The sequence below is a fragment of the Budorcas taxicolor genome, chromosome 13 (assembly GCF_023091745.1).
Source record: "Budorcas taxicolor isolate Tak-1 chromosome 13, Takin1.1, whole genome shotgun sequence".
In the NCBI taxonomy this organism is placed as follows: Eukaryota; Metazoa; Chordata; class Mammalia; order Artiodactyla; family Bovidae; genus Budorcas; species Budorcas taxicolor.
Window position 1 is genome coordinate 71960410 of NC_068922.1, and position 51215 is coordinate 72011624.

General features: G+C 49.7%; 2 protein-coding genes across 2 annotated transcripts; both read left to right on the plus strand.

Moving 5' to 3' along the window:
- Positions 1-4671: 4671 nt before the first annotated feature.
- On the plus strand, positions 4672-10279 carry SRSF6 (serine and arginine rich splicing factor 6). The gene is made up of 6 exons (XM_052650582.1): positions 4672-4903; positions 5132-5280; positions 6566-6690; positions 6824-7032; positions 7306-7389; positions 7490-10279. Exons 1-6 carry the CDS (start codon positions 4797-4799, stop codon positions 7851-7853), a joined length of 1038 nt encoding a protein of 345 aa, XP_052506542.1. The 5' UTR covers positions 4672-4796; the 3' UTR covers positions 7854-10279.
- A 12854-nt stretch (positions 10280-23133) lies between these two features.
- Positions 23134-46222, plus strand: L3MBTL1 (L3MBTL histone methyl-lysine binding protein 1). Its single transcript, XM_052650938.1, has 20 exons — positions 23134-23269; positions 23442-23668; positions 24007-24148; positions 24446-24596; positions 24757-24889; positions 25455-25539; positions 29829-29917; positions 30405-30509; positions 31350-31485; positions 31825-31916; positions 33348-33499; positions 34113-34189; positions 35033-35118; positions 35307-35417; positions 36139-36253; positions 37033-37132; positions 37306-37643; positions 41315-41472; positions 41891-41953; positions 46088-46222. The coding sequence occupies exons 1-20, from the start codon at positions 23134-23136 to the stop codon at positions 46220-46222; spliced, it is 2631 nt and encodes an 876-aa protein (XP_052506898.1).
- Positions 46223-51215: the final 4993 nt, after the last annotated feature.

Below are 51215 nucleotides of genomic sequence, written 5' to 3' on the forward strand. Positions count from 1 at the left end.
AGGAGCCTGGCAGCCTACAGTCCATGGGGTGGCCAAGAGTCAGACACAACTTAGCGACTAAAGCACCATGGTCTTTCCAGTAGTCATGTACAGATGAGAGAGTTGGACCGTAAAGAAGGCAGAGCACCAAAGAATTGATGCTTTCAAACCGTGGTGTTGGAGAAGACTCTTGAGAGTCCCTTGGACAGCAAGGAGATCAAAGCAGTCAATCCTAAATGAAATCAACCCTGAATACACTTTGGAAGGACTGATGCTGAAGTTGAAGCTCCAATACTTTGGCCACCTGATGTGAACAGCTGACTCATTGGAAAGACCTTGATGCTAGGAAAGATTGAAGGCAGGAGAAGAGAGTGACAGAGGATGAGATGATTGGATGGCATTACCAATTCAAATGGACATGAACTTGGGCAAATTCCTGGAGCTGGTGATGGACAGGGAAGCCTGGCGTGCTGCAATCCACGGGGTCGCGAAGAGTGGGATACGACTTGGCGACTGAAAACAACAATCATGGATTTGAAGTTATTAACTCTCTTCCGGATCAGACTGTGGCTCCTCCCTCCCTCTCTTGCTGACAGATTCCCTCTCTTGCTGAGAGGCACTCCACAACTTTTAAATGAGCAGTGATCTTTATCTGCCACCCTGATTACAGACACTTCAGACACTGTCAAATGCTGTACATCCATCATTTCTCCTTTGAGCTGTTCTTTCAAAACATCAACTGAAGTCAGTCAGATTATCAGCAAGACTCCACAGAATGCTGCTGGCCCAACGCTCCCTTCAGTGATATTTGGGACCATTTCCTCTTAGGCAATTTAAATTTTTCGTTAAAAGTAACCTCTGGGGAGGAATTCCCTGGTAGTCCAATGGTTAGAACTCTGTGCTTCCATTGCAAGGGGCAATCAATCCCTGTTATGTAGGAGATAGATGGGCTCCATATTATAGACCTTTACAGCTGGCCTCCTATTTACTTTTCATAGGGCAGGAAGACATGGGCTTCAGGTAGGATACTACAACAGCCTTTCCTGAGGCAAGAGCTCACATTCCCTATTAGCGGGTGAACAATTCAACACTTGGTGAATTCGGCTTCACAATGACAGGAAGAGCTGACACTGAAGGATCAAAACACAACGTCGTCGCTGTGAACACTTGGCTGCCACAGGCCAGTTATCCCTGTGGTAACTTTTCTGACACTTCCTGCTTAAAACCCCAAAGATCAGAAGGATTGTGAGGCCCCCCTTTCACAGTCTGTGTTAATACTGAAAATCAAGATCAAGCGAGCTTTAGCCTTTCTGCCCCACAGGAGGTTTCTGTCTTCCCTAAGCTCACCTCAGGACACCTGTGTTACCGTTTGACAAGTGTACTGCCCCAGTCAAACTCCCCACCTGGCATTGTCCCTTGATGCCAGAAGTGAGAACCCCTTTGGGCTCACCGCCCACCCCACCCCAACTCACCGAGTCAGTGAAAACAACGATCAGACAAGAGCTAGGTGGGCTCCAGTTAAGGCATTTACAATCAGTCTCCTGTTTGCCCTCCGAAATGGAAGTAACAACAGAAACAGGGCAAATAGACAGTGTTTGTCTCTTGCCAACACCTTACGGTAATAGTCATGGCAGGGACAAAGAGGGGCAAAACCCTGTTTGAGTACAGAATAACGATCGGGCTTCCCTGGTGGCTGGTGGTAAAGAATCCACTTGTCAATGCGGGAGACAGGGGTTTGATCCCTGACCTGGGAAGATCCCACATGCTGGGGGGCAACTGAGCCCATGAGTCAAGAGAAGCCACTGCAATGAGAAGCCTGCGTACTGAAAATAGAGTAGCCTTCGATCGCCACAGCTATAGAAAAGCCTGCTCAGCAACGAAGATCCATGGCACAGCCAAAAATTGAGAAATAAATAAATTTTTTTTAAAGAAAGGATTAACTGGTCTCCCCGTCTCCCCTCCTTTGGGGACAAGGGAGACACTGCACAGCACAGAAAGGCTCCTTGTGGGTCAAAAGTCAGGAGATAATGTCAGACCAACCTCCCAGAAGCCTTTACTTCCGAGATTCATGTTGGCTGGCGGGTATGTGTGCACCCAAGGGAGGGTCCCAGGGTAGGTCAGGTGTGGAAAAAGAAACAGGTAATTGGCCTGAAGGAAAGCAAAGGCCTGGAAGAACTGCCCTATATAAATGCCTTAACTGCCTCTTTACTGCACTCCTCCTCACTAGGGAGGACACCCACACCCTTTCTCTCCAGGTGTGCATCTCTGCCTTGCTTCTGTCTTAACTAAACAAACCATTTTCTAGGTCCTCTCCTACTCATTGCGCTATGTCTTTAATAATAAACTCTGTACCCGCATTTAGTTTCTGCCTCTGGGTGATAAATGCTTTTCACACTGGGGCAAAGATCCAGGGGGGAAATAGCTTCTAGCCCCTAGCCCTCACTGTTCTGGTGGCTAGGATTTCTGGTTTTCATCCCTGCTGCTGCTGCTGCTAAATCGCTTCAGTCGTCTCCGACTCTGTGTGACCCCATAGATGGCAGCCCACCAGGCTCCCCCGTCCCTGGGATTCTCCAGGCAAGAACACTGGAGTGGGTTGCCATGTCCTTCTCCAATGCCTGAAAGTGAAAAGTGAAATGAAGTCGCAGCTACCCAGGTTCAATTCCTGGGCAGGGAATTAAGATCTCATTTCATGCTATAGCTCACTGCTGCCTCACCAAGATCATCACCTGGTTAGGTAACTAAGATCCTGCAGGTCCCGGTGTGGCAAAAAAAAAAAAAAAAAAAAAAAAGAGTAGCCCCCGGGCTCTGGAGAAAAAGAGGTGAGGGAGAGGAGGACATGTCAGCTGCATGTTTCTCTGCACAAATGAACTGCAAGGAGACAGGAGGTGACACCCTACTTCTCATATGCATCTTAGCTCAGAGTGGAGCGTTGCCTCTTGCCAATAATGAACTTTTGGACGGCTTATGGGACATTAGTTCCCGGACCAGGGATTGAACCTGGGCCCTAAGGCAGTGAAAGTGTGGAGTCCTAACCACTCGACTTCCAGGGGATTCCCAGCCAACAATGAATTTCAACAAACTTCAAAATGCTGACAATTCAATGAGTGAAAAAAGTTATCCCATTAATTCTCTTTTTCCCAATTACTATATTCCACAAACACACACAAAATTTTTACGATCCACCTATATATTTTATTTATCGAACTTTAAGCACAATGTAGCCTCTACCATCAGATGCCAGTTATTAACACTCCCCCTCCCCCAGTCGTGACAACCGACAGACTCTCAGACTTTGCCAAATGCCCCCGTGGGGGGAGGGGGAGGGAAAAATCATTGCCTTTAAACCAGAAACTGCAGATCAAGGTTGCCCCGGTGTAATACACGAAAATACCTTAACAGCCAGTATTAACCCCATGATGCCCTTTTCCCTCAGCTTGTGTTACACCTTGCCCTCCGACCCTTCTTCCCATTTTACTAGTCATTTCTTACCAGCATCTTTTCCTGCACTTGTTTCAGAGAACTCCAGGGTCTTCTGATCTCCACTTAAACTTACTCCTCTGGGGTTTAAATAGTATTTCTAGTGGTAAACTCCAAAATGTGCGTTTCTGCCACAGAGATAAGATAGCCTTCAAACCAACGGGTGGGGGCGGGGAGGGATCACGTTGGGACAACGGACGCTCCACTGAGGGAAGGAAATGAGCGTACCTCTGTGGGAGGGCTGTCAGGTCTTGCTCAACTTTGTTGGGCCAGAGGTCTTGGCTCTGCTTCCTTTGTCAGCACTACAGCAAGTGGGCTTCCCAGGTGGTGCTAGTGGTAGAGAACCCGCCTGCCAATGCATCCCTGGGTCGGGAAGATCCCCTGGAGGAGGGCATGGCAAACCACTCCAGTATTGCTGCCTGGAGAATCCCATGGACCGAGGAGCCCGGCAGGCTACCTACAGTCCATAGGGTTGCAGAGAGTCGGACACGACTGAAGCAACTTAGGACGCACAGCGATCGTGGGTTTGCCATGTATATTTCAATCTACAGGCGACTGCAGGAGTCAGTGCTCTAAAAGACTCCTGGAAGGACAGCTGGATATACTGGGAGGCAGTGAAGTGAGACCGCAATGGCGTCTGTGGGGCCACGAAGGACAGAAGCCAGCAGGGCTGTGAACCCCGGTCCGGGTCCACACGACCTCGGAGCAGAAACTTCGGACGCTGCGGAAAGGGCACCTAACCCACTGACTAGGCAGGCGCCTTACACACCAGCGCAGCGTGAGCCCGACGATCCGCGAAGAAAATTCGAGCCTCGTTTTGACAGGCCAATCAGAGATCGTGGAGGCCTAGTATGACAACCTCCAGAACCAATGAAAACAGGGGATTCTCCGGGACGGCCTCCCGGGCGCCCGTCCTGAAGAGCTAGCATGAAGAAAGTTTTTTTTTTTTAAGCACAAATTAGAAAACAAGTCCTTGGCTGGAGACAGAATATGATGTTGACAAAAATGTGCGGAAAGAAATTCGGTGAGCGGGTAAAGCCTCACTTCCCCGAAACTTGGCGGGCTGAGAAACATCAAGTCACCCTCAAGCGCGGCGCTCCGCGATCCAGAGCGGGAGAGGACGTGCAGCGCGCTGACGTCACACGCCGGGCACCGCCCCCTACCGCCCGCCCTTATAGCGTAGCCCAGGCGCGCGCGCACCATTGTGTGGCTGGACTCGGCCGCCGCTGTGGTGTGAGGTGCGTGTCCGGGCTCTCGCCGTCACCGCACCCGCACCGCGGCTACTGCCGTGCGGTCCGCCGTTCGACCGCCAGCCCTCGGGCCCCTTGCCCGCTGCGGACATGCCGCGCGTCTACATAGGACGCCTGAGCTACAACGTCCGGGAGAAGGACATCCAGCGCTTTTTCAGTGGCTATGGCCGCCTTCTCGAAATAGACCTTAAAAATGGGTGAGTCGGACCCCGGGAGCCCGCGTCCGCCCGCAGCGCCCCGGGCCTGCGGCGGCAGGGCCCATCTGAGGGAGAAGACGGTCAAGGCCGCGACGCCGCGTGGCAGGGCCGCCAAGATGGCGGCGGCGCGGAGCCGCGGGAGCGCGCGGGGACCGGGAGGGCGCGCGCCCGTGCGCGCCCTCGGCCTAACGACGTCCGTCGGCCTCCGGCCCTCGCACCGCCCCCCAGGTACGGCTTCGTGGAGTTCGAGGACTCCCGCGACGCCGACGACGCCGTTTACGAGCTGAACGGCAAGGAGCTGTGCGGCGAGCGCGTGATCGTGGAGCACGCCCGCGGCCCGCGCCGGGATCGCGACGGCTACAGCTACGGAAGCCGCAGTGAGTTCCACCCCCGCGCGCTCCGCGTCCTTGGGACCCCGGGGGGTGGGCGCAGGCTTAGGCGGGGCGGGGTGGAGCCTCCCAGCCGGGCAGGCGAGGTGGCCGCGGCTGTTTGACTCGGGTGCTCCCGGGGCTCGCTGCCTTCACACCTGCCCGGGGAAGACACGGGACGCCGGAGCGCGGGGACTGGGTGGTGGGTTTTGCCTAGGCAGGGTTTGGGTGTTTGGGGGCGGGGATTGCCAAGTCGGGAGGGAGTGACTTGTTGGGCCCCTGTCAGCACTGTCGTGGGCTGTACCTACGGAGGAAGTGAGGGGTGGCTGTATTTATTGTATCCCCTCAACTTGGCCTGTCAGTGCGTTAGCTAGAAATGTGAATGACTTAGCGTAGAAGTTTGGGACTGGTTGGGGTGGAGGTGGGGGCGGGGCGGGGAGGTGGGGTTTTAAGCGTAGGTTTTAGCTTTACGAAAATTGACGGGGGCCAAATAAAATATATAAGTAATGTGGTTTTACACCACAGGAGATCTAAATGAGCTTTATGCTGTATATGCACTAGTTGGGGCATGTTATTGGGAGGAGGTGGGAGGGGGTTGGTTATGTTAAATGTTTGATGTTGAAATTGTTGCATGTTGAATTCAAACTTTTTAACAAGTCCTTGATGTTTCAATTTGAAAGTGACCAATGGGGCTGAGGCTGTGTCCACTGAGGCTAAGATGACTGCCTTTCCTGATTGGCCTTGGCTTTTCCATACATTGTGTGACCCTTGCCCTATGACCCTTTGGCTGACCTTACCGGAAGCCATGACGACAGCAGCCTTTTGCCATTAGACGCAGGGTGATGGTGAGGATTCCAAGGGTTAGACAAAACTGGTTAATCTGAACTAGGTGACTGTTACCTTGCGTGTTTTGTGGCCAAACCACCACCAAAAACCTCACACTGTGATGTAAGTACTTAGTGTAACTAGTAAACATTTTTGTAAAATGTAGAAATGCATGTAATCAGTTAAGTTTTATATTTTACAATGTTCTGTAAAATAAAACTTAGCGAGGTAAATTGAATAAAGGAGCAGTCACTCTCTAACAGAATGTAGGAGAAGTTTAGTTGGTTTTAGTCTGTTTTGACTTGCCCTTAATTTAATTTATGGCAAATCATAACTGTATCGAAGGTTTAGCAGTATAATAGCAAAGTCCTACTCCAGTAAATAAAAGTTGTTATGTTTGTACTAACTTTCAAACATTATGCATGCCTATCATTGCAAAGCGTCTAACTGTTCTCTTCACATGATAAAGGTGGTGGAGGTGGATACAGCAGTCGGAGAACCTCTGGCAGAGACAAATATGGACCACCTGTACGCACAGAATTCAGACTAATTGTAGAAAATCTTTCTAGTCGTTGCAGTTGGCAAGATTTAAAGGTAAGTGCTATATAATTTGGGATAAAAAGGATTTGACTTAACGTTTAAAAGATGTTCTTATATCTGAGAATCAAATACAGCAAATCTTTTTTCTTTAGATTTCTGGGAATGACCAGTCATATTGCTCTTTTAGGATTTCATGAGACAAGCAGGTGAAGTAACCTATGCAGATGCTCACAAAGAACGCACAAATGAAGGTGTCATTGAGTTTCGCTCCTACTCTGACATGAAGCGTGCTTTGGATAAACTGGATGGTACAGAAATCAATGGGAGAAATATTAGACTCATTGAAGATAAGCCACGAACAAGCCATAGGCGGTCTTATTCTGGAAGCAGATCTAGGTAATTTATTGAAAGGTATGGGGGCAGACAACATTTGCTACAAACAAAATAAAATTCAAACAGCAGGATTTCAATTACTGCTGAATTGAAATGAGGTCAGTTTTTAGTTTCTTTTGTTATTGGCATTGTTGGGTTCTTTTTGAAATATTTTGATAGTAGATTTAATTTGTAGTGAGCAATTAAGGAGTTTTATTGTTGGCTTGTTTGTATAAATTATTCATTTGTGTTGAGGTGTCTTGAGATGGAAATTTATTACCACATTTCTTGTTACAGGTCACGATCTAGAAGAAGGTCACGAAGTAGAAGTCGTAGGAGCAGCCGCAGTAGATCTCGAAGTATCTCAAAAAGTCGCTCCCGGTAAGTGGGTTCTTGAGTGTTTTTCTGAATAACTTAGTCTATAGAGTGCTTGTGTGTTCTGGCAAGGTACTGAAAAAAATATCTGGCTTTTCTTGTCTAGATCCAGGTCTCGGAGCAAAGGTCGGTCACGGTCTCGTTCCAAAGGCAGGAAATCTAGATCAAAAAGCAAATCTAAACCCAAGTCTGATCGGGGCTCCCGTTCGCGTTCTCGGAGCAGATCGAAGGATGAGTATGAGAAATCTCGAAGCAGGTCTCGTTCTCGATCTCGTTCCCCCAAAGAAAATGGAAAAGGTGATATAAAGTCCAAATCTAGATCAAGGAGCCAGTCCCGTTCCAATTCACCCCTACCTGCTCCACCCTCAAAGGCCCGTTCTGTGTCCCCTCCACCAAAAAGATCTTCAAGATCCCGTTCTAGATCTCGTTCAAAGTCAAGGTCACGATCCAGATCAAGTTCCAGAGATTAACCCAGAACTCTCCATTCTTTGCACACTATTACGGAACACTTTCCTACTTGCTTAGTCAGTTACTCTTTCATGTTTCTACTTGGCCTCTTCTGCAAGAAGAAACCTCCCAAAATGGGCACACAGAAATTGGATTTGTAGCCAAATTTGATGAAAAAGATGAGGTTCTAAAGAAATGGCATGAAGTCAAAGATCCTCTCCCTTCTTTGTAGAATTAAGATAACTTTGATTTTATAGCTTTTGAGCTAAAATAACTTTTGTAAAGATTAAGCTCATTTAGATTTTTTTTTTTTTAAGTATTTCAGCAGGATCTGCTGGAGGGGTTTTGTTATTGTTATATTTGTTTGCTTAATTTTAAATTAACCTTTTCAGGCTTTGAATACTTAAGGCTTTAGAGGGAGAACCCAATTTTCAATTATGTTGGCTTTTTATAAAGCTTGAGTTATGTAAGATTTCAATAAAAGTTTGCTACCAAGATGATTGCCTTACTTGAATAGGTCACTCATAAATTCCTTGAGATACTGATAGTCTATCTGTGGAAACGATGTAAATTCTACTTACATGTAAAACAAGGCAAGTCTCAGATGCAATAAGTTTGGATATGTTACTTTGTGCTGTTAATCAAATTTGCCAAAATCACTTTGGCCCCTTAAACAGGTTTAAGTTAAAAATAAAAAGATTTTGTAGTGGACCTGTTAAAACAGTTTTGCCTAAGTTAATAGCTTTTTTAAATGTTCTTTAAACTTAAGTTGGTAACTCAAAAAAGTAGTTCTAATACTTGGGATCTCATCTAGCCTGGTAATCCCACTTTCTGAAAGTGATCGTTGTAATTAGTGTTTTGTAAGAGTAAGGTTCCGTGATCTTTACTGTTTGTTATGTAAAAATAGAAATAACCTTTCTTTGATCAGAAATTTAGTATGTTATTCAAAATGGAAAAGCAAATACCGTGTTTTCTACTGGAAAACCCTTAATATTAATAGGCACTTAACAGATCATTTGGTAAATCAGTTACTATTTAAAGCAAAATTCTACCTAACAGTCATCCTTTTGTAGTTAGTGGGGTTCTGTGATAATTGGTTAGGTCATCCTTACGAACTTTATGTGGTTGGCTTGGAAAAAACTTAAATGGGATAAACCCTAGTACTTCATCATAAAGTGTAATAAATTCTGTGGAAACCAAATTATAATCGGCAAATTTGTAGGAGTTACTGGGTTACAATTAGTCCTTATGTCCATAAGCCTAGTTAGCTGAATTTGCAGTTTGAGAAATGAATTACCTTATATCTCTGTTTGGTTCGTTAAGGTAATTTCATTTTAAAAACCATTCATTAGTCTTAGTCTGAAAATGGGCTGTAGGTTGTTTGGCTCAGCTTTAACATCTTTCTGGGAGCTGTCAGTGTATAAGATGTCAATGGGTGGGTAGTGTTAGGGTAGGGTGTGATGGATACTGTCATTTTGAGAAATTTCTGGGCTTCCTGTTACGAAACCTTAAAGAGTCTAATCTTAGAAACATAGTGCCCCAAAAGGTTGATGCTTCTTTGACGACCTTATTTTCTTCAATGCTTTCGATATTTTTAAAGATATTCATAAGAAATACGGTTTGTTTTCCCATATAGACCTTGGATTTTGAAAGAAAAAACTGGTATCTGTAATTATAGTTCATCGTTTTACCTGTTTGAAGAAAAAAGTTGTGACTGTTGCATAAAGAGGCAGGTCTGCACTGCCTGTCAAAATGTGTTTTAAGGACAAGTTACTTTTAAGAATTGGCTTTGACCAAAGTTCTCTTGTTTTCAGGGAAAGAACAAAAGCTTTTAAAACCACAGCCTTTTAAAGTGAAGGAGGGGGGAATACTACAATATACAATTTGACTTTCTAAAAGCATGCAGCATCCTTCAACTGGGCTTTCTTATGTTATGACATCACATGGTAATAGGCAGGTTTGTCTACCCTCTTAGCTGCCACCCTCGCAGGTGGGTAATTGTATAGGTAACTGCCTACACCCATAAGAATTTAATAGCAAAGACCAGTTTATTAAAACTCAAGTTCCTATTCCACGCCTGTGGACCCCCATCATTGGACATACCAAACCACTTTTATATATAAACACTGGCCTACTTAGAGTTGACCAATAAAATGTTTAGTTCCTTGCTAACTTAAGTAGAGTCTGAGTCTCTGCAGCTTGCCACATCTTTACCTGTGGCTAGACGGCAGTGTTAAACTGGTAGAGAGCAGAATAGAAGTGTGGTAATCTGGATCCCGCTTTCTTTTACCTGATAGTGTGTTAACATGCCATAGTGCCTTTATGGCCAGTTCAAGTCTTTCCTGCCCTGTGACTTAATGTTCCACTCCTGTGTTGTTACCATCTTTTCTCTTGGTATCTTCTTTCTCCCACCTTGTTAACCTATTTTGTGCTTTATTGCCTCAATAAAATGTTCACTGAGGGAAAGGCTTGATTTGAGTTTATTGTGTATTCCCACTTAGTATCAAATATTTGGCAAATATCTGATATTTGGTTTTTTTGAATCGGAGTTGCCATTATCAAGTTTGTTTCTTTCCTGACTTGAATATGAGAAAAGGACTTCTCAGCTCCTCAGAAACATGAGGTTAGGACCAACATAATATTAATAGATGGTTTATCATGGGCTTCCCTTGTGGCTTAGCTGGTAAAGGGAATCCGCCTGCAATGCAGGAGACCTGGGTTTGATCCCTGGGTTGGGAAGATCCCCTGGAGAAGGGAAAGGCTACCCACTCCAGTATTCTGGCCTGGACAAGTCCATGGATTGCATAGTCCATGAGGTCGCAAAGAGTTGGACACTACTGAGCGACTTTGATCATCATCGTCATATCTGGGGCAAGCCATTAACCTTCATGCTTCAGTGTCATCCACAGTGGTAGGGATAACCCCTCATGGGTTGTGAAGATGAAAGTTTAATACATGAAAAGTACTTAGATTGCTGTTACAAAGGACTAAACACGCTAAGTCTTTTGTATTCAACTAAGTCTTTAGATTTCACACAAAATTTACCTCCTTTTATCTTGTAGCAGTTTGAACATTTTCTGTGATAATTACCCAGATAAACTAGGAAACTCAGTCATCTTTTCCCAGGTCCTCAATGTAATTTCACTTTTATTTACCTTGCTTTCAGAAAATGTTTTCTGACTTCAGTTTTTGTGATTATATGCAATTTTAGTCTTGGCGAAAATGAAATGTTTTGTAAAGTATCTCTCTTTTAGTGTCCACTTACTAAGGTAGCCTCCCAAGTGGCGCAAGTGGTAAAGAGCCTGCCTGTCAATGCAGGAGGCATGAGAAACAAGGGTTTGATCCCTGGGTCAGGAAGATGCCCTGGAGTAGGGCATGGCTATCCACTCCAGTATTTTTCCCTGGAGAATTCCCTTGAACAGAGGAGCCTGGTGGGCTACAGACTGTAGGGTCACAAAGTCAGATACAACTGAAGCAACTTAGCATGCATGCACTAAGGTAGCTCCTTCTAACACTGTATTTACCCAGGCTAATCCATTGGTAATGCCTATGTGCTTCAATAAGCAATTCGTACTATGAGTGTGTTCTGCAGCTCACTTAGAGTAGTACAGAGATCTGCCACTCTAAATGGTGCACTACCATGGAATGGATATGTAAGAATTTTCTTCAATGCCAACTTTTTTAAGGAAGTAATTTTTTGGTTTATATAACCAATAGTCCTTCAGAAAAAGAAAATATGTATTTTAGAGCTCTTAAAACATGTAATTACCAGTTTACACTACAGTTTTTCTTTTTTGGTAAAGCTGTGCAGCTTGAGGATCTCAGTTCCCCAGCCAGGGATAAAACCCAAACCCTTGGCACTAAAAGTATGGAGTCCTAACCACTGAACTGCCTGGGGAGTCTCTAAATTTTGAGCTTTTTGAAGCAGCAGCCACATCTTGAACTTTGTGTCCCTAAAACCATGTATGCTTCCATTAATTGAAAGGATGAGTAGGTGCGGTTGTGTTTTGTAGTTGGTCTTATAGATCCTAAGTAACTTGTTTAAAGATTTGCCTGTTATAAAACAACTTCACACATGGGCCCCGGTGTAGTAATTAGTAGAGTGATTAGCTTAAAGTGAATAGAAAGAAATGGTTCAGAAATCAGAAAGTGAATACAAATGGGTAGTAAACAGTGAATTCCATCCTTGACCCCTTGAAGGAAGTCAGGATTACTATTTTGAGATCATTACTGTGGAAATTATGGTATTTGTAAGGGAATTTGTTAACAGGCAGGATTTAAATCCTCCTTCAGTTCCTAACTGCCCTAAATTTTTTTTTTTTTCAAAGCCTATTTCAGATATTTAGTTCCTCTTAGTGAAAAAGCACAGAAGAAGCCTGAATGAGCAGGCTTCTTTTACAGTTGTTTTGACAAAGTTTCAAACTTAGGGGAAATTTGCACTACATTAAAAAGAAATTATATTCCCTTTGCTGTTTACCAATAATACTTAATTTTACTTAACACTGTTCCTGAGCCATCTGAAAGGTAAGTTAGAGACATCTGTTTTATTCTGGAAACTTTGTGTATTTCCAGGGATGTTCTCATATAAACTATAGTGTCTACTTATCAAAACCAGGAAATTAGCCTCGATATAGCCTTGTCTTTTCCACTATGTTTTGTCAGTTGTCCAATAAGGTCCTTTATATATATTTCTACTGGCCTAGGATCCTTTGCTCCTTTTTGTTGTGATAACTTTAAACTGGAACAGGTCCTCAACCTTTCTTGACCTTGTCATTTTTGAAGAGTAAAGGATGATTATTTCATAGAAGTTTTCTCAATTTGGGGTTTGTCTGATGTCTCCTCATGATTGCATTTTTGGCAGAAATACCACAAGAATGAGATTGTCTTCAGTATATCATATCTAATGGCACCTTGTAATAATAACCTGAGTCACTTATATAAAGTCACTTTTTCCCTTTATAATCAGTAATTTGTGGGAGGTTACTAGAGCCTATTAAGTATCCAGTTCCTTTCAAACTCACCCACTGTTAACATTTGTTGATTTTCTAAGTTCTGTTCATTGGCATTTCACTAAGGTGGTGCTTTCTGTGTGGGGTAGCCTTAAAGGTCAGGAGAAAAGAAGGGGTGTTTGGTTTTTAAGAGGAAATGGAATCATTTTGGAGTCTTGAGAAAGTTGCTGAAGAGAGCTTGAACTACACCAGTTTGTACTTAATAGCTGTGGAAGTAGGACAGTGGTTCTTCTGGCCAAGGGCCAAAAGGAGCTGGAGGTAACTTACTTACATGAGAGGAAGATGCAATAGAAAGCAAGCTGTGTCCTCAGCTATAAAGTGTCTTCTAATACTGTCGGTAGTAAATGCAATTTTCAGAGCATTTGGCACAATCACTTGTGAAATAGTAACTGCTTTTATTGTAAAATGTTACAGGGACTTTGCTGGGGGTCCAGTGATTGAAAATCATCTTCCAATGCGGGAGACGTGGATTTTATCCTTGGTCAGGGAACTAGGATCCCACAGGCCGTGGGACCCACAAGTCAAAATTAGAAGCCCAGCTCAACCAACAGTGGTTAGGATTCCATCCTTTCACTGCCAGTTGATGAAAAATCCTACAACCAGGAATACCCACCAAGGGATCATTTAAAGTGAAGGAGAGGGACTTCTGGTTGTCCAGTGGTAAGAACCCGCCTGCCAGCGCAAGGGACACGGGTTCAGTCTCAGGTCCAGGAAGGTTCCACGTGCTGTAAGGCGGCTAAGCCAGCACACTGCAACAAGAGAAGCCACTGCGGTAAGAAGCCTGCGCACCACACTGGAGAGTAGCCCCCACTCGGTACAACCAGAGAAGTCCCACAGGCAGCAGTGATGACCTAGCACAACCAAAAATTACAACTAAACAGGAAATTTGAAGGGAAGATAAAAGAGTTTTAGGGATAAGCAAAAGACAAACGTTCAGCATCACCATTTTGGATTTCTGACTTCCAGGACGAAAGGATAATAAGTTTGTATTTTAAGCCACTTTGTGGTGGTGGTTCTGCAGCAGTTAAAAACTAATAGGCTTAATTCAGAGGTTCTTTTCCCCCATTGGGTTTTCAGCAGCACCATGAGACATGAATTCTACCAAATGTGTGGAGAAAAAAAGATATTTAACAGGGTTGGAATAACAGAAATAACTGAGGCTCTGGCCCACACAGAGATCAATTTTCCTAGTGCTTGCAAATACAAGCTTCAGTTACAAAGCTAAAGTGTAAATTTTGTCAGTCTCGATTCTTTGGAAAGCATACACCCATACACATTATATCCAGGGGGAAAGTAGGACCTGAAGGAAAGAAGGACTCAATTATATTTGGAAACTTGGACCTCCCCTGCCTTTTCCACCGTGGGACCCCCAACTATATAGTCTGGCGGTCAGGGGTGTCCAGACTTTATACCAGGAATTCAGTTTAAACTCCCCAGTACTGCATGGACCCAAGATCCCATCTCCGGTCAAGGTGTGTGTGATGAAACCCAAATCCCTGTCCAATAACCACCTCCAGGACGAGAGACGTCAGGCCATCCCCTGGTTCCTCTGTTTCCATCTTTGTTTCTGGCTCCTGCTGATTTCTCTTCTTGCAAATTCAGCCATAAATTTACTCTTTTTTTCCTTGGCTTGCTTGGTCCTTCTGCGTGTAATATTTTATCCAGGATTTGGGTGTGTTTATGCTAGGAAGTGTTCCCTATTAGCAAAATGTGCCATACCGTTGGAACCAGAAGTGTTTTCCTATTTATAAAAAGGGTGCATTTTCCTAAAATAAGTGCACTGTCCCAATGGTGAATTAAAATCTGTAGGAACAGAAAGTTGTGGGCTGCTCACTAGCAATAGTTTTCTCTCTACTTCTGTTCACCAATATTTCAAAAAATTCGAGGTCCATCCACTCTTGACTACAGATTTTAACGCTAAATATTCACTGGAAGGACTGATGCTGGAGCTCCAATACTTTTGCCATCTGATGAAAAGAGCCAACACTGAAAAAGACACTAATGCTGGGAAAGATTGAGGGCAAGAGGGAGAAGAGGGCGACGGAGGGTGAAATGGATGGCATCACCAACTCAACAGACATGAGTTTGAGCAAACTCCAGAAGATAGTTAAGGACAGGGAAACTTGGCGTGCTGCAGTCCGTGGGGTCACAAAGAGTCATAGGTGACTTAGCAACTGAACAACAGTCCACTCTTGAGTAGTGAGTTAACTTGGAAATAGTGAAGGCTATTAAAACTTGTAGGATATGGGGTTGTCACTTGAGGGAAGAATAGGACTTCATCACTTTCTCTTGAGGGCAGACTGGACCAGCAGAGCAAGCTATGGTTACATTAGAGGTAGAACCTTCCCCAAACATCTACTTGGAAGAACTCTCCATCCCTGAATGTGTTCAAGGAAGCAAGACCACCAAAAGTACTGTTAAGGAGCAGAAAATATATTGTCAACTCAGACCTGCATTCTTTATTTATTCCTACATCCCACTGGCTCAGATTCCATTAGTCTAAAAGATACATTCCTTATTGAGAAGCTATGTGTTTGTGTGGTCCCATCACTTTCTTTTAAACTTCTGAATACCTAAAATAAACCTTTTGGAATCTAGAACAAGCACAGTATGGGTAAAGATGAAAAAAAAATGAGTGGATGGGGTTGTATGTTGGTGTGTATAAAGAGACTTCCATTGTTATGGCAACCAGCATCTTCAACTGATGCAATTCTGTTCCCAATAATATGAGTTTTAATTAAAATTTGACACTGCAGTGAGGAAGAACACATGCAATGCGTTGGTGTAGCAACCGGAATAAAGTCTGCATAAATTTAAACCTGAGGATCACAACAATTTGTGGAATTTGCCTACAATTAATTAGGAACCCTTTTCTCGTCTGCACTGGAGGTTGAACCTGGTAGCCTCACGTTTGGCTGTGACCTTAGCCCAGATGGACCTCAATATCCTGTTCTGTAAAGTAAGACATTAAGTCACTGTGAGGAAGTGGATACAACTCCAGACTGAACCAGGATCCTTGTTTTCCTCGGCATGCAGTCCATCAGTCAGTCAACAGACATTTACTGAGCACCCACTGAGTGTCCAACTCTGTACCAGGTTAGGGATACACCTGGGTTATCGCGTTTCCTTCCCTTTTAGAGCTTGCAGTCTCTTCTTGAATTACACAAATGTACATGAAGTCAGAGCTGCCATATGTTTAAGAGGTGATTTGTGCTGCTGCTGCTAAGTCACTTGAGTCGTGTCCAACTCTGTGCGACCCCATAGACGGCAGCCCTCCAGTCTCCCCCGTCCCTGGGATTCTCCACGCAAGAACACGAGTGGGTTGCTATTTCCTTCTCCAATGCATGAAAGTGAAAGTGAAGTAGCTCCGTTCGTGTCCGACTCTTCGCGACCCCATGTACTGCAGCCCACCAGGCTCCTCCATCCATGGGACTTTCCAGGCAAAAACCAATAACAGAGATTTGATTAGTTTGATGGGCTAAGGAAACTGAAGCACAAAGAAGCAACGATTTGCGCAAGACGACACCATCACAGTAACCCATTTAAAAAACAACAAACAAAAACCCTTTGCGGTGAAGTAGGTGATAGTCTTCACAAATAGAAAAATGGAGGACCAGGAGGATTAAGTGACGCGCCCCAGGTCACACCACCAGCCAATAGCAATGGGGTCAGGTCATCCAAACTCTGGCGCCGCTGATGCTTTCCTTTAGGCTATGAGGGCCAGGAACGGAGCCGCACCTCGCAGGGGGCTCTTTCTGGCGGCACGGCCCTCCCTTCACCCTCCCTGAGATGGTTTTCCGATGTTCTCTGGCTCGCCTATCTCAGGTGAGGAGCAGGCGCCGAGCGAAGGCGTTGGACAGCGAAGCGACCCAGCAGGGGTGCGCGCGGGGAGGGCAACCTCGCTTTTTGTCACTGACCACTCAGTTCAGGGGCCCACCAGCCTCTCCCGGCTCCGTGGTCCCCATTGCGTGCTGCTAGCTGTGAGGTAAGGAGTTGGGGACCGGGAGAATCTCGACCCGCCTCGCCCGCGCAGCAGTCTAGCCCCGGGGCTAAAAGACACTAGGCCCATGCAGCCGTGGCCTGGCCGGAGGGCCCCCGGCCCGCGCTCCCCAAACCTGCTCCGTGCGCGGCTTGCGCCCCGCGTCCTGCGGGAAGGCGGGCCCGCCCCCCTGTGCGCGCAGGCGCGCGCCGCTCGGAGCTCGGACCGCAGCTCGGCGCTGGGCGGCCGCACGCGGGCCTTGCAGGTAGGGACCCCAGAGTACCAGGCGCCGCGGCGCCCGGCCCCGCCCCGCAAGGCAGTGCTGGGGCCGGGGCCCCCGGGCCTTGCTCCTCCAGAGCGCGAGGCGGGGTGCGCCGGCCCGGGAGGAGGCTCGGGGAGCCGGCGTGCAAGGGGATCTGGGCGGTCGCGGGGCTCGAAGGCGAGGCGAGCGAGTCCGCCGTGCTGCTGTTAGAGGCGATCCAGAGGGTGGGGAGGGAGGCGGCTTGGTTTTTAGAGAAATGCAATCAATTAAGAGTTGTTCATTAATAAAAGAGAGGACGTGGAGGGCGGGGGTTTGGTTTTCTTAGGAAATGGGTCATTTGGCAAACTTTCTCTTTCCTACCGTTAATTTCCAATTTTTATAACGGAAAATTGCATTATTATTATTTTGCCATAAAGGGAAAGAATAAAAAAGAATTCCGCCATTTTGGCGTTTTAAAAAGTACCGTTCTGCGGGGCTGGCGGATCGGTGACCGCCCCGCCCGCCGCCATCTACACCAGTCCCGGGAGGACTCGGAAGGCGGGCGGCGGTCCCAACCCTGGACACCGCATCCATCCTTCCCGCGTTCCAGCCGCAGCTGCAGCGGGGGGGCGGGGCCGAGGCCCCAAGTTTGAGGCGCTCAGTTTTGCTGGGGCTCTGAGTGTGTGTCGGGGGTTATCCGTCTGGGGCGATAGCGCCCCACTCTCCACACCTAGAGTGAGAGCATTTATTGAGCGTCTGTTGTATACGAGGCCTTGATGGGCAAGGGGTAGGGGAAGTCTTGGCAGACAGACCAAGAGAAAATAAACATGGACACAGTCACTCAATATTTATTGAGCATCTGCTATGTGCCAGACACCAATTTGGGTTGGGGATCCAACAATTGTTTTCGGCCGCGTTCCCTGGAAACAAGACTCTGAGAAGGTTTGAGCCGAGATGTATTAGGGTGCCCTTGGTGTTATCACCTGTAGGAGAGGGAAGACAGCAGGGCGGTTGGGCGGAGAACGTTGAACTGCTGATGTAGTCTTAACAGAGGCCTCCACCTGTCCCAAAGGAAGTTCTGGAGGGGAGATGGCTCTGCTGAGATACCCTAGACAGAGGCAAGGGGGCAAGGCCTTTATACCTCGGGTCCAGGAGAGGGCACTTGGGCGAGGCAGCTCCCCTGGCTGAGGGCAATTCAGAGAGGAGATGACAGCTGAGGGCTGCCAGTGACAACCTTCACTGTATCCCCTCCTCTTCCAGCCTCTGAGAGACACAGAAGGAGGAAACAGTACTCTAGCCCCTAGGGCAAGAATGTCTAAGCCATTTATGGGCTTCAGAAATCTGTGTTTCTTATGTTATTGACCACTCTTTACTCCCACCTCTTTCTCTTTCTTTTTAGAAATATTTTTATTTTTTCGGTTTCACCAGGTTTTAGTCATGGCACGCGGGGTCTTTAGCTGGGGCATGTGAACTCTTTAGTTGCAGCTGTGTGGGATCTAGTTCCCTGACCAGTGCTCGAACCTGGGCCTCCTGCATTGGGAGCATGGAGTCTTAGCCACTGGGCCACCAGGGAAGTCCCCACATCTCTCATTCATTCATTCACTGACTATTTGTGAGTGCAGTCTCTGGATCAGGCTCTTTAATGCTTTGTTCTGTCTCATGGAAAAGAGACAAGTTAATGCATAGATAGACTGTGGTAGAGTAGAGCACAGCAGAGAGAGCTGTGTGTTAACTCTGGGCAGGGGACATGGGTTCTGGGCCTTTCAGAAAAGAGGTATCACTCAAGCTGGGTCTTGAAGGATGATCAAGAATTTTCCAGACATAAGGGATGTGGAAATGGACCAAGCAGAAGAATCAGCACCTGCAGAGGCCACAAAAGTGGTGCTCTGAAGGTGTGACCAGACTGCAGGGGGGGTAGTGGATGGATTCCTGGTATCTGGCTCAGGCCTGGGAGCCATGTTAGATTGGTGGTGCTGCTTTGTGGACCTAGTGAGACAAAGCTTATGAAAATGCTGTGTGAGCTGCAGATTTGGGGGTTGGTAGTGGGAGAATCCCAGGGACGGGGGAGCCTGGTGAGCTGTCGTCTGTGGGGTCGCACAGAGTCGGACACAACTGAAGCGACTTAGCAGCAGCAGCAGCAGCAGTGGTAGAGGAGAAGTGCATTCAAATCAGAGAAAGTAGTTCCCAGGTCTCAGAAAAAACAAACTGTCTAGCTGGGGAAAAACACAGTTGGTATTGCTAGCCAGGAACCCACAGCCACATGCAGTGGGTCTCAAACATCACAGGTGCTCTGGAGCCTCTCCCCTCCTGCGTTGGCAAGGACTTGTCTTCTAGAATTATTCTCTTTCCCCTGCTCTGTCAGTTTCTCCCTCTATAGGCTTGTTTCCATCAGTTACAAACAAGTTGTATAGCATCTTCTATTTAAAAAAGCAAAATGGGGGACTTCCCTGGTAGTCCAGTGGGTAAGACTCTGAGCTCCCAATGCAAGGGACCTGGGTTCGATTCCTGGTCAGGGAACTAGATCCCACATGCTGCAACTAAGACTGAAGAGCCTGCATGCCACAACTTAGACCTGGCACAGTCAAATAAATTAATTAATTTAAAAAATTTTTAAATAGTCTTAAAAAAGCAAAATGGAGACTTCCCTGGTGGTCCCAATGCAGGGGACCTAGGTTCCATCTCTGGTCAGGGAACTAGATCCCACATGCTGCAACTAAATAAATAAGTATTAAAAAGCACAACAGGGCTTCCCTGGTGGCTCAATGGTAAAGAATCTGCCTGCCAATGCAGAAGACAAAGGTTTGGTCCCTGGTCTGGAAAGATCCCACATGCTGCAGGGCAACTAAACCTGTGCACCACAGCTACTGAGTCAGTGCTCTGGAGCCCCAAAGCCACAACTACGGAAGCTCCCAGAACTAGAGTCTGTGCTCTGCAGTAAGAGAAGGGAAGTGGCTGTGCAGACCCCCAACACTGCAGTGAGAAGCCTGGACTCCGCACCTAGAGTAGCTCCCACTCAACATAACTAGAGAAAAGTCTGCAGCAACAAAGGCCAAGCCCAGGAATAAATAGTAAATAAAATTTTAAAATAAATAAATAAGAAACAAAACCAACATCCCTTCCTTGAGCACTCATCACTCTCCAAATATTATCCCCCACATCAGTGTTCTTTGTATCACAACTCCTTGAAAGAGCTGTTAGTCTCCACTTCCTTTTCTCCCATCCCCCAACAAGGACCAGTTCTTACTGTCAGTTTTCCCACTAGCATGTAGACTCTATAACAGAGGCCTTTTTGTCTTCTGCTCACTACAAATTGCATAGAAAAGTGCCTGATACATACTAGATGCTCAATAAATACTGAACTAATTGATGATTTCTCTCTGGAACCCACTCTGATCAGGTTTTTATGTCCACAGCTCCTCTGAAATGGTGCTTGTCAAGATTTCTCATGATCTCCTTACTGCTAAAATGGTCAGCTCTCAGCCCTTATCTGACTTGATCTGCTAATGGTATTAACACCATTGAGCAGTCCCACTTTCTAGAAACTTTCCTCTGAGCTTCTGGATATTCTTTCATCTCATTGCAGGCTCTTTCTCAGTCTCTGGCTAGATCGTCTTCCTCTTCCCAACCTATTTTGATGAGCTCCAAGGCTCCCACCTTTTTCTTTATTCCCTGCCATCTGTACAGGATGGTTTTTAAATTTACATCTCCAGCCTCCACTTTATCCCTTACTTCTAGAATGTAGGCTTCATAAGAGCACTTTCTCTTGTTTGAGACTATTCCCAAGGCACAAAAGGAGGATGCTGACTCCCAGTTGATCCACCAGTGTCTGCTGGGAAAAGGACAGAAACTTGAACCGAAGGGAAGTTCTCTCAACCACCTCCCTTAATAGACCTTGAGACAGAATGGAATTCTTTCACGAGTAACCACATTCATTCCTAATGACTGCCAATCTTTTGAATAAAAAGATTATTTAAAAGGACTTAAAATGGTACAACTATGTCAGCTGTGCAAAGCAAAATAATTTGGGTTTAGAGAATGCTATTTTGTAATTTTTTTAAAGGGGAAGTAGTAGGGAGAACAAACCATGTGTGTGTGTGTGTGTGCGTGTGTGTGACGCACTCAATGGTGTCCAACTCTTTGGGACCCCACAGACTGCAGCCCACCAGGCTCCTCTGTCCATGGGATTTCCCAGGCAAAAATACTGGAGTGGGTTGCTGTTTCCTCCTCCAGGGGATCTTCCTGACCCAGGAATTGAACCCACGTCTTCTGCCTGTTTCTCCTCCATTGGCAAGCAGATACTTTACCACTTGAGCCACTTGAGAAGGGGGAACAAACCTTGGGTTTTTGTTTTTGCCACCCTGAGCAGCTTGTGGATCTTAGTTCCCCGACCAGAGATTGAACCTGGGCCCGTGGCAGTTGAAGCACCAAGTTCTAACCGCTGGACCGCCAGGGAAGTCCCCAAACTTTGGTCTGAATGTTGCCTTAATTAATCAGGTTATATCTCTAAGCCTTTGCCTACTTGAATATTCACTCTCTATATACTATATAGGGTGTCCTGTGTATTTTAGGGAGGAAAAGCTGGAAGATATATCAGTGCACAAGAACGGGAGGAGGGAGGAGTGGAGGTGGGAAAGACAGCAGCCACTACAAGCTGATTTTCCCATTTTTACTGGAGCTGCCAAGCTCCTCAAAATTTCTGTTCAGAGGGAGTGAGTTGGTTTTTGTTGAAGGCCTGCTAGTATCAAGACTTTACATATTTTTCCCATTTGATCTTCATCAGAGCCCTTTGAGATAAATACCATTATCCCCTAAATTTTACACATGAGGAAACTGAGGCTCAAGGAAAGAAAGCTACTTACTCAGAATCACAGACATTTAAGGGGGGGGTGGGATCTGAGATTCAAACTGACTTAAGTCTAACTTAAGCCTGCATCTACATTCTTTCCTTTAACCTATATGCCATTGTCAAGCCCTGCTGACACCTTAAAGCAACCAAATATCACTTACTCATACACTGCTTTTTTTTTTTTTTGGCTATGCCTCATGGCTTGCAGAATCTTAGTTCCCCAACCAGGGATCGAACACAAGTCCCCAGCAGTAAAAGCACAGGGAATTCCCTATACTGCTTTTTTATTAACAAGTTCAAATTAGTGAAATCCAACACAGCACCTGCTGCGTGCTGGCACATTTAAGGAGTTAAGTAAATGATAGGTATTAAGCATATTTGTTATGTCACTAGGTCTTTTTTTCCCATATATTTACATGTTCGACCCTTTATTAAATGTCTCTAACTGCCTTTGCTTTATTAAAGCAAAAGCTTGCACTGCCTGCATTCTCATACATTACTTCTTTGCTCTTCAGATGATGGGGTTTTTATCTTTTTTGTTTTTGTATGTGTGTGTTTGTTTGGTTTTTTGTTTGTTTGTTTTTTACATGTGGGATCTTAGTTCCCCAACCAAGGATCAAACCTGTGCCCCTTGCAGTGGAAACTTGGAGTCCTAACCACTGGGCAACGAGAGAAGTCCCCTCAACAGATGTTTGAGTGCCCACTCTTTGCTTGGGATTGGAGGGAGTGGTGGGCAGGAGGCATAAAAGAACACCATCAGGAAAGATCATCTCCCAGGAAAATGACCTGTATGAGTGAAGGAGAATCTGGTACTTGAGGGTTCTGAATACCCAGAGGGAGAAGGGAATGATTCTACTGGGGGTGGAGGTAGAGGTTGAGAAAGAGGGGAGTTTCGACTTGGCCTGGGCTGTGCCATGAGATAGCTGACCGGACAGAACCTTGGCCCGAGACACACTCTCTGAGACTCCCTAGAGTGTGCACAGCAATTTACAAAACATCTTCACATGTGCCTGTCTTACAGGGACGAGGGGAAATGCAGGGTCTGGCCACAGCTCTCACCTGGGTGACCTGGATAGAGCCAGGAGCCAAACTTTATGCTGGGCTCCTAAAACACCTTACTCCCTTCATGGCTGAGGCTTTTCTTTGAGGGTGGGCAACTCCTCCTCATGGAGGCCCCCTACCTGCCTGATCCCCTTGGGGGCTGTGTTCCATTTGTAGGCCTACCAGGATGGAGGGGCATGCTGAAATGGAGATGCTGAGGACACTGAAGGGACCCTCCACAGGGGAGGTCAGCGTGCACCTGGTGGCCGGAGATAGCCCGGGCTCTGGCTCTCACCTGCCCACTGCTGCCTTTATCATTCCAGGTGGGCCAAGCCAGGGGTCTGGGGGAACAGGAGAATCCGCATCCATGCCCAGGCAGATGTGGGTCCTGGGGAGGAGACGATACTTTTCACCTGCCTCCGCACTTGCATGGCAGGGTTGGGGCAGGGTCGTCAGGCTCGCCTGTGTCGTGTCTGTCCATGTATCTGTTCGCAGCCAGCTCGGCCGCCCTGGGTCTGCCCAGCAGTGCCCTGGATGTGTCCTGCTTTCCGCGGGAGCCGATCCACGTGGGCACCCCGGAGCGACCGGCCGGCAGCGTACCTGTCACAGCCACGGTTCTGCCGCAGTTGAGCACGGGGCCGGCGGCCAGCGCCAGCGCCAGTACAGTGCGGCTCCTGGAGTGGACCGAGGCCGCGGCCCCGCCTTCGGGGAGTGGCCTGCGGGTCAGTAGCTGTGGGGATTGGCGGGGTCCAGCGAGCCGCCGCTGTGGGCGGGGCCTGCGGGCCCGGAGGCGGGGCCAGAGGCGGACGGTGGGGAAGCTGGCCGAGAGGGAGGGTTCTGGGGGCGGGGCTTGAGGTGAGGGTCTCTGGGGGCGGGGCTTGAAGTGCTGCGCTCCCAAGAGGAGACAGCTCGGGGGGTTTCCAGGGCCTGTCTGTCTTACGGTGAATGAGCCTTGGGGGCGTGGCTTGCAGTGAGGCGGCGGGAGGGGGGACCATGCTGACTGGGGGTGGGTCAAGGGCCAGGCCAGGAGTCGTGCCCCTCTGACCCTTCCGCGCTACAGTTCCGGATAAGCGAGTACGCGCCGCCGAACATGGTGGGAGCAGAGCAACCCCCAAGCCCAGAGCTGCGGCGAGAAGGCGTGGCCGAGTACGAAGATGGCGAGGCCCCGGCGGGGGGTGGCGGCGCGGACCCCCAACAGCCGGGTAGGAGCCCCAGGCCCGGAGCTGGGCCCCTGCGGAGGCTGCGAGAGCCCCGAACTCGCAGGAGAGCCGAAGCCAGAGGCGTGGCCCGAGGGGGCGTGGCCCGGGTCCCGGCGGGTGTGCCCCCGCCGGCGGGTTGGTCTTGGGGCGGAGAAGGCTCTGGCGAGGAAGACAGGGCTGCCCAGTGGGGGAAGTAGGGAATGGGACCGAGATGGAGGCCCAGTGTGGGCTCCGAGGTGGGCGGAGCCTGAGTGTGGACCTGTTGGGTGGGCGGCCTGAGGTCCCTTTGGTCTCCCCCAGCGGACCTCTCCCAGGACCCTCCGGAAGGTCCGCCTCAAGACCCACCAGAGGATGATGGCACCTGCCCGTGCCAGGCTTGTGGGCCTCAGCAAGGCGCTGGTCCAGATCCTAGTTCCTCCAATGATGGCTGCCCTCAGCGCTTCCAGGAGCGGTAAGCCGGAGGGAATTAAGCCCCACTTCGCTGCCTTCTCCGGTCCCGAGGCCCCTTTGGGGCTTCTCCGGCCCCAAGGCCCCTCTCCTGTTTCGATCTTTGAGGGTAGGTGGATGGTGCAGGGTGGGTGGTTCCTTCCCTCAGGCTCCCCGTCCCTCAGGTCAGTCATAGTGGAGAACTCCTCAGGCCAGAACAACTGCACCAGCGCTTCTGAGCTCCTCAAACCCGTGAAGAAGAGGAAGCACAGGGAATATCAGAGCCCATCCGAGGAGGAATCTGAGCCAGAGGCCATGGTAGGAAGCGGACAGCTGGGAGGGCAGGGGGAGGCTGTACCTCAATTCTCACCAGCCCCTCCATTAATCCAGATGGTGGGGCTGGGCCACAGAAGACACATAATAACTCACTCATCATATTTTGGGGTCCTGTCTGGAGTCAGATCCTGTACTTGGTTGCAGGGAAATAAATAAACCACTTTCCTGTTTTTCTAGAGCCCCCACCTCAGTCTAATGGCAGGGCTGTCACCTTGACATGAACCAGCACCCAAGTAGGTGTGCAGGCAGATGGAAGGATTCCTCACTGGGGCCCCATGTCTGGGCTAGAGGCCATGGAGCACAGGGCAGGTATTCGTGTCCTCAGTTGCCCCACCTTGGAATGAGAACGGTAATCAGGCTGTGTAAACCAGGGGGTATGAGACTGTGCCCATGTAGTAAAGGGTCCCTGCTGGTAGCCTAGAAGAATATCCACCCATTGGGAGCGGAACACCCTGTGACCAGAGAGCCAGGCCTGGGCCAGGAATAGAGATAGGGGCTTCAGGCCGACTCACAAAGACAGGAAGCTGGGATCTGTTGCCCTCTCCAGGAGAAGCAAGAAGAAGGAAAGGATCCAGAGGGACAACCTACCACTAACACCCCAGAAAGTGAGGAATGGAACAGCAGCCAGCCTGGTATGATGGCCTGTGTATATATATTCATGAGCCATGTGTATACGCCTTTGGAGGTGTGAGGCTGGGAGTGCAGGTTACCATTGTGATGGTGTATTGTACATATATAGATGCCCATAAGTTAGCATGTATGTGTGCATGTGTGACAGAGAGAGTGTGTTTTTGGTTTGTGCCATGGTATATGTATCTTCTTGAGGCTAATATCATGTGTTTGTTTATCCTCTGTTATCTAGCGACTTAGCAGCAACTTAGCAGCCAGGTATGAGTAGGCCTCATAATATCCAAAGATTTGAGCAGACGTTAATGGCACCACATGGTATTGCTTCCCTGTGGTGGTGTGGGCAAGTCCGTACTGGTCACTGGTCTGACCTTGCTGTTTGGGCCTGCATTCTAAGCCTTTGGTTCTAAGAAAAATGGAACAAAGATCATTAATAGCCAGCTGTGGCCCTCAGACCTTCTGCATTACCATCTCCACTTTCCATGACAGCAGCCAATTGGAGCCAAGTAGAGTTTATCACACAATCACCCAGAAACTGTGTAGCAATGTCTGTCTGCCTTCCTCAAAACTGAATCTCTTCTACTAGTCATTATATCCCTGGTCCTTAGCCCAGAGGCTGGTGTGGAGTATACTCTCAATAAATGTTTGTTCAGTGGATGAATAAATGAGTTGTATGTTGATGTTTCCTCTTCGACCATGGCTTAGTTGCATGAGTCACTGTCTTTCCTGTTCCTTAGAGAGCCAGAGAGTGAGGTCAGTTTTAGGACATCTTTCTCCCTTGATGAACCCATTGCCAGTCAGAGGAGCCCGATCTGTGTCCAGGGCTTCAAACTCCGTAGTATTCTATATTCTGCCTATCTTAGCCAAACCATATTTTCATGGCTGTCTCTCTCACACAAGCTGTCACATCAGAAGCTAAAGTCTTAGCTCTCATTAGTTTTTGTCCTCTTTTAATTAATTAATTGGCTGTACCAGGTCTTCGTTGTGGCACGAAAGATCTTTGATCTTCATTGTGGCATGTGGGCTCTTTAGTTGAGGCATGCGAATTCTTAGTTAAGGCATGTGGGATCTAGTTCCCTCCTCAGGGATCAAACCTGGGCCCCCTGCTTTGGGAGCATGGAGTCTTAGCCACTGGACCAACAGGGAAGTTCTGGTTTATGTCCTCTTAAGTCTTAAAGAGAGGCAGGAGTTAATATATCTAACTATATTATATATATCTAACTATAGATATATAGATATATTGGCTCCACTGTTCTGTCTTTCTTAAGAAAGTACATTCTTAAACTAGCATTTTTTTCTCCTGGGTCCTGTTGACCAGGTTGAAGTTATCTTTTGATTTGTACATTTTACCATCTCACCTGTGAATATTAATGTGTGGCATTAGTTTCTGGATATTTTCTCCTTTCTGCCTTTTTTCAAGGGAAGAAACCTTGTCAGTAGACAGAAGTTTGCTCTTCTGGCTAAAATCTTTTTCCACTCATTTTGGGGATCTTTTAGCAGAAGAATCTGGGAGTAGGAGTGGGCACGGCAGGGCTGCTCGTGTGTCCTGTGTGTGCAGAGAATCTGTGTCTAACGTATCCATTTTTTTCTACAGTTAATGCTTTATACATGTTTTTGTAAGAAATAGCTTTCTAATAGCTTTATTGAGTTATAATTCACAAAACATGCCATCTACTCATTTGAGGTATACAATTCAGTGGGTTTTGGTCTATTCATGGAATTGTATAAACATAACCACAATCAATTTTAGAACATTTTCATCACTCCAAAAAGAAACCCTATACCTATTAACTGACATTCCGCCCAAACCACGAATTCCCCTCCAGCCTTAGTCAACCACCAGTCTACTTTCTGTATACATGGATTTGCCTGTTTTAGACATTTCATATAAATGAGATCATATAGCATGTGGTCCTTTGTGACTGGCTTCTTGCACTTAGCACAGTGTTTTCATAGTTTACGCATCTTGTACCGTGTATCAGTATTTCATCCATTTTTATTGCTGAATAATATTCCATTGTAGGAAATATCACACTTTATCAACTGATGGGTATGTGTGTTCTTTTCCACTTTCGGGCTGTTATGAACAATGCTGATATGAGCATCGGTGCACAAATTTTGTCTGGCCATAAGTGTTCATTTCTCTTGGGTATATACATAGCAGTGGAATTGCTGGGTGCTATGGTAACCATATGTTTAGCCTCTTAAGGAACTGCTATGTTTTCCAAAGTGGCCAAACCACCATATATTCCCAACAGTAGTGAATGAAAGTTCCAGTTTATCCACATTCTCACCAAGACTTGTTATAATTTGTCTTTTTATTTTTAAAAAGGATTTATTTAGTTGTCCTGACTTTTAATTGCAGCATATGGGATCTAATTCCCTGTCCAGGGATCGAACCCAGGTGCCCTGCATTGGGAGCACAGAGTCTTAGCCACTGGACCACCAGAGCAGTCCCTCTGTCTTTTTTATTATAACCGTCCTAGTGGGTATGAGGAGAAGGCAGCGGCACCCCACTCCAGTACTCTTGCCTAGAAAATCCCATGGACATGGACGGAGGAGCCTGGTGGGCTGCAGTCCATGAGGTCTCTAAGAGTCAGACACAACTGAGCAACTTCACTTTGACTTTTCACTTTCATGCATTGAAGAAGGAAATGGCAACCCACTCCAGTATTCTTGTCTGGAGAATCCCAGGGACGGCAGAGCCTGGTGGGCTGCCGTCTGTGGGGTCGCACAGAGTCAGACACGACTGAAGTGACTTAGCAGCAGCAGCAGTGGGTATGAAGTTATAGCTCATTGAGGTGGTTTTTTGGCTGTGCTGGGTCTGTTGGCTTTCTTTGGTTGCTGCGAGCAGGGGCCACTCTTCTTTGCACTGCCTGCGCTTCTCATTGCATTGGTTTCTTGTTTCAGAGCACAGGCTGTGGGCACTAAGACTTCAGTAATTGCAGCTTTCTAGCTCTAGAGAGTATAGGCTTCAGTAGTTGTGGCCCACGCGCTTAGTTGCTCTAGGATGTGTGGAATCTCCCCGGATGAGGAATCTAACCTGTGTCCCCTGCATTGGCAGGTGGATTCTTAACCGCTACGCCACCAGGGAAACCCTCTGTGTGGTCTCTTCTGTTCTTCCTCCTCACATGTTTTCCTCTTTTTTTGTTCTCTTTTTCCTCTTCTTTCCCAGTGAGCTTAGGTGGCGCTGTGATTCGGTCCTCTGGCTCAGGACTTGTCACACAGCTGTGGCCCTCTGGTTGAGACTTTGTAACCTCTGTTCAGTTCAGTCGCTCAGTCGTGTCCGACTCTTTGTGACCCCATGAATCGCAGGACGCCAGGCCTCCCTGTCCATCACCAACTCCCAGAGTTCACTCAGACTCACGTCCATCGAGTCAGTGATGCCATCCAGCCATCTCATCCTCTGTTGTCCCCTTTTCCTCCTGCCCCCAATCCCTCCCAGCATCAGAGTCTTTTCCAGTGAGGTGGCCAAAGTACTGGAGTTTCAGCTTTAGCATCATTCCTTCCAAAGAAATCTCAGGGCTAATCTCCTTCAGAGTAGACTGGTTGGATCGCCTTGCAGTCCAAGGGACTCTCAAGAGTCTTCTCCAACACCACAGTTCGAAAGCATCAATTCTTCGGAGCTCAGCCTTCTTCACAGTCCAAGTCTCACATCCATACATGACCACTGGAAAAACCATAGCCTTGACTAGACGGACCTTTGTTGGGAAAGTAATGTCTCTGCTTTTCAATATGCTATCTAGGTTGGTCATAACTAACCTCTGTTAGTGGGCCCATAATCCAGAGTGCCTTTGCCGACAATGGCCTAGGGGTGGGGGCTGGGCAGCGCAGGCAGAATTTGGTGCAGCCTCACCTGAGGCTGAGTCTCGCCTGGGCCCTGTGTGCCTGGCACCCTCATGGCTGAGTCTCACCTGGGCCCTGTGTGCCTGGCACCCTCATGGCTGAGTGGAATCAGAGGGCAGCACGTGATCACAGACAGAGGTTTGTTTTGGAGGTTAAAGTAGAGTTGGGTTGGGGGAACTGAGGAAGGTTTTATTTAAGAAGCAGCCTAGGACTTTCCTGGTGACTCTATTGGTAAAGAATCTGCCTGCAATGCGGGAGACGTGGGTTCGATCCCTGGGTCAGGAAGATCCCCTGGAAGAGGAAATGGCAACCCACTCCAGTATTCTTGCCTGGAGAATTCCAGGGACAGAGGAGCCTGGTGGGCTGCAGTCCATGAGGTTGCAACAGTCAGGATAGGACTTAGCCAACCACCACCTGAAGGGTCAGCCTGTCTGTCTCCTCCCCACAGCCTCAGAGGAGAAGAAACCAGGCTGGTCGTGGGAATCCTACCTTGAGGAGCAGAAGGCCATTGCTGCCCCCATCAGCCTCTTCCAGGACGTGAGTTGGATACTTCTGTGTTAGAAAGAGCTTGTCTCCCAGTCCAGGGACTCACCTCCAAACTCAGGCCTTCTGCTGCTTTCTGTGTCTGGCATTCCTCAAAGGACTGGCAGGATGGGAGGGGGATAGACTGATTAGGGACCTAGAGTAGAAAAGGGCTCACTATAAGGGACTTCCTGGGTGGGAAGAAATAGGAGGTGGGACCCAGGCTTACCCATCACTGGGCCTGCAGACTTTTGAATTCTGTTGCCTTTTACTTAATTCTACACACTGACTTGGGTAAGACGGAGCCCTGAAGTCCATTTTTCAAGGGACCTGGAAGCTAGTCTATCCTGCTTTGGATCCCTGCACTAAAGTTCCCCAAATAAGTTACCTCTTTGGTAGTGCTAAGCAGGTGGGCCCCTATGGTAGTTTCTTCACCCCCAGCCCACTAGGCTAGGATAATGCCAGAGGGGAGCTGGATCCTCTCCCATCTGTGCATTAACAGTACCAGACAGTCACTCATAACAAGAATGGCTTCAGACCGGGCATGAAGTTGGAAGGCATCGACCCTCAGCACCCGAGCATGTACTTCATCCTCACTGTGACCGAGGTGAGCTGAGGCTGGCACCCCCAATCTGATGACTCCCCTCGGGATGGACTGAAGGAGTCAGCCAAGGGCACGGAGGGCCTGGATTCAGACAGCACCCAACCTAATAGGGGGTTGAGGCAGAATATGCAGAAAACTAAAATGTAAACAAAAAGCAGGAGAAGGGTTGAGGTGGTGAGGTTACTGAGGAGCAGCACTCCCAAGGGCAGGGATGGTGGCATGAGTCCAACAAGGTCCTTATCCTCTTAGGAGCTCACAGTTGTGTGAGCATCAGCCAGATAAACAGTGATACCCCTCAGGGGTGATGACAGTTGTATGCAAAGGGGCACTGAAGGGGCAGGAATGGCTTCAGAGGGGAAGAGCCTCCATTGCTGAGTCTCGAGAGGTGAGTACGATGTCCCAGGCACAAGAGGCAAAGTGAGAAAAAGGCACTGGGCCATGGAACAACACGTTCAAGGGCTCCATGTTCAAGGAACTGCCATTAGCAGGCTGAGGTCTGAGCAGTGAGAGAGGGAAGCTGAAGGAAGGGTCCTTGAGGGCCCTGAGCTTTGGTCAGTGCCTTTGGGATCTGTCCAGGGCTCAAAGCGGCCAGAGGTTGTCTTAGAATCTCCTGTCTTGTGCCCAGAGCTCAGGGCTCATTAGCACATGAGCTGTGCTCCTGGTAGGATGGGAGGGTGTATGGCAAAGTTCAGGATGCAGGGAAATCTGGGAGTCAGGAGGGGTGAAGGGGGTAACCTTCCAGCAACAGACCCCTGAGACTGCCAGGCTGGATGAGGAGCAGTGAGGGAAGGGGAATGGTGTCTGCTGGCATTGAGTCCCTGTGCTTCCCCCTTACGGGGTCAGGTGTGTGGCTACCGCCTACGTCTGCACTTTGATGGGTATTCTGAGTGCCATGACTTTTGGATCAATGCCAATTCCCCTGACATTCATCCAGCTGGCTGGTTCGAGAAGACGGGGCACAAGCTGCAGCCCCCCAAAGGTAAGGCCTGGCTGGGTTGGTCCCAGTGAGGCAGTGAGCCCCCAGACCCTCCCTCTCCCCTTCCCTGTGGTTTCCCCCTTCCCTGTTCCCGTCGTACAACCAGCCTTTCTGCGTCCCATCCTGCTATGGCTCGGTCTCGGAGCTTCTGCTCTGCCCTTGCCCTTTGAGAGAAGTCCACCCAGGCTGCGTCCTGCTTTGGCAGGGGGGTCCCTGGGCAGGTTCCTGAGGGTTGTGGGGTCCTCAGGCCTGCCTGATTCTGCTGCTTCCGTGTGGGGTGCCCTCGCCACAGCCCAGCCTCTGTCTGCACGGCGCTCTGTTCGTCCCCCCCGAGGGGCCTAGGTTACAAGGAGGAGGAGTTCAGCTGGAGCCAGTACCTGCGCAGCACAAGAGCCCAAGCTGCCCCCAAGCACCTGTTTGTGAGCCAGAGCCACGTGAGTGCCCCCAGGACAGTCACTGCAGCCGGCCAGGATATCTGAGTCAGCAGACAAGAGTTCACTTATGGGTGCTCTCAGCTCAGTTCTGGTCCTCCCTGAACGGGAGGGCCTCCCTGAGTAGCTCCAGGGCCAGAGAGGAAAGCAGTTTTGGGTTTCCTCCAGTTTCCCCCCCTCCTCCCTACTGCTGAAATCCTCTCCTCCACACATCCCCTCTGAGCCTGGGCACTGAGGTGTCCTTCTTTCTTGCTTGGGTTTCCCTGCAATTCTTGTTGTCAGGTCCAAACCTTTATTCTGGGAGCAGCTTTTTGCATCCTTTTGACCAACATTGAGGCTCTCCCACGTGGTCCCAACGCTTACCTCTTGTCCTTCTCTCTGTTTGAGGCAACTGGCAACTTTATCCTACAGTTAAAGTGTCTCCTAATCCCAAACCAGAGGCCTGAGGGATCTAGGGAACTCACAATAAGCATGTTATTGTTGTCACTAAGTCATGTCTGACTCTTTGCTACTGCATAGACTGTAGCCCACCAGGCTTCTATGTCCATGGGATTTCCCAGGCAAGAACACTGGGGTGGGTTGCCATTTCTTTCTCCAGAGGACCATCCTGACCCAGAGATCGAGCCCAAGTCTTCTGTGTCTCCTGCATTGGCAGGTGGATTCTTTTACCACTGAGCCACCAGGGAAGCCTGGTAAACATGTTACCATCTGGAAAGTCCTGGGTCCCCGTGGGCCAGGGACTGCCCCATATTGTTCAGGCATGGACAGTACCACCCACCCCAGTCCTGCCCCAGACACCATACTTACAGGTGACTGGTGGGCTTCTACCAGCTCTGTGTGACAGGGGATGCAGATTTTAAGTCAAACTGTTCAAGTCCCAGCTCCACCATTGACCAGCCTTGTGGTCCTGGGCAAGTCACTTAACTTATACAAATGGAGACAATGATACCCATCTCCCTAGGGTTGTTGTAAAGACTGAGGGAGGTGATGGCTTTTGGAGTTTATGTCTGACACATGGCAGGTGCTTCCCTGCCCCCTCTCCCCACCTCCTGCCTCACATGTCAGCTCATCTTTCCCCGCCACCCTGTGGTGCACCCAGTTCCCTCAGCTCAAGCTGAGCCAGGCTTGTCTGGGGAGGGGAGGCCTGTGCTCAGCCTGGCAGGCTCTTTGGGTGAGTGAGTGGCCTCCTGTCAGTGAGGCTTCCTCTGAGCATTCCTCGGAGACCAGAAGTGCCTGAGGACTCAAGGCTGGGGGGTATGATTCTGCCTTGGAGAGACCCTCTTCCTCAGCCTCTTTCTCCCACCCTCCCCGCCCGTGCCCACCCAGCAGAAACACAGCCCCCAGGGAACCTGTTCCTCTTCCTTAGCCAGTGGGTCCTGCGCCAGCACAAGCCAGCCTGGGCCTGGCCGTGGCAGCCCCTCTTCTTGCCCCCAGAGTCCCCCAGCCCTGGGCTTCCAGGTGGGCATGAAGCTGGAGGCTGTGGACCGCATGAACCCGTCCCTCGTCTGCGTGGCCAGTGTGACCGACGTGGTGGACGGCCGCTTCCTGGTGCACTTTGACGCCTGGGATGACACTTACGACTACTGGTAGTGGGAGGGCCCAGACCGGGCCCAGGGGCGGGGGAAAGGGGCGGGCGAGGGACGAGGGCGCGGGGTGCGCCAGGCAGCCTGGCTCAGCCCTGGTATTCGTATTGCTCAGGGGACAGTTGACTGCCCTGTGGATCTCAGCTACAGGGGCCCAGCCTTTTTGGCACCAGGGACCAGTTTCGTGGAAAACAATATGTTCAAGGACCGGGGCTGGGGGTGGTTTGGGGATGATTCAAGCACATTACGTTTATTGTGCACTTTATTTCTGTTATTATTACAGCAGCCCCTCCTCAGATCACTAGGCGCTAGATCCCGGAGGTTGGGGACCCCTGATCTGCATCATTTAGTAATTATGATGCCAATTAAATGTTTCATCTAAAAGTACCAGGGTTAAAACAAGCAGACCCCTGTGACCCATGACTTTCTCTGAGATAGTAAGGCAGTATTAGAGTTTTTAGTTACTGTTGGAATTTTCTGACTCCCTCACCAGTCACCAGTCTGACTCTCCCTCAGAAGTAACGTGAGGGTGGGCCCTGTCGCCATGATGTCACAGGACAGCGGGCTCTGGGCCTTGAAGTCTCACCTGAGACAGTGAAGAATTCTTGGGTTTCAGGTGTGATTCCAGCAGCCCCTACATCCACCCGGTGGGCTGGTGCCAGAAGCAAGGAAAGCCCCTCACCCCTCCACAAGGTGACCCTGCAACCTGAGCCACCCCTCTCTCCCCGGTCCCTTACCAGTACCTCATTAGCTGGGTCTCTAAGGGTAGGCCAAGGGCACACGCATAGCCTGGAGCCTTAGCTCCTTTGCCTGAGAGCTGCCTTTGATCTTAGGAGAGTCCTGTTAAACCCTGACTCTGTTGAGGCTGAAGGGAAATTCCTGGTCCAGGGGTTAGGACTCTGCCCTTTCACTGCCAAGGACATGGGTTCAATCCCTGGCCAGGGAACTAAGATCTCACAACCAAAAAAAAAACCAAAACGAAAGTTAGATGAGCCCTCTCAGTAAGGGAACAGGAATCTAGAGTGAAGAAAGCGTATCCTTCCCTATCAGGGTATGATACTGGCACTAGTGATAAAGAGCCCCCCTACCAGTGCAGGAGACGTCAGAGACGCAAGTTTGATCCCTGTATCAGGAAAATCTGGAGGAAGGCATAGCAACCCACTCTGGTATTCTTGCCTGGAGAATTCCATGGGCAGAGAAGCCTGATGGGCTTCGGTCCATAGTATGCAAAGAGCTGGACACGACTGAAGCGACTTAGCACTCAGAACATACATTAGGGGTTCAGATGGGACTGGGGCTGGAGCAAGGCAACAGAGCCAAGGAGAGGACTGGGAACCAGGGTTCCCAGATAACCAACTAAATGGCTTGCATCTGCCTGGCACACCTCCCCTTCAGGAGCCCCCTGCAAGGAGCAGGCTGTGACACAGGGGGATTTCTGTCCATGGGCTTCTGTCCTTTCCACGCCCCTGGCCCTGCTTGGAGGGGAGGAGGTCCCTGCTACACCTGCCTAGACATTGCCCTCATCCTCTCCTCCAGACTACCCAGACCCTGACAGCTTCTGTTGGGAGAAATATCTGGAAGAAACCAGGGCCTCCGCTGTGCCTGCCTGGGCCTTCAAGGTGGTGAGTTGGCTTTCTCTGCTGCCCCCAGAGCTGAGTTCAGGAAAGTACAGAGCCCTCAGTCAGGCAGGACAGGGCCCCAGCCTCCCACTTTGGCCACAGTTTCCCCAAGCACAGCACCTGGGCATCCCTCTTGGGGCCTCAGTTCTGCTGAGCAGGGCCTTGGCCTGAAGACCACTCTCCCCCTGTAGCGACCCCCACACAGCTTCCTGGTCAACATGAAGCTGGAGGCCGTGGACCGCAGGAACCCAGCCCTAATTCGTGTGGCCAGCGTGGAGGATGTGGAGGATCATCGGATAAAGGTGGCTCTGGGCCCCTCGGGCTGGGGGAGTGGACAGGCCGATGGGGTAGGACTTCCGTAGACGGGGCTGAGGTCAAGGGCATGGCATGAGCCAGACTGCAGGGAAGCTGCATGTTGCAGGGAAGGGAGCTCCAAACTTGAGGCGGAAGATCTTGGGTCTCAGTCAGGTCTCATCTGCGACTTAACCTTTGTGAGTCAGGACAAGTCCCGTCCCTTCTCTGAGCCTATCAGATGGGCCCACGAATCCTTGTCCTACCCAAAGACTGATGGGAGATGCCAGTAACTTCGGGGCTTCCCTGGTGGCTCAGCAATAAAGAATTCACGTGCAGTGCAGGAGCCACAGGAGACACGGGTTCGATCCCTGGGTCAGGAAGATCCCCTGGAGGAGGGCACAGCAACCCACTCCAGTATTCTTGCCTGAAGAATCCCCATGGACGGAGAAGCCTGATTGGTAGGCTACAGTTCATGGAGTCCCAAAGAGTTGGACATGACTGAATCAACTTGGCATGCATGCATGCCAGTAACTTCATAGGTGGAACCTTTGGGAAGTGTGGTGGTCGAGATGGATTATTGTGAGGTTGGACCCTTTTCCTTCCAATTCAGGATCTTGCTTCTGACAGGCCCCAGGGATGGGGAGAGCCTCCTGGAGCCTGGAGGACCTCTCGGCCGAGCTGGGCTCCACGAGGAACACCTGACCTCCCGGGCCTTTCTTTCCTCCCCAGCTCCACTTTGATGGCTGGAGTCACGCCTATGACTTCTGGATTGATGCTGACCACCCTGACATCCACCCAGCGGGCTGGTGCTCCAAGACGGGACATCCCCTGCAGCCTCCTCTCCGTGTGTACCCCTGGGGCACTCTGACCCTTTCCTCCTGATGTCTGACCCTGCCCCCGAGCTCTGGCACCACCCCGCTTCTATAGTATGCCCACAGTAAACTCTGGGGTCCCTCATCCTCCCCACCCTGGGGAGGGTCTCTGCTGCACTGAGCAGTGCTTCTGGCCTCCCCATTTGCTGGGTGGGGGACCTGGAGGTGTGAAGGGCGAAGCTCACTGGGGAGCAGATGCTTCAGAGGTAGTTGTGCCCTAAGGAGTCCTCTCAGCGTCCAGCAGAGCCACGTAGAGCATGCGTGGTGCTTGCTAAGGCACCACGGCTCCCTGCATCAGATCATGCTCCCCGCTGCCGGCAGGGCTTGGAGGTCGCCCGCATCTGTTTCATACTGGGCATGGATCCTTGTCAGCTGTTCTCCAAGCATAGGCAGAGACTAAAAAAATAGTCCCCAAAGTCTTGGGGTTGAAACTGAGAAACAAGAATAACATGAATCTGCCTGATGTAGCTTCTGGGTGCAGCTGTGTCCACACCAGCCCCGAGCTGATCGAGGGTGCTCCTCTTTCCAGAGACAGAGGGTATGGCCTGCAGGTTTCCACAGTGTATATGAGAGCCAAGCCTCCATTCCCAGGGACTGATGTCTGTTAGCAGGAAGTGGCATCCCAGCCAGGCTCAGGGCCCCTGTACCTGGGAACTGGTTCCTACTGCTGACCTTCCCTACCTTCCATGTCCCTTCCCCCAGGCCCACCTCCACCCCCCAGACCCCATGCTGACGCTTTTCTCCCCTCCAGAACCCAGAGAGCCCAGTGCTGCCTCCCCCACGGGCTGCCCCCCTCTCAGCTATCGGAGCCTGCCACACACCAGGACCTCCAAGTACAGCTTTCACCACCGGTAAGTGAAGGCCTCCTGCTCAGGGACCCTCAGGCACTGTTCAGAGGGGGTCTGTCTTGTATCCACCATGGGTGGCCAACCAGGGTCCACCTGTCTGCTCTCCCAGTGAGGCCAGGCTTGGGAAGAGCCAAGTGGGACCAAGCAGCTCCGTCTCAAACCTCCTTCTTCTCCAGGAAGTGCCCCACTCCTGGTTGCGATGGCTCTGGCCACGTCACCGGCAAGTTCACAGCTCACCACTGCCTCTCGGGTTGCCCCCTGGCCGAGAGGAACCAGAGCCGGCTGAAGGCAGAGCTGTCGGACACGGAGGCCTCGGCCCGTAAGAGGAACCTCTCGGGCTTCTCCCTAAGGAAGAAGCCTCGCCATCACGGCCGGTGCGGAGGGCAAGGGTGCGGGGCCTCAAGTCCTCCGAGGCCAGACCAGGCGCTGAGTCCCTGCCATGGGCCCGGCTCCTCTCTCTCCAGGATCGGGCGCCCTCCAAAGTACCGGAAGATCCCACAGGAAGATTTTCCGAGTGAGTCCTGGTTTATTTGTTCCCTGTGTCCTCCACCGTGTTCACCGTGGCAGCTTAGCTATTGGTGGGAGGAGTCACCAGGGGTGCACAGAGTGGGAGAGGCTGGGAGGCAGGTGTCGCGATACTTGGAGATAGAGAGCAGTGCCAAGACACAGCATGGGGCCTTGAACGGCCTATATGCTAGCCCCTTTCTACCTCAGGCCTTGCTGTGAGTCTGCCGGCAAGATGCAGAGCCTCTCTGGGCTCCTGGTCACCCCCTGTGAGGCGGGATGATGCCCCCAGCTCTGCTTTTCTCAGTCTTGGCTTCCCGGGAGGGAAGTCACGGCCATTACTTTCTAGCTGTGTGACCTTGAGCAAGTCACAGCTCTGAGCGTCAGTTTTCTCATTTGAAAACATGAATAATACCTGCCTTTCAGGAGTCAGTTACCTGAAATAATAGTGCCTACTACACTATCAAGCACCTGCTGTAGGCCAAGCACCGTTTCAGGTGCTTTATCTTTACCATCTTGCTGACGCTCACAAGTGGTCTGCAACATAGATGTCGTACACCTGGTCAGCTTCCATTATAAGGCCGTGTTCTGACTGCCAGAGGGTGCTTGCCTGCTGTGTTCATTCCAGAATTATCCTGAGAACTTGGGAAGTCTTTCCATGGACAAGGCTGTGTTCCGGATTAGACTGGGAAGGACTCACCTGAGTCCTAAGACACTTCAGGGACAGGGCGGGGGACAGCGCCCAGGCCTTTGACCTCTGGGCACGGCTCCCCTGTTCCATCAGCTGGCTGGCTCTCACAGAGGGGACACTGGTCCCTCTGGATTTTGTTCCGGAGACTTCTCATGCGTCCATGGGTAGGCCTCCTCAGTGTGGGTCTGCTGGAAAACAGCTCCCTGGGGAAAGCTGCCTGCCTGGAGAGCTCAGGACTTGGCTGTGCTCACAGTGCTCATGGGGCCCTCCAGGACCCATGAGTGTCAGCTCTTGGAAAGAACGAGGAAACCACCATGATTTCCTTACACAACCGCTTCATCTCCTTTTTATTTCTTTTTAAAATTTATTTGGCTGGACCGGGTCTTAGTGGCAGCATGTGAACTCTCAGCTGTGGCCTGTGGGATCTAGTTCCCTGACCAGGAATCGAACTCGGGCCTCCTGCACTGAGAGCTCAGAGTCTTAACCCCTGGACCACCAGAGAAGTCCCCTCAACCGGTTCGTTTTCAAGTTGGGAAACTGAGGCCCATGTTACGTGAGGTGCCCAGCATTAAAACCACAAGCAGTAAGGAACTGATTCCAAGTCCAATTTGTGGTTTCTGTTATACTGCATCCCCCCTCTTCCCTGCCCTCACCTTCCCATGGTGCCTATTCAGCACATAGTTGCTAACTTCTAATAGCAATGCTCTGGACTGAATGTTTGTAACCCCCACAATGCATAAGTTGACACTTAATCCTCAATGTCAGGATGTTTGGAGTGGGGCCTCTGGGAGGTGATTAGGTCATGAGGATGGACCCCTCATGAATGGGATTAGTGCCCTCCTAAGAGACCCCTTACCCCTTCTGCCATGGGAGGACGCAGTGAGGAGATGGCAGCCAGGGGGTCAGGAGGTGGGCCTTCACTACATACCCAGTCTGCTGGTGCCTTGATCTGAGACTTTCAGCTTCTAGAACTATGAGAAACACATTTCTGTTGTTTTTAAGCAAAAGAAAAAAAAAAAAAAGAGGAGCTATAATAGATGTTTAGCAGTTAGATAAGATACCACCCTGGTGGCTCAAATGGTGAAGAATATGCCTGCAAGGTGGGAGACCCAGGTTCAATCCCTGGAAAAAGGAATGACAACCCACTCCAGTATTCTTGCCTGGAAAATCCCATGGACTAGAGGTCTGGCGGGCTATAGTCCATAAGGTCTCAGAAAGTCAGATAAGACTGAGCAACTAACACACACACACACACGCACACACACACACACACACACACACACACACACACACACACACAATAGATGTTTTGCAGTTAGATAAGATACTATGGGCTGCCTACAAATGCTTCTGTCCTGTGCTCTGGGGAAGAAAGATAAGGAGCTCAGCTCCCAGACTCCTCGCCAGGATGCATGGAGCACCAGATAGCTGACTTCGAAGAGGGACACTGTGGGGACAGGAGGCCAAGTGCTGATGGCAGCAGCTGTCACGGGAGATCCAGGCTGTACCCTAAATGGGTCCTCTGCAGGGGCTGATTGGGCTGTGCAGCAGTTGCAAGCTCTGGGGTTGTCCTGAAGGCTGGGGCTCTTCAGAGTATGGATGGGAGCCTGGGTTTGGGCCAATGAGCAGAGAGACAGCAGGTGGGCAGTTAGAGAACAATCTGTGAGTCTGGAACCAGGATCCCAGAGGCTCTGAGGATGACTTTGAGGTCCAAGGAGTCAGGGCAAAAGACTGAAGTGAAGGGGAGGGATGGAAGGAGACAGTGATGAGCCAGGTGGGCCTTGGAGAAGAGGTCAGCAGGGGGCCACATGCTTGAGAGTCTGGAATTAGCACCAAGTGAATAGGATAGAGCCGGCTCTCTTGGACTCTGGGCAGAGGCAGGGCAAGCCCCTGGGACAGTGGCCGCATGGCCCAAAGCCAGCCAAGGCAGATTAGGTAGGCAGAAGGTAGGTTTGCCAGAGTCCCCAGAAGTAGATGAAGTACACAGCTGCCAAGCCCAGCCAAGGAGGAAGCCAGGTAGAGAAGGGTCGCTCACCAAAAGGTAGAGCCACTTGGAGGCTGGAGGTTGGGAGCCAGGGGTTCCAGGAGCAGACGAAGCAGAGGGACAGGCAGTGTGGGTGGGCGAGTGGATCAGGGATCACCCTGGAGGTGCCAGAGTAGGCGGGGGGCTGGCATGTAGGGAATGAACCAGACCCAGCTGGGGACGTAGTGGGAGGAAAGGAACTTAAGGCAGTGGCATCGGCTGGGGGGTTCGCTTCAGACAGGGTAGGCTGGTTCTCCCCACCACCACCACCACCCTGCCACGGCATGTGGGGAACTTAGTGCCCTGACCAGAGATCAAACCTATGCCTCCTCTTGTGGAAGTGTGGCGTCTTAGCCACTGGACAGCCAGGGAAGTCCCCTGGGAAGGCTGACTCTGCTTCTCAAACAGAATCCCCAAGGCTGTGACAGTCAGGGCCCAGAAGGACTTCGCAAACGGAGGGCAAACAGGATGGGCATTTGATGTCCAGGCTGAGGATATAGCAACCCACTCCAGGATACTCCCCCGGAGAATCCCATGGACAGAGGAGCCTGGCGGGCTCCAGGCCATAGGGTCACAAAGAGTCAGACACGACTGAAGCGACTGAGCACACAGCGTGCTGAGATGGCTTGGATATCAGGGGCTGTGTGGATGCAGAGTCTCCAGAGAGTGCTGTTTCCAGGATGCTGCTGCAGCTCCAGGAGAAAAGAGCATCCTTGCAGGGCCCAGGTGCTACAGCCTCGGGGGAGGGTGGGATCTTCCTACATGGTCTGTAACATGAGGGACAAGCGCTGGGTGAGGAGTTGGGGGATCTGGTTCACCCCCTTGGCTCTGCAGGGCTGTCTGAAAGGGGTCATGGTCTGGCACCCTCTGTCAGCCAGTCTCCCATGTGGCCTGGGGATGAGCGGGCTTTGGAGGAAGACAGGTTCGTCCTCGGCCCTGGCCACCAGCCTCTGCCTCTGCCTTGCAGCGCTGACCACCGACGTCACGCACCAGTCCCTCTTCATGTCAGCCCTGTCAGCCCACCCCGACCGGTCGCTGTCCGTGTGCTGGGAGCAGCACTGCAAGCTCCTGCCCGGCGTGGCAGGCATCTCGGCCTCAACAGTCGCCAAGTGGACCATCGACGAGGTGAGGGGCAGGGACCCGTCCCCTTCCTCTGCCCTTCCTTTGCCCTCACCGCGCCCTGGCGGGAGGGATCAGGAAAGGGCCCCATCAGGTGGAGCCCCATACCACTCCTGACTCATCATCCCTCCATCTACAGCCTCTCCCAGCTGCCCACTGGGGCTGCCTGAGCACCATTTGATAGGCCCGTCCTATGGGGTGGAGAGGGGGGCGTGCCTCTAATCCAGCAGGAGAGACCAGCTCAGCCCAGGGCCTTGGGAGCAAGGGGCCTCACCTTGGACCCCCAGCAGCGCAGAGAGTCAGGATCCTCTGGGGCTGCTAAGAAAAATTACATGTCAGAGCCCAGGAGGCACCAACGCCAGGCAGGGCCACCTCCTCTCCTGAGCCCTGTGCCCTTGGCAACACGTCTCCTTTGGTTTCCAAGGTCTTCGGCTTCGTTCAGACCCTGACAGGTTGTGAGGACCAAGCGCGGCTCTTCAAGGATGAGGTGGGTGCTCGGTGCAGGGTGGGGACCAAGCAGCGTCATTGTCCTTGAGATGGCAGGGCGTGGGCACTCTCCCCAGCACTGCCCCCAGCTGGGGAGGGCCTCTCTTGTCCCACCTGAGGTCAGAGGGGACCAGTCACAGTGACCCACGTCTTTGGGGAAAATCTGGTACGGATGGCCATGGCCTGGCTTGGGAACCCAGCCCTCTGTGTTCAGACCGTCAGCAGGAAGGGAAACCGTCCCGGAAACACGATTCCATTCACTCCTTTGCTCTCTGTCCAAACTTAGCTTCCCCAGTGGCAGCCAATTAAAATGTATTTTGACTGACACGACTATTGCTATTTACTGCAAGGATGCTAACACACACTTAAAATTAAGACCCAAAAGCTTACCAGAGATGAGAGGCAGTGAGTTGTAGGCGAAAGGCCACTAGCTTCGGGGCAGGTGGGTGTGAATCCTGGTTCTGCAGGTTAGAGGCCTTTTGAGTCTGCATCTCCTCACCTGTAAACTAGAGAGAAAATGGGTATAATGATGGCTGCCTTGCAGGGCCGCGTGAGCGCTGGAATTGATGAGTGGTCCTCGTACCAGAATGTCTAGTGTGACTATGTCGCTAGTGTCTCTACAGCCACAGGCCCGGTATAGGGAGGGCTCAGGCAGGGGTGGTTGTGGCTTTCACTGTGTAGTTGTCCTTCACTAAAGAGCTTTATCATGACTCTCCTAATTTGTAGAGTTTGAAATCAGAAGAGACCTTTTGAGTTTATTTAGGAATTCCTTCCAAAGACTACATGTACCCCCTTCACCTAAGAGAGTGTAGTCTCAGCTCCCCAAAGATGCCGCCTCCAGGTGAGGTGCCCGAGAGAAAGAAGTCGCCTCTTTCCCAGGAAGCATCTCTTTATCCAGGCCCAGCACGGCCAGTTTCTTCATCGACCCTTGGACGGTGGCCCTCCCAAGTGCCTCTCCATCTGGGTGCTCGCCTTCTTGGTTCATGATCTTCTTATTGGACTGTGTGTGTTCAGAGCTGTGCCCTATGTTTTAGCTGCCCTCTGATCAACACAGAACACACTGGGCTACTGATCCTCTGGGTGTTCATTCCTTTTGTTTTTAAAAAGACTTTGTATGTTTTTAGAGCGGCTTTAGGTTCACAGCAAAATTGAGAGGAAGGTGCAGAGAGTTCCCATGTACCCCCTGCCCCATTATCAGCATTCCCCATGAGAGTGGTCCCCAAGAGAGTGGTTACACCTGATGAGCCGACACCTCGGTTTTTTTAATGGAGGTAAAATATGCGTGGAGTGAGATGTACACACACATATTTAATTATACTTCTCAAAAGTATAATTCTACAGGTTTTGTGAAATGTATATACCCTGAACCCAATATGTCAGTCAAGATGTGAAACATCCATCATACCAGAAAGTTCTTTCTTGACCCCTGTTGTCAGCTCTCGTAGACAACCGCTGTTCTGATCTCTAGCTCCATAGATGAGTCTTCTCTGTTCTTGAACTTCATGTTAATGGAATCATACAGCACATACTCTTCTGCGTTTGTCTCTTTTCAGCGTAGTTTTGGAGGTTCATCTGCATTGTGTGTAACTAGTAGTCAGCTCCTTTTTATCCTGAGCAGTGCTCTGTTTTATGAATATCCCACAGTTCTCCTGTTAATGGGCATTTGGGTAGTTTTCTTCTTCTCCAGATTTGAACCCTATATTTTTGTTGGCAAAAGTTCGCGCGAGCTTTATTATAGCCTCATCATACCAGCTTGGAGTTCGTGAAAGTCCCCAAGTTGCCCCTTCTGTCAGTTGTCTGCTATAGTCTAACCAAATCTTCTTGTACTGCTGGAGGGTTTTCTTTTTTGTATTAGTCTTAATGTAAAACTTTACATGTATCCCTATTAAATGATCTCTTGCTGGCTTCATAGTCTCATTATTCTGTCATGTCTAATATTAACAAGGCTTCCTATCCTTGTACAGCTTGTGCTAAGCCTTCTGTCTTCCACCAAGTCTTCTGTGCACGTGTTTAATGAGACAGAGCGGAAGATGTGGCACTCACTAGAGATCTTTCTTTGGGTGATGACAGATTGTAAATCAATGCTCTTTGAGTTCAGGGGCTTAGCCAGCCACAGAATCACCCCAGGCTTTGGGCTTTCTCCCCTTTTTAGGAGGAGTGGTCTCTCCCTTGAGCATCTGCTGGGTATTTCAGTTCAGCATAATCTGTGATGCAAAAAAGCAATGCCAAAGGGGGGCAGTGTGCTGGTAGCCCACCAGCATCCAGGAGAGTCCACTCAGGGTAGACGGGGATCTCTGCAAGGTCTGAGGGTTGCCTTCCGCAGGTCTGGTCTACATCATCTGTCATCCCCAAGGAGGACGCTGCTCCAAGGAATGGGCTTTCTCTGGCTGAACTGATGCTTTGTGGGACATGAGGGAGGATTCATTCCAGTCGGGACAGACCAGTCATTAGAGGAATGCTTCATGAGTGAGAAATTGGATCTGCTCCAATTTCGGATCAGTGGTCTGATGGGTTGCCTGTCCAGTCTGGTGATCAGCACCGGTGGTCCTAGGGAAAGTCTGCCCAGTCCTCTCTTTGTCCCCTTCATGGTAGCTATTGCATATTTGTTCACCAAATAATTACTGATATCTGTTATGTGCCTGGCCCGGCATAAAATGATTGAGGGCTGATTCCTTAGTCTTTCTGCCTTAGTTTCCTTTTCTAAGGGGGTAACAAGGCGGTAATACTGGTACTGCTTCTGAGAAGTGTTGTGAGGATTATTGAATCAGTTAATGCACCAGAAGTGTTTAAGAAGAGTGCTGGACTCATAAGGAACACCATAGTTGTGTTGTATTTGCCGTGATGCTTAGGGAGGAACCATAGGAGGCATGGTGCCTCTTCGATAGAGGGGTCCTAGCCTCAGAGGAAGGAGTTCTTCAAGCCAGTGGTAGGACCAGGAGCCCTGTGGCCCTCCTGCCCAGAGGCTGCCCAGCCCAGCCCAGCCCACCTGCCAAGAGGCAAAGCCCTTGTGCTCACCATCCCCACTTCTTGCCCCACCTCCCTCCCTCCCGTTCTGGCTCTCTTCAAGTCCTCCCCTCCTCCTTAACAGACTTCTCCCTTCCCTGTCTCTACCTGTAACCCCATCCCGGAGAATTAACAATTATCAACCACTTCCGTATTTGCTTTGCCTATTTTTAGGTGAAGTAGCTTTAAGTAAATAGTGGACATCATGACCTTTCAGCCCTGAGCCCTTCAGCACGCATCTCTTAAAAACTAAAGTCTTTCTCTGCATAACCGCCGCCTTGTCATCCCACTGAACAAATGGGCAGTAGCAGCTTTATATCACTTGTATTCTGCTGAATTCAGATTTCCCTGCTCGTGACTGGAATATCTTTTGCAGTTGGTGTTTTTGAGCCAGGACCCAAGCAAGGTTCACACAGTTGATCTGGATCATCACGTCTCTTAAGTATCTAGAGTAGTTGCCCTCTGTTTGTTTCTTTTTTCACAACACTGTAAACAGTCTTGGTGAATGTGAACTTCTAGACTTGTCTCATTGCTTCCTCAAGGTGTCATTTAACTAATTCCACTCTCCCCTGTGTTTCTTATAAACTGGACATCAGGTGCAGAGGCTTGGTTAGATTCAAGTTAAATCTCTCTCTCTTTTCCTCTCTTCCTTCCCCACCCTGCCCTTCCTTCTCAAAAAGAGCTCACAGGTAACAAGGTAGAGCTTAGCCCACATCACATGGGATTGCCAGCCGTGTCTGCTGGTTTACTATTCACAGCACTGAAATAGACTTCTGGGTTTATATGAGGACAGCAACAACGGGTTCTCAGAATCCCCTGTCAGTGAGGACACGGAGTGTTTTGCAAATACACTCTGAAATCCAGACCAGCCAGAGAGAGAGAGACTGTGTGTGTGTGGACGGGGGAGGCCAGTGGATGTCTTTCTTTCCTTCTCTGTCCCCATCGCTGTCTTCCTTTTTTCCTCCCTCCCTTCCTTGTCCTTTCTCCTTTTTCCTTTCTCTCCCGCCTTCCGCCGCCCCTCCCCACACCTGTCCTTCACGCCCATCTTCTTTCTCCCTCCCACCCCCCACGCATACCCCCCACCCTCCTCCTTCCCCTCTCCGCTTTCCACCTCCCTCCCGCGACCCCTCAGATGATTGACGGCGAGGCCTTCCTTTTGCTGACACAGGCGGACATTGTGAAGATCATGAGCGTCAAGCTGGGCCCAGCCTTGAAGATCTACAACGCCATTCTCATGTTCAAAACCGCCGACGACACCTTAAAGTGACTGGCGCAGGGCTGGGCCTCCCCCTGCAGCTGATGCTTCCTTCCCAACTTGAGTTCCTACCATCCCACCTGTGGCCCCCCCCACCCACCCTCTGGCCCTTAACCGGGGTGGTCCTTCTCTCTGGGGCCACTTCCTGCAAGGTACAGGGGAGCAGAAGAGCCCTGGGGAGGATGGAGTCCTGGAGCTCATCCACCACCAGGCACACCAGTGAGGGTGTGAGCCGGCCGCTGGAGCGTTACTGGTGGCGAAGGTTGAAGGTGCCCCACCCATGACGGCCCCACCTCTCCAGCGACCTGTTTCATCACCGAAGGGTCTTTCTCTCAGCAGTTAAAAAAAGAGTCTGGTAGAACGGGAGTCCTTCAGCCTGAGCCCCTTCTCTCTTCGGCGTCTCTCTATGCTTCCCCCTCCCCACCCGCCGTCTCCTTTCCTCCCTCCAGGAAGCCACCCTGCAGCAAACACATTGATTCAAAGCAGCACCTTTGTTTCTGTCTGCTGGTTTTGTTGCCCTCATTCTGCTGTCTGGTTTTCCCAGACATTCCCAGAGGTGTGTCTTCATAGCATCACTGAGGGCTGTGGGTGCCTTTCTGTCTCTTGCCCAGCAGTGGGGATTCTGAGCCAGGATGCCTTCTTCAGCGTGCCCAGTTCTGGATCACTCGGTATTTGAGTGTCCCCCATGCCCTGTCTGGTTTCCAGCAGAGTCGGTGGTTAGAACCTGTTTGGCTTCTGCAGCAGAGGCTGAGGTTCCCCAGATGTTCCCACACACCCGCTGTGTCAACTGTGGAGAGGAAGCAGGCTGGCCGGCTAGGTAGCCGAGGCCAACCCCCTGGGTACATCAGATAATCCTGGGCCATGGGCCTGCAGAGTGGTCAGCAGACATGGAGGCTCTCAAAGCAGAGCAGAGCATCCTTCCCTGCCGCCATGGGTCTCAGCCAGTGTATTGCCCAGGAGGTAAGGGCCCCATGCCTGCCAGGCCTTTTGCCATGGGAATGCCTGCCTGGTATGTACTCTGCCTGGCATGCACCTCCCCCCCATGGTGTCACATTCAACCTGTCTTTAGATGTCTTGGTTTTGGGAAGTCTTACAAAGTCTCATAAAAGATGGGAGTTGGGAAGAAGGTGAATTCCTCTAGCTTTGAATTCTCCATGTCCCTTAAGCTTCTCTTACCACCCTCCATCTTGCATTGCCAGCCAGGTACCTGCCATGGCTCTGGGATTTTGACCTTTCTGTCCAAGTGTGGCCTCCACTGAGTCCCTGCCAAACCTGCCTCCCAGCCTACAGGGGCAGGGGGCAAAGGCCCTGGAGGACCCGGCCACACCCATGGAGATGAGGTGCCTCTGCCAGGCTCTTGTGGAGCCAGGGGCCTCCCCTGGACCCCTCATCTCTGCCACGTGATGCACATGTGCAGGTGTGTGTCGGGCATTCTTAGATGTGCTTGTCAGGGTGCAGACGTGAGGCTTGGTGTGGGAAAATGTCAAGGGCTATTATTGTGAAAATATGAAGCTTTATCTTTGGAAAACCCAAAGCTCTGTTGATTTCCTGCCCCGGCCCAAGAGAGGACCCTCTCTCATGGAAGCCTGGGTAGCTGGACCAGGGCAGCCGTTCAGCCCCCTGCTGCACTGCCACAGGGGTGCGGACGGACCTCAGAGAAAGCACCTTCCCGGGAAGGCTTGGCCCGGCCCTGCCCTGGGCAGGGGGCTGGGTTTACCAAGGTTGCATGGGCGTCCCCTTGCCTAGGAGTAAGGAGGAGCCCGTCTGAGCCTGTCTGTCCCGGTTGCTCGGGTGGCACTGAAACCACCAGCTGCGTGGCCTTGCCTGCTCCTCCGTGAGATCGCAGAGAGAGCTCACTGACTCTGGCACAAGAAGACAGCAAGTACACACAGCCGTGCTGTGGGGCCTCTCCACTTCTAAGTAGGAGCACAGCTGGGACAGCTGAGCCACATGGGTCTGCCCTCCGCTGTCCTGACCCTTGTCTGCGGGAAAGATAAGATGGACCAGAGGCCTTGGAGAAAAGGGCCCCCAGGCCCCCAAACTTTGAGCCTCAGCACTGTCTTACACCAACAGCAAACTCCGGAGAGAAACCAAATCATAAAAAAAAAAAGGAGGGGGGATAATAAATATGCCTTCTGTCCACCCAGGTTCTTCACCCGCTCCCTTCCCCAAATGAAATCATTACACCATGACCTGGGCACACAGTGAGGGGTAAAGGGAAGGAGTTGGCATCCCTGTCCTGTGCCCTCCGACCTGCTCTCCAGCGGAAAAAACCACCATACTTTGGCCCTGGCAGCCTCTCCCAGCCCTTGCCCTGGCTTAGGACAGCCAGACGCTTTCTGTTTAATTTCTGAAGCAGAGAGAACGATCCTAGAGTTGGAAAATGAAGCCTGTTTGCACTTTCATTCACACGCACTTTGGTGGAGTTACGTTTTTTTGTACTTGCCTCGTGAGAGTGTGCCTGTGTGTGTATGTGTGTGTGTGTGTGTGTGTGCATGCACACACACGTGTGTGTTCTTTAAGAGAATCTTCTGGTTAAAGATAAAGTCACTCTTGAGAGAGAAAAATTTACAAATAAAATGTGGTGTATTTTGTCAGTGTATTGAAACAACATAAATAAACTTGAAGAACAGGATGGTTTGCTGTCAGAGTCTGTTTCTGTTTTCATGGTCAGAGATCCAGAAAGCACAAAATGAATTACTGTTCCATTAATGGAGAGAATAAAGCATTCTTTATTGTAATATAATAAAGCTGTTAGAGGTCCTAAAGCATCTGATTTTTATTCTATTTTAAAGAAACAAAGGATAAAGATAGATGGCTGTATTAGTCAACATAATGTGAAAACGGGAACCCCCTGAGAATAGTGTGAAAATGACCTGATCCTTGACAGTTTATAAATGGTCAAGAGTGGAAAATTCAATAAAGCCTCCAGGTTTTCTGGGTATTTTTTTTGTTTTTTGCTTTTTGTTTTGCTTTTGTTGCTGCGCTGGGTCTTCGTTGCTGTGCGTGGGCTTTCTCTAGTTGCAGCGAGCAGGGGCTACTCGCTAGCTGTGGTGCATGGGGTTCTCGTTGCAGTCGCTCCTCCTGTTGCAGACCACGGGCCCTGGAGCGCATGGGCTTCTGTAGTTGTGGCTCAACATTTAGTCGCTCCGCAGCTTGTGGAATCCTCCCAGACCAGCGACTGGTGTGTGTACCCTGCACTGGGGGCAGATTCTCATCCACTGTACCACCAGAGAAGTCCCTCCAGTTTTTTTAAATGACCTCAAATTGAGGGATGGGGAAATGTCAAGATGAACAGTTAGAATTTGTTAAAGTTCCCAGAAATGGTGTGAGCAGATGCGGAAGTGGCAGAAATAGTCCATCACATCACACCAACAACATCCTTAATTCCTTGTTTCTGCTGCTCTTCCAGACTGCTTGGCTAGAAGAGTGCCAGCCATGGAGCTGCCTAAGAGCCCATCTTTCCCACACTTTAGCCAGGAGTTTATCTTACTGAGCAGGTTGGAACTATGGTGGGCTGATGTTCTTTGGCTTCAACCCTTAGGGCTGCCCAGGAAGCAGCTGGAATTTGGGGCAGGGGTGGATTAACTTTGACTTCCCTTTACCTTGCTCCTCAAACCTCCTACCCCATTACCTTTCACTTTGCCTCAGTAAATGTCCTCACCATCTATGTCACAGAGAAAACGGAGGTCATCAGAAGGAATACCCCACCTTCCTGCCACCTTATATGACAGTCCCCTCTTACCTGCATCCATCCTTCCTCCTTTCCTAACTATCACAGTGGAAGAACTGATCCTTCCCTTTGTCTGAAGTTAACCATCTACCAGCCATGTCTGCTATAAAAGGAAAAGAAGTGGTATTGAAAGACAAATAAGGACTTTCAGAAATTTCAAATGTGATTGCAGAGAGAATTCAGCACAAGGATTGAAAGATTAAGTTGATATTGTCCCAAAAGTAGAATAAAAAAAGAGATGAAAATGGGGAAGAGTAAGAAAGGAGGAGAAGGGGATGACAGAGGATGAGATGGTTGAATGGCATTACCGATTCGATAGACATGAGTTTGAGCAAGCTCTGGGAGTTGGTGATGGACAGGGAAGCCTGGCGTGCTGCAGTCCATGGGGTCACAGAGAGACAGAGACTGAACTGAACTGAACTGAAGATAATTAGAGGACTAACTAGAAATCCAATATACGACTAATAGAAATGCCATTAAGAGAGAACAGATAAATTATTATAATAAAAAGGAATTTAAAAAAGGAAATTTCACAGAGAGACAAATGGAAAGATCCCACTACATGCCCAGGCCAGTGGATGTAAAAGGAATGACACCAAGCTATATTATTGTGAGATGTCAGAATAATGAGAACAAAGAGGAGAGCTGAAAGCTCCCAGAGGAATAAAACAGGTCACATCCAAAGGAACATGAAGTACAATAGCACTGACCTTCTCAATAGCTATGCTGGAAGCAAGAGGAAAGAGAGGAATGTCTTCACAACTTCAAAGAAAAATTCTGTGCCCAGTCAAGCTGTCAATCAAATATGAAAGCAGAACATTTTCAAACATTCAAGGCTTCAAACTTTTACCTCCCATGTACCTTTCCTCAGAAAGCCACTGGAGAATGTGTTCCATCAAAATGAAAAGAGTAAATCAAAAAAGAGAAAAACCCCAGGAATTCGAAGATATGTCTTTTCAACGTAAGAAAATCAATCTATATAATATTCCACATTACTGGAATGAATGGGAAAGCATATGATCACCTCGATTGATATATTAACAGGAAAGGCATTTGACAAAAATCCAACACCTTTTCACAATAAAAACTGTCAGAAAACTAGAAATAGGAGGAAACTTCCTCAACATGACAAATAAACGGCAAGACAATACTCATGGGTAGGAAGACTTAACATTGTTAAAACATCAATACTTGCCTGCAGTGATCTATAGAGTCAGTGTAAACTCTATCAAAATTCCAGTGGACGTTTTTGCAGGAATATGTAAGCTGATT

Excerpts from the sequence above, each read along its gene's own strand:
- SRSF6 (XM_052650582.1), top strand. The coding sequence starts at position 4,797 with ATGCCGCGCGTCTACATAGGACGCCTGAGCTACAACGTCCGGGAGAAG. Across the intron at positions 5,281-6,565 it reads CTACAGCTACGGAAGCCGCA|GTGGTGGAGGTGGATACAGC; the intron begins GTGAGTTCCACC and ends CACATGATAAAG. Across the intron at positions 7,033-7,305 it reads TATTCTGGAAGCAGATCTAG|GTCACGATCTAGAAGAAGGT; the intron begins GTAATTTATTGA and ends TTCTTGTTACAG.
- L3MBTL1 (XM_052650938.1), top strand. The coding sequence starts at position 23,134 with ATGGAGGGGCATGCTGAAATGGAGATGCTGAGGACACTGAAGGGACCC. Across the intron at positions 25,540-29,828 it reads ATGGAACAGCAGCCAGCCTG|CCTCAGAGGAGAAGAAACCA; the intron begins GTATGATGGCCT and ends TCCTCCCCACAG. Across the intron at positions 29,918-30,404 it reads CCATCAGCCTCTTCCAGGAC|TACCAGACAGTCACTCATAA; the intron begins GTGAGTTGGATA and ends GTGCATTAACAG.